Source organism: Ammodytes marinus (assembly GCF_949987685.1).
Source record: "Ammodytes marinus genome assembly, chromosome: 10".
Lineage (NCBI taxonomy): Eukaryota > Metazoa > Chordata > Actinopteri > Uranoscopiformes > Ammodytidae > Ammodytes > Ammodytes marinus.
The window spans coordinates 13260415-13332503 of NC_137214.1; the positions used below are offsets into that span (position 1 = coordinate 13260415).

Sequence of the window (72089 nt, forward strand, 5' to 3'; positions counted from 1 at the left end):
CGTGTGCCACACAGGTTCAACTGAAACCTCCAATGTAGAACCATCAAACATAGATCCATTCGATGAATAATTGGCATTCCAGTAAAAAGCATGTTACATTCGATTGTATGTTATGTCTGAGAAAGAATGCTCATACACCTTAAAGGAATATATCTACATTTTGAACACATTTGCGGATTAAACCAATGAGATAATACCTTTCATTGTGTTACCTTTAAGCAGAGCTAGACAAGCCATTTCGCCCTGCTTGAAGTCATTACACTTCATATTTAGCGTGGCTCAGAATACTTATTCTGAAACAATAACTTTCAAATTGCACACGAATCTTGCCAAAAACTTGGAATCATCACACCGACATGTGTGAAAGAAAGGTAGACTTTTTTTGGTTGGAATCTTTTGGAAGTGTGTCACTAGAAGAGAGATGGTATCTCAGCCGATTGCAGAGAGGCTCCGTCTTCAGCAGCAGATATATACAGGAAACAGCTGGGTGCTAAGCCAGTACAGCTCTATATACAGTACCTCCACATCATGAGGGAGTTAACCTACTATTCTCTGCAGTCAGTGGGCCGAGCGAGCAGGGCTTTGACTGCTGGGAGGAAAGGATTCTGGAGCAGGCTGCTGATCCTTCCTGTCCAACTTACACAGGCCCCACACACACACAAGTCCCTGTGGCTCGCAAAGGAGAGAGAGAGAGAAAGGAGGAGACCATGTTTGTTCTGTCAGCCAGCCAGGAGAGCTTTCCCCTCAGGAAACTCCTTGAAAACGCACAGTCAGACATGAATAGTTAGTACTCTGTGAATCCCCCCCCCCCCCAGCACTGCAGCTGAGGCAGCACCAGGAAAAGCCAGAAGAATTTCAAATGTCCTCCCCTCAGTTTACTTCATTCTGTGAGAACCTATTGTTTATCGACGGCTCGGATAGCAGGAAATAACAGAAATATCGAGCAACTGAAACTCAATCATCCAGCACTGAGAGGACTCACTGTGGTACTTGGCAATATTCTTCTATTTAAATTTCCCCTCGCACTGTAAAAAGCTTTCAGATTCGGGGCTACTAGCATTGGCTTTTTGCTGAGCAAATTAATTAATGTAAAGCTATAGCGCGCATTTTCTTCATGTAGATGAATGTCAGTTACATTCAAGCCATCGGCAAATGGGTTGACACAATATTGATTAAGCCTATCAGCTCCACAAAATTATCTCTGTATTTCTCAGTATGGCAGTGTTTACAAAATGTTTCAGTTGTTGATTCTACTGCTGAGGAAAAGCCTGGACATGTAGCAGAAGGAATAAAATCCATACGAGATCACAGAAGGCTTACCTCATATACGCCAACAGTGTTTTTATCATTACTCAGAAGTCCTCATGTTGGGGAGTGAAGTTACACACTATAGCTTTCATCAATATCATCAGCATAAAATTCTATGGTTGCACTTGTTTTTTTATCACCACTGTGAACTAACATATGAACAATCCATGCAAAAATACAGTATTTCCCCCAGACATGTGTGTGGCCCAACTAGACAATGAAGTGGAACGGTCAACATATCCTTGACCTTGTTTGACTGTGGCATGGGCAAAACCTTCTCCTCGGGGAAAAAGAGCAGCCATTGTATTTTTCGACTTCACGTTGTTTTTACTGCACAGACGGTCATTTCCTCTGTTGTTAATGCTCACTCAACAAACATTGCAAACTCGCGTTTCCTTCTTTCTATTTCTGGCTGAGACCCCCTGCTCAAAAAGAAGAAAAAAGAAAAAAATCTGCGCTGATGTCAAAGGATGCTTCATAATGTATTCTGGATTCCAGCTGGCGGCTGTCCAATGCTTTCACTTGGCTCCGACGGCTCCAGTAAATGATACGGAACTGAACGGCCCCACACACTCACTCCAATAAAAATGTCATCACTGGTGACAGAATGAACAAGAATGTACAACTGCATACCTTTTTGGAATAAGGTTCAAGCTTCGATCAACTAACATATTGCATAGGCTACAGCAGCAAGACATTGGTTCTGAAAGTAAGACAATAACTGTATACACACATTTAAAAAAATATCGGTTGCAGTGTATTTGTGTATTTAACGTTGTGTATTGCTTGATCAAATGTTTGAAATGGGTTTTTGATTGTCACGCTAGGAGGCCAAACACTTGAAAAGGAACAAAACAGAACAGAAATATGTGATTTATACAAATAATTTTGAAGGCCACATCCCGATGATTTGTAAAAGTGATATGTGTTTTTATTTTTGTGTCATAGTACATCTCCACAAACAGAATTTGCATTAGATTCTTTGCACACAACATTTTTCCCCCTCATTCTTTTCTATACTTTAAAAAACTGTTTTCTTTTGTTGATGAGCAAGTCAATTAAACTCTACTGTCAGAATGTATTATGAAAGTTTGTCTTCCCTTATCAGGTGTTCCCATGTTGACATTTGCATTGGCACCGAAACAATCGTTAACTGCAGCAGGACTTACAGTAATAGGAACAACATGTCATTGTGACGTACAGAATGGCAGCACATGCTATAGATTTATGGCTAACGGAACGTAACAGTGTCAATAACACTCACAGACACGCACACATATATTGTATGCACACAAACCCTCTTGGGAAGAATTGCGTGAGAAGGTGTCATGAGTCTGCAGGGCAAGACAGTCTCCGCTCTAGGCTCTTGTCTGCCTCCGAGGTTGTGCAACATAGACCCGGCCGCACAACACGCTACATTCTTAACTGATTTGAATACCCTTTCCCCTGTATAGTTCAACTGGCTGAGGCTAGGGCTGTTTTGAATGAATGGCTGTAGTTCAGAACATAGTGCCTCTTTTTCTTTTTCCAAAAAACTTTTTCTTCTTTTTTTGGCAGTCGCACACAGATCTTAAGCACACAGAAATACTTTTGAACTGTTCTGGGAGGAAGTGAACCGAGTGGCCTGGAGAAAAAAAGAAAAGAACAGGGAGGAGAAAACTGAAGCAACATCAACAACTCCTCCGGGTTCTGGTTTTTGAGTAGTGTTATCAAATGTGGGAGGGCACCGCACTCGCATGAAGCGTGACAAGTCAAAATCGAAAAGTCCATCTTACATAAGAATCTAAATTCCACTTAGGCTTGTTATGAGATGCATGGGAAAGATATTTTTTTTTTTTGTATTCCCCTGTTTGATCCCATAATCCCAAGACCAAATATAGAGCGACCAAAGCGAGGCCATGCAACAGCCTCGGCAAAATCTTCAACTATGTAACAGTTTATATAAAATAAAAAAAATCTTAATCTGGTAAACAACACGGACCACCAGAGAGGGAAATATCTGCACTGGTTATTACATGCTGCATTTTCCCTTCACCAGCCATCTCACAAGACTTACCGCCCTTGCAAATTGTTATTTTGCGATGCAGACATGATGTCTCTGGGAATCCGTGCAGGCGTGCAATGAGTCCTGGAAGACATTGTATCTATTTTCTTATGTAACATATCCATTTTACATGGTACGCTACGGTATAATTCAGGTGCACTTTCGAGGGAGGTAAACAAACACACCCTGGTCTAGAGACGGTAATTAGACGAGGAGTTGGGGGTGGGAGAGTCACACCCTTGTCTATGTGGAAAAATGCTTGGACTCACACACACACACACACACACACACACACACACACACACACACACACACAGTCCTGACACACATGTTACACTAACCCCATATTTAGTATGCATTGAGAAAAGTCGGAAGAAGGCTTTTATTGCCTGCTCATACTTTGGCACCTGCACATGCCTATACATGCAAAATGGTGTCATGGTTTTCTGTTCTCTCTCTCTCTCTCTGCTCGATTCCCCAAACCGCAGGTGTTGCATGAGCAAACATCAGATCCCAGGACAGTGCACTTTCACATATGTTTTCTCATTGTGCGATATTGCCACAAAAAGAAACATATACACACACACAAACACACACACATATATATTCATACACATACACACACAAAGACATATCCCTTCAGCAGACAGGTCTGAGAAACAAAAACAGTTATGACATAGTAGCATGTCTCCTACCATCCTATCTGTCCTTCTCATTGTCAATATTGTAAGGGTCAATCAATGGCATTACATCACTTGGCCTTGGCCTGCAGCAGAGAAAGTGGCTCTGGTTGAGAGGTGAGTAACCAACCCAAACTTCACTCCCCTCTTCAAACCATCTACTTGCCAAACATGTCTGTGTATGATAAACTCTGAGGACAGTGACCTGTCTGGCATCACTGCCTGTACAGGTTATCTGTACTATGTTCTTAGTAATTGCATAATTGATCGATGTATTGATGTTAAGAGTGAAGGGGGTCAGCCAGAAAAATTGTGTTATATTTGACGGCTTTGTTAGTCCGTCTGAATCTCTATTGAGATAACTACATGTGTAACAACCATGCTGTATGACTCATATAGTTGTTTTTCAGTGATTGTTTTGAAGGTATTTTTAGCTGCGGATGTATGGTATTAATGCTGATGTTATTTGATTTAGACAATTTTTCAGGACAAAGTAAGTTATACATTTGAAATTAAACAGTAAAATACCTAATAGAGGAATTAGTTTCAAAGAAATTCTGCAAAAAATATGATATGTTTTTGTACAATCTTTTTGATTATCTTGAGATCTTGAGTTTTTCCACTATGACATTTGCTTACATGCTTTACATTTGAAATCATTGTAATCTGTTTAGCCTGCTCAAGTGGCACTTTGTCATACCCAAAGAGATTAAATAAGGGTTCATTGTTCAAAGGCAAAATTATTGTACAGAAATGCAAACACACTGTAAGGCTGCTAGCAGACACTTAAAGGGATCTGTATCTGACTCATTCAGAACTGAGTGTGCTGGAGAGCTCACAAACACCCTGGCTGGCAGCATATATACCATCCATCATATTCTCATACTCAGCTGTCATTTTTATGCCCCTGGGCCAGAGTGGTTCAGTTCATTATCTGGGGCCCGGGGTTATTAATGTGGGTATATTTATAATAATAATAATAATCTTTATTTGTATAGCACCCTTCATACATAAAATGCAGCTCAGAGTGCTTTACAGTCACAAAATAAAGAAAAATATAAAACAAAACACATTTATCACAGGCAATAAACCAAAGAGCAAAAGATAAAATAAACATAAAAACATAAAAAAAATAAAATGCTGACTAAAATGCTAGTCAGACCTTACCTTATTGAAAATGTTAAATGCATAAAACAAATATAAAAGATAAAAACCATAAGAAACGACAAAATAAATAAACGGGAATTAATTAAAAGCAGCAGCATAAAGATGCGTTTTGAGCTGCTTCTTAAAACTATTAACAGATTATGATGTGACAAGACAAATGTATAGTACTTCAAACCATTTTATAAAACTTTTTATTTAATGTGTGCCGTAACGTTTTAGTGACCCAGAAACAGAGGCTGTTGGCTCACAAGCCTGCATGTGTAGTATGTTCATTATAGTATAGTATTGTTTGCTCTGAACAGCACCCAAGGTCTGACCTGTCGATGTCACCTACAGTAAGACTGACACCACAACAAAGAATTATGATCATTTATTGTCCCCTAGACTTCCCGTAAATCATTTAAGGGTTTTCTTTTTAATTATTTTTTTTACGTAATAAAAGTTCTAGGGTTCATTTAAACTCAGCCACATGTATCAAATTATTATTTGATTATGTGCATATGAATTTAAATTAAATTTTCAAATTTCAAAGTAAAGTAAGTTGCTTTTTAGAAATGATTATGCATCTGCATTATTGTATGATTTGTAATTAATTAATTGATTTTTATTTTATAATACATAACGCAGCATTTATCAGTAATAAATGAAACCTCTTCCAAAGCAAAATTCTAGTGTGATTGGAGGTTTGTACTGTTGCAGACTGTTGCTCTAAGGATCTAGGCTGTTGTATTTACGGACTGTAACACCTCTGAGCTTTTTATTTATTTATTTTTTGTTGGTGATAGATACCGTTTTGTACAACATTCACTTAACTTGGATCTTCTGTTTCCGGCATGGACTTCTAATCTTATCTGAGAAAGTGATCGATCCATTGTTGAAGCAAGATGAAGTGCAAGGTGCAAAACAAGCAAAAATGTTATGAATCTCACTGCAAGATGGAAACAGCGTCAAACTCAGTTGAGGAGTGTGAGAAATTAACCCAGTCACACTTTAAACTGTCCTTTTATGCAATAGTTGGGAGACAAGATCAACAGAAAAATGAAACCCCATTATCTCAGACTAAATCTCATAACACTGCTTGACAATAGGTTGAAGTTTTACAATAAGTGCCTGTCAGTGCAAACGATTGACACATATTCACGAATATACTTTGTGTTCACATAGACTGTTCGTCTTGGCATCATGAGACACAGTGCTGTAGGCAATAGTGAGGACTCATAAATCCTTGTCAAGATAAGTAACATCATCATATGTTCTAGAGGTGTGAAGAATGTCCTGAGAGGGTTGGGGGTGGGTACTGTAAAATACTTATGTAACCTATTTAAAGCCTATGGCACCTATATGAGTGTGTCATCTGTAGGATATTTTTCTGCGTCTTTCCTTGCATTTCATAACACCGCAGCCCATAAATTGTGACTGAATACTTCAAACTTTCTGCTTGGTTTCTGATAGCATCAATTGTACACTTCCTTTTTCTGAATTGACTGAGTCTATTACGTAAGCTCAGTACTCAGAAATACATTAATATTTTTGCGCCTTCTCTTTTAGGTCCAAAGGAATGTGTTCCTTTCTTACAATCATAACTAATGGTCATCGGTGAAGGTCAAGTCTTGATACCATAGAATCCGAGCTACACGTTGGTGACCTCTGCATACAGATACTGTATGTTGCATAAGCCTCAGCATGGGTTCTCCAGAGAATGTGCACCAGCAGTCTTGTGTGTTGTTGACTGTGCTTGGTTGTAAGTGTGTGTGTGTGTGTGTGTGTGTGTGTGTGTGTGTGTGTTTGGTTTGCATGTGATGGGACATTTGTTGGAGTTGGATTGCATGTAGAAGTTAATTGCAGTTTATTTTTAATGTCTGCATGTGTGTGCGAGCGTTCCACCTCTCCGTGCCATTACAAAGATGCCGGCTCTTCTTTAAAGTCTATCTCTAGGAACCACATAGCAGGGGGGCACCACTGAATCCAGACCGAGTTACATTCAACTCTTTGGCTTAACCTTATCGTCTGCAACTGTAGCCTCACTGATAGCAGAAATAAGATCACAATAATCAGTACCCATTTGAACATAGTCTGGGGGGATATAGGGATGACCACAACATCGCCTAAATGGGCAATGTCACTAAATGGGACAAATGCCTCATTTCCACTGAGCAGCGCAGTTCAGTTTGGCACTGCACGGTCAGCATAGTCAGGAAATATTATCAAATTTTTGGCCAGTCTGGGAATAAATTCCTTACCACTAGCCTTCTTTACCAATGTGTTTGTAAAGATGTCAAAAGTTGAAATTAAATTTTCCTAGGGGAGTTGAATTTCAACTTTTTAAGATGTGTTATTAAACACCTTTTCAAACACAATGGTGAAAAAAGTTATTGGTAAGGAAGGGTTGCAAAATTCCGGGAATTTTCAAAGTTGGAAATTTTCCATGGGAATTAACAGGAATTTATGGGAATTAACAGGAATTTTGGGAATTAACAGGAATAAACGGGAATCTACTAAATTTAAAGCAACCCAAATGCACTAAATTCTCCTAACTAAGTTATTTCAGTCCAGGCAAATGTTCTGGACTGTAAAAAGCAGTTTTTTCAACTAAGTTCTAATATATTTATGAGCATTTAAAGCCACTACGAGTAACTTTGTCCGTTGGCGGCCCCTTTGGACAAAAGCGGTAGTATTTTTACGACGCCAGCTGTCGTAAAGCTCTTTTCTAGCTCGTGCCGGTCGTACAAGTCTCTATTGATTAGAACGCAATATAGTGCATGTACGTGTGTTGAAAGCCATGAGGGCACGGACTCTTTTCGGCTCCGTGAGAGTGGTTAGTGACTCTGCATCAACTAATGCCGGCCAGTGCCACACACACCTGATTGCAATGAGTTGATGCAGTGTCACCTAACTACTACTCTCACGGAGCTGAAAGATTACGTGTCCTCACAGAAAGCGAGAGACGGCAGTTAGTATGGATCACGATGAGGTAATGTGTTTGTTGTTGTAAATAATGACTATTTCAGATGAATAATGGTCATCTGATGATGGTGAAGCAAAGTAAACTTTGTGTTAGTGCCGCTCATTCATTTAGGAGTAAACACTGCAGTCTAGTTCACTCCTGTGTAATTGTATACACGTTGCTAGGCAACGCCCTCGCCTCCTCCTGCCCGTCTATCACTCTCCCTTTTAGATTTTCCTCATTGCATTTTCTTTTTTTTCTTTGATGGTTCAGCCCCGTTATCAGTCATTATGACGACAAATAACAGTCTCAAACAAGGCTCCCGCTCCCCTTCCCTCACCTGGAGGGATAGGCTTCTCAAATCGCGTTGCAGCGCTACACTGAAATCTGCGACCAATACGGATATGTGTCCATAGAGCCTGCACGCGCAAACCGAAAATTGGACTGGGTGTGCGACCAGACCAAACGCAGTAATAAAAATTATACAAAAACGTCTTTCTTTGCACTGATGGTCTCGTTTGCTGTTAAAGGTCATTTATGATGGGGGGCACCCTTAGCTCAGTTGGTAGGGCGTCCCCCCCATGGGCCTCGGCCAGCAGTGGACCCGGGTTCGATTCCAGCCCGCGGTCGTTCTCTGCATGTCACTCCCCTCTCTGCCCTATTTCAACTCTGTCTCTACACTATCAATAAAGCATAAAAATGCAACAAAAAAATACCTTAAAAAACAAGTTAAAAACAAAGTAATTTATGACTATCAGAGGCTGTTTAAAATATATTTAAATGTTACTCGTAGCTGCTTTAATTTCAAATCAGATTTTTTTTAAGTTTATTGAGACCCAACTTGATATCATATATTGATTTTTACTAGACCAGGTTTACAGAGGCTTAAACTGTGATTTTAAATATAGTTGGGGACAATTTATTTTAGCATAATCGTGACTAAAACAACCAGATTTTATGCAAGTACACTTGGCAAATTGCACATAGCACACATCCTACTGCAGGGGTACTGAGGCCACGTCCCCTACATGCTCTGCGCATTCCTCCATCACATCTGGGGGGCATCTGACTTTATTTATTGAATGGGTTGGGTCAGACAGATGAGTAATATTTTACTCAACGTTCATCTTTTTGTTGTTTAGTGAAATTATTGATTGTTCATAAAATAATCAAAAATGTATAAAGTTCTTCTTACAAATAAATCTGTTCAAATGTAATGTTTTTTAATTGTATTATTTTGCATGGATGTCTGCCTATGACCAAACATAGTGTTTAAATGTTTAGATGTATGTTTGGATATGAAAAAAAAATCATTTAAATTAACGCCAGTTAGTTAATTCCTATAATTTCCAATTTAGAATATTCCCAAAATTCCCGAGCGAAAGTTCCCGTGGAAAGTTTACGGATACTTTCCGATAATTTACCGGAAACTTTCCACCCCTTTGCAACCCTAGTAAGGAATGTTTTCCCAGATTTTCACAATATGCCACCACTAGATGTGCACGGTATCCCTAGATCTGGCCTGCGTTTCCACTGTCGACAGTACCCTTACTTGGTAGGCGGGGTTTATGCTGGACAGTGATAGCACGGTCAGACTATAACGGCCTACAGCTACGAAACTATTTTGACATCATAGCAGCGGGACACAGTGTAGCCCGCTGCTTAATTCGATCAAGAAGAAGAAGAACGTCACACAATAAACAGAGATCTGAGTCATTGAGAGGTTTTTCTCTAAACAAGAGTCTTCAATCTTGCCAATCACTACACATGGCGGTTTATATCTCACATTCCACATTCCTTGTGTGGTATTCTTTCTGCAAAGAAACAGTTTGTCTTCCAGCATTTAAAGATAGCTAGACGGCTCTGATCCCCCTTGAGGTCTTTGGGTTCCATTCATCTTGGACCAAGTGATAGGTTTGCATTTTGCAATGCGGGGACGAATATTGTACATATCTGGCGTATGTACAATATGTGCTTCTTGGCGTGTGGATGAATGTCTGAACCCTAGAAAACCTGTTAAACCTATCACGCCGGCTATATGAGCGCCTGACACTCCTCAAACTTCTCACACTCCTCACACTGGGCTAACGGTGTTGTTATCTGTCTGGCCTTCTCTCCCCCGGGCTGTCAGTCATCTTGAAGCGGAGCAGCTGTGTATGCGGCTTCGCTGATGTGTCTCCTCTGCAAATCGACACCTCGTACTCCTCAAAGCCCACCGACACCACTTGATGACAAATGATTTGCAGATGATACAGGCTGTTAATCTGGCAGCATTATCATAATCCACAAATCTAATGAAGCTCTGAAGCCAGTTTATAAATGATTTCCAATTGGATCACTCCTCGATCTTTGCTCTGACTATTAAAGTTGTTGAGTCAGCGATTCTGGAGAATTCTTGTTGTCAAAATCACTTCTTGTCAAAATCAGTGAGATATTCACTGATTTTGACAACAAGCATTCTCCAGACACTGGCATATGCTTTGTCGTAGTCGCCATGCAATGCAATTGTTTGAAATAAGTTGAATCGCCAGTCTGTCTTTGTTGTGTTCATGTATTTGTATCAACAACATATTCTAATATAATAATTACCGAAACACAAAACAAATCACATATTCATGGTGTGATTGATTGATTGATTGATTGATTGATTGATTGATTGATTGATTGATTGATTGATTGATTGATTGATTGATTGATTGATTGATTGATAGATATACTTTTTGCAATCGAAATAATGTAAACATTTGTATCTTTGATATCGTTACATCTAATACAGAACAAAATACATAATGCAGAGCTTGTCATAGGACATTATGTAATTTCCAATGTGCCTGCACGCACTCAGCAGGTCCTGGGTTTGGCAGTAACACACCAGGTTTAATTGCTCTCAATTATTGTGTGAGTCAAAGAGTCAAATGTGTCTTTACATGTTCTTCACACCTTGGGTCAAAGTTCAGCGTATGTGTTAATTTGTGTGGCGGGCAATAAAATGTGTTCTGTCATAAACAAGTGCACATACCATTCTACCTGCATGTAGTTAAATAGGTGCATTGCATCACATGCTCATACATTTTCCAAACTTTCTCACATTTTATTCATCAACCGTTATGATCGATTGAGTGATTAAGTTGTAGACTCGTGTGCGCTATGTTATCTCAACTGAATGAAAAGCCATGAAGTGATCTCAAGGTTTACAGTTCCTCCGTGCCTTATTTCATGCTTTTATACTTTTTTTCCTAATGTCACATACAAAACACAGGCAGTGACACATTTCTCCCATATTGCAAGTTATCTATAAAAGAAAAATCCATTTTACAGGCAGACTCGACTACTCACCCATACACATTGCCAGCATTCATAAATGTGATATTAAATCACTGACAGATGTTCAGTTGAGCTTCGTTCTTTGTCACTTTTCATTTTTCTCCCTGCGGGAATGGGCCGCACTAGTGGGACAGAATGTTCCGAACGTTCAGCAGTGAAATGTAAAGTGTGCGCCAGTGTTCGCGGGTGACAAAAGGCAGATCAAAGGCACAATGATACAGTTATTACTTCTCATTCATCATAAGGGGAAACAAAGATAAAGCTGTCACAACGTTCTGTCTCCCATGGGAAGTATCAACCATAAAACTGAGATGTGAATACTTAGGCTAAATGAAGACATTATGCAAGTGCAACGTTTTTTTATGTTAATTATTTCTAATGAAGGCTTCACTGTGTGCAGTACATTATGATAACATTCATTCCTGACATGTTTTTACTGAACTCATTGACCTGCATGGAACAGATCTTTGTGTAGTTTTTAATTATACTGCTGCAATTGCTTTTTAATAGATTTAACTTTAACTTAGATCTAATTATATTTGAACAGCAATCATCTATGAAAGAGACCAATACACATGTTTATGGTCATTTGTTTTTCTCAGATGTGGGGTATGCAGTGCTAAATAAAGAAGACATGGATCAATGACCCTACTGGTCATGAAAATCAATCAATTAACCTACCTGGATTGTTTGTTACAATGTTACATAAAAGCATGGTGAGAATTTGTTAGTTTTCAGCTCTTCAAATAAGCAGCAAACTGTAGGGAATAACAGTGTGAATGCAACAGCAGTATAAAGTGGGCTAAAATAACACACAGGGCTCGCCTGACTTATCATTTTGAAGAAAAGAAAACATAATCATGTTGTTGCCAATAAAGGCACATAAAGATTTGGCCCCAGTATAGCCAACAATCCTTTCTGATCCACAATAGCGCCACACAGCTGGGGACAGGTTAACCGGCTGTAAAGCAACACTCATAAAGTTCACAACCCCAGCAAACCGCAGGAAGGCAATAAAGCATCAGAGAACACACTGTTCTGCCATCCCAAAGCAGCTCACAGGAGGGTGGCCGCCCAAAAGTAGAAGCAGGATTGGACAGGTGTGACCTTTCGAGGGATATCTCCATTTTGTCTGCTACTTGTACATTGCGTGTAATTGATTATGCAACGTGGTTTAATTTTAAGTCTTCGATTATGAAATATAATTATATGTTTCTCGTTCTTGTTTTATCATTGAATGCTAACTGTGTGGTAAAGGGTGTGAACAGTTTTTGGGAATGCAAATACAAAATGGAATGGAACTACATCGTGTGTGACTGTATTACATAAACGATGATGGTTACGTAAAGTGTTTGTTTTTTTCCAATATTGTTTGTGATGAGGTGTCGGACTCCACGTTATGCAATGTTTAGGCCTCACCCGTTTGACACGCAAATTCGCCTAGCGTTCATTTTAAGGGATTCCAACCTGTCAGACAAGCCCGAGGGTTAGAACCAAGAGTGAAATGTTTTGTTCAATACTGTCTGTCTGCTGCCTGTTTTGGTGCAATGACCTTTGAGGGTCATTACACAACATTTCGGAAGGGAAGAAATGTGTAAAGGCGTAATTTTTTCAATAAAGCCAAAGGTACTAAAGATTAGCCAGTTAGAAATCTAAGGGCTTGATCTACTAAGATCCCAAATAAAGAGTGCTAAATGGCATAAGCATTGTAGCAGATTGCAAACGTTTGGTTGGTGGGCGTTTTGCGGTTGATCAACTTAGGGTTGGACACAGATGCATTACAAGAGTTGTTGTCCCACCCTTTACGTAATCAAAAATATTGTTGTGGTTGCGTTCCGAATCGCATACTTTCTACTATATAGTATGTAGAAAAAAGATTTAGAATGTCCCGATTCTTGTGGCCAGATTTAGGATGGTTAGAAGTACCCGGACGTCCTACTTCATCCGGCCAAGATTGTTAGTGTTGAAAACTGCATCCTATTTGGGCGATTCTGACCCACAATCCAGTGCGCACGTGAAGTGACGTCACATCGACGAAGCCTCCATATGAAAACAAACGGGGATGCAACAGATATAAAAGCAAGAGGCAAGATCAAGGCGCAATGTTATGATGAAATAAGAGAGTAAAAGTATGTCCCAATAGTATGCCTACTGCATCCTAACTAGATTATTTTTATCGTTGGATGTAGTATGTAGAATAGAAAAAAGAAAGAGTATGCGATTCGGAACGCAACCTGTGTCTTGTGAAATATTGTCATGTGTTGACCCTCAGGGCCACCGTAGTGGTCAGTCACATGGAGTCAAGCGACAGTCAAGTCACATTTCATTAAGTGGTTTTTAAAAACTTTTTTGGGCAAGAAGAGTTGAGAAATTGGAAAGCACAGCCGGGAAGGGGGAACTTGTGCAAATTCAGCAGGTTCTTCTTTCCACAACACCGCCCTTGAGAATTTCCAAGAAATCAATGTGGATATACTGTAAGTGCTCGCAGGACTGCCATCTGAGCGTGCACTGTTCAACATAATTAAACCATGAGAAAGCAGACACTTACATATCATTAGACACACTGGGGGCATAAACTAAAGCTTTTTCCTACAATAATAAAGACACATTGGGAAAGTACACTACAAATACTAGTTTAAAACATATTGTTTTCCTCCCAGGAACAAGGTGAATGTCTTACTGTGACTAAGAGTAGTGACGATAATCCTCTCCTACTCCAACCTTTCCCCGATTACTCAGGGGCTTGTTTTTTTGTTTTTTTTTCTAAAAAAATCAGAGCCTGAGACAAGCAGTTTTTTCCCAGACAGCACGAAAACATTCATGAGACAGAATGGAAATCTTATCTCTCACTTTACAAATATAAGATAATGTAGAAGGTAACATGAATGACCTATAGCCTAATATAAGACAAACCACATCTTATTTTGGGACGACTTCTCCAACCTTATTTTTTATATGTTGACACTGCACTACAATGTAGCCTCCATCTACTTCACTACTAGTCCACACAGTAGCCTAATATTAGCCTAACATTAATTTACACCTAGCTTAAACCCAATTGCGGTCCAGCCATATACTATTCACCTAGTCTCCATTTACATAATGAATGCCTACTGTCCTCTGTTAGCCTGTACATCCTATTTTACGGCCAACACTTGACGAGTCATGGCAGGAAATGCACAGGTTGATTTAATAGCGTCATCAACAACTTAACTACATTTAGCTGAGCCAGTTCCAGGGCTCTAAAATGATTTATCACTGACACTTAATGGTACAGAGACACCATTACTGGCAGGGGTGGATTACTGCACGGGCACACCGGGCACAGGCCCAGGGGCCCAAGGGCTCAGGGGGGCCCTTAGCCAGAGATACTGATAGTAACTTTTTTATGTTGCATAGTCAAAGATCTCAGTCACTGATGTCAATAACTGGGTCCAAAAAGGAATAGCCTAAATATAAGGATACTCATTAAAATGTAACACGATAGAAATCATCATGGGCCCCTCAACTAGTAGGGGAGAAATACAAAAGCAGGTTAAAAACAACAGCATTAGTAGCTCTGTCTAAGGGGCTTCATGAGGGGCCTTGAAGCACATACAGAAATAAGCTTTCTATGTGTGAATTCTAAATGGTTCATAAAAAGTAGCTATCCACCCTGAATCTGTTGAAATGGGCCCCTCCATCATAGAACATGGGTCTGCAGACCAATCTACTATACTGTTTTTACAGTTGCAGAGTAAAGAAGAGTGCTGCTTGTTTAAGAAAAATCTGTAAAATAATGTAGCCTCTAAAATTTCCTCTCAAAGTGCACCAGATTGATGCATTTTACTTTAAAAAGGTAAAAAAAAAAAAAAATCCGGGGGGGCATGCCCCCGGACCACCCAACAAGGTACAGGATCCCTCCAACAGTATCCCAAAATCCTGTGGGAAACACTGACTTCCTTAATATGTTTTTGCCATTAATTGTTTGTATCTGTGTGGAAAAGTCAGTGTACCTGACTGGATAGGGACGAGTGGGGGGCCCTTTAAGAGTCTGTGCCCAGGGGCCCATTATCTCATAATCCGTCTATGGTTACTGGTATTGGTTACGCCTGTGCTTATCCTATATGACCTATGACAAGTTAAAATGTCAAAAGGTCAGTATTGACATCTCTATGCATTTGCCATTTGAAGGAAAACCACTCCCTTCACTGTTTTCTAAATACTCCAAAGTAGGGTAGCGCTTGCCTTAGCATAACCACCAACCAATATCACAAAGTAATAATTATTTACAAAGTAACAAAGTATTATGTTTTTTCCATTGGGGTTTAAAATACAATTGCCCTTTTTTCATGGACATTTTGACTTTGTCACAGTGGTAAAAGCACAGGTGTCTGTATACAAACGTGTACATTCCATTAAGATGCTTCAGTTTCAACATACTGGTGTGGTACATGCTGTCACACTGTTGTGGGACATTTGAACACTACAGAGGCATTGTTCATGTTATTGGTTGTGTTTAACCTGCTATGACAAGTCTAAGTGACTTCCATGAAAACACTTGAAATAGGCCTGAGGAATCGTTTGTGGTTACATCACACTTGACGGAGAAGCATGTAATTTACAAATGAACTTGAACGGTATGAAGTTTAAAGGTGGAGTCAGCGATTGTGGAGAAGGCTTGTTGTCGAAATTACTTTTTTGTCAAAATCAGTGAATATTTCCTTGTGGTCTGCTACCTGTCTGTTCTGTTTGTGTGCTTAAAAAACATGCAGTGTTAATACACAACCTAGGCTTTGTAAACCGGCATGGTGGGCCCCATTTGTTTACATACCCTTTGTTTACATGCCAGTTCACAGAGCGTAGGCTGTGGACTTTGAAACCCCCTAGATTTTTACAAAAAGTGATTTTGTAATAACGTGTTGTTATCAAGACAGTATAATGCATGATGGAAGCGACCCCACTTGAGCCTATGTATAAAGGTATTACATGTCTTTATAAATGCTTTTATATTTACAAAAAAAATGTCCACCCCAAGGCTCATATGGTTGCTTTTTACAATATTTTCACATGTAACAGATATTTGTATGAGCGAACTAAATAGTTTTTGTTTATCATTTGTGTATGGTTGGCCTAAAGGTAACCCCTCTACCGGCTATTCATAACACGCATTTATTCCCAAGGTTATGTTGAGTTTACTTCCTGTCCTGTTTACATTTCAAACTTCCTGCTGCCCACTGACAGCTCCCTTCACATGGGCCTGAACTAGAACAGAGGATGGCGGTTGTTTGTTACACACAGAGGAACACACAGTCAAACAAATAGGAGGAGGCACAATTGCATAATCCTTCCAAAACTCTACCGAAATAACAGTTATTTGTGGCGGAAAGTAATATGACCATAAACGTGCTGCAATTAACTGTTCCATAAACTGGACACTGTGAACTGCCTTGTAGTTTGTTTGTACATTTGTAGGTTTACTGTCAGAAACCACCCTCGTTTGGAAGAATCACCACAAAAAAAAGTCTAATGCATTCCACATTTCTCTGTGTTCACTCGCATTCTTATTGCTTGTGTCACATAAACAAGATGTTAAATATAGATCAAGAAACTGCCTTTCCAGAATTAAAAGCAGCACAGCACAGCACTGCGCTGTAGTGTTTATAACAACAACAATGAGGTCTTTATGTGCTTTTAAAATCAATTTGAGTTCTAGCTACTGCAATTGCAAACGGAGGCACATCCAATACCCATGTAAGAATATAATCAGACAAAGAAGTTATTGATTTTTTTAAACTACACCAAACTTAACCAATTTCGTATGAAGCAAACATACCTGTTTTTGATTTAAAATTAGGTTATTTCATTTAAAAGGTGGAGTCACTGATGCTTGTTGTCAAAAAAAATGTTTTGTCAAAATCAGTGAACACTCCTCACAATCCGCTACTTGTTCGTACTGTGCATAGGCTCTGTAAACTGACGTGTTGCTAGCTACGGTGGCCCCCTTCAGTTGCATACCCTCTGTTTACATACCAGTTTACAGAGCCTACGTGTATTAACAACAGATTTTTGTTTCAAAGTACAGACAGGTAGTAGATTGTGAAGAGATATTCACTGATTTTGTCAACGCGTTTTTCTCCAGAACTGTTATACTCCACCTTTAACTGATTCATTTATATATGTGAATTCTCTTTCCAGGAGGGCTACTCAATAATCTTGTTATTGCTGACCGCTGTTTTGAAAAGAACATGGGAAATGTACATTTGCAGCACTATACAGGTTACACAACCAGCTCCCCCTGACCCTGTTTGTGTCACATGCTATAGGCTAGGCAGGAGGCTGCGGGGCTTAAATATGTGTGCCGACTCCTGTGGTGCAGCGGTGCCATGAACCAGGGTATCACCGTAAATCCGAAACCAGTGGCTCTTGACCTTTTGTCTTCATTAATAAGATGTCCTGACCTGGCAGCATTCCTAAAGTAGTTTTGATCAGGTTGGGATATAAACACAGCTGAGACCATGACAAAGAAGAATAACAAGAGGGTTCCCAAGTGCTAACTAACAAGAGCCGAAGAACCCAAGTCACTAAAAAGCCAACTGTTTCATTTTAAACAAGGCATTGTTGTATTATTCTGAAAAACAACCTAATCAGATTTACTTTAAGAAAGGTAATGTGGTCGTGGAAAAAATGGCACCAACACAAAATACCAGTTTCAGTTCAAAATGTCAGTCTAAGATTGTCAAATAGAGCATTTTCACAGATTCAATTGTACATGCGCTCATGGGATAAGCATATTTTTAGGAATGGCTTTGTTCTTTTTTTAGTTTATGGGTGTATCACGGAACTGAACATTTTCTAATGTACAGTATATTCTCTTTACTGAATTAACAAACTTTCCTCACAGGAAAAGTGGATCCCTGAAACACTATTTGAAGTCGGAAAGCTTCCTGAATAGTTACTGTTTTACTGTTGTTGTTCACAGCCGCAGGGCCCACAGTTTTGTTTGCATAAATATTCTAGTCCTAGGATTGGTAACAGGTGTCTCAAAATAATTTTGATCGTTAAAGATGTGAATTTTTCAATATTTAGAATTACATGCGAGGTAAATACGTTTTATAAACTAACTGCAGACTCTGCAAAAGTAAAAAAAAAACCCTTGACTGAAACTGCATGGTGCACCTTTAATGGATACACAGAGATTAACTAGATTTAGCCAACATAGTAAATCATAAACACCAGTTTGGAATAAGGTCAGGCTCTCCAACATAGACGGTTGGACATTTTCAACTGAGTTGCACTTGATAGCAGAAACATGACTAACTGCAGACACTTGACCCCCAGACTCCTTATACCCTGGCTGAACTTCACCTGCCTGGGTTCATCAGGTTCTCCCCTCAAAATAGCACTGGCAATGCTACTGATAAAACATCACAAGGAGAAGCTCTCAAAAGTATTCATCCCGTTTGACCTTTTTAAATTCAAATGTTCTCAACAAACTATGGCAGGGAGATTGCGGTGTTCCAGATGAGCTTTGTAAGGGCAGCACATTCATTTCTATTTTAGAGCCAAAAAGCCCCCGCTCCCCCACTCAGAGCTCATTTGTAATGTTGACAACTTAATGGAATATTGTTTGGTCCACCGTTGTGTCGTATACGCGGAGACAAAAATAGAACACAATGTGTCAGAGGAAACACGGCTACATCAGACAAACAAACGGCCTAGCCAAGGATTCATTTGATTATGCGTGATTACATGCAACACCACTGTCTGCACCACTGTCTGCCTGTGTTACAATGACTTCTTTGTCTGTGCGGCTGGACGTCGGCTGGACGTCCACTTAACATCAGACGCGAAAGGCAACACCAATAGATCCGACTATGTACTTGTATGCTCATTTTGCAGACACAAAATGAGCAAAATGAATGAAATATTGCAAATTTGATTAGGGCAATAAGGTAGCAATAAACCACCCCGGCCTTGACAGATCGTAACCATGATTATCCCTTGGGTTTTTTTTTTTGTTCTTTGACCTTGCCTCTGTTGGGGGTCCACATTAACACCTACTGTGAAGGTCACATTGTCCAGTCAACAGTTGGAGTAAGGAATGTGAAGGAAGAAGTTAATGAAGTCATGTTTTTTAGTTGTGTAACAATAAATGTTGTATTCTGCAAGAGAGCAATCACAGCACATTTTTCCACATTGCATAACCATCGGTCAATAACTATCTCAAACTCTTTTGAACTGATTCGTTCTAGAAAAACAGACAAAGCAAAGCAACTCTGTTCTTCCTACACTGTGTGTGCGATGCATAAACAAGAGTATGACATACGGCTAAAAGTCTGATTTGTCTCGTTCAGCTTTGACTTTGATGTTGTCAAGATGAATATGTTGACATTCAGAGGACGGACAAGTTGTATATGTCTGCATAGAAAAGCAGTCGGAGAAAATGATTCCCCTGCATGCGAACCCAACCACATTGAGGCAAAGCCCGCTTATCCCGGCACAACCCTTGAATTTCCATCCGAAACAGATGTTTTTTTTTTTTTCTCTCCCTCGCTTTTTTTCATTGCATAACATTAGCAATCCAACACAAACTCTTGTCTTGGCTGCCTATTTTTTTCAAGCAAGCTCCAAATCTCAAAGTTGATTCCCCTACCTTAGGCTCTTCCCACGATATTAATATTTAACCGTATTCATGTTACGTAATGTGGAGTCACTCACTGGGACCTTGACTCAGATCTTCTGGGTCTTTTTCTAACTTTCCGGAACATCCAGCGGAAGCCAGAAATGGGTACAAGTCCTTCAGTCATTAACAAATGACTGAATGTTAACACATCTAGTTAGCCTCAAACCAGGGGTAACATTAATGTTTGATATATAAGTTTGGAAAATTGTGAACGTAACGTCATTCGGATAAAAAACTTGGTTGGAAGTTGTTGTAATGGATATCATATTTATTGCTTTCTTCATACATTATCACACAGAGGCGTTACCTAAATGTGACCTGAAATAAAACTGAAAAACTTAACTTTAAGAGGTAACCGGAGGGAACAAATAAACCAGAAGGAAAAAAACCTGAACAGCAAATATGGCGCTGTCTGGCAAAGACACAAATATGTCCTCAGAAGTATTTTCCTGTCTGGGCTTCAGTTGAGAACCATAAATGAAGATTTATTGATGATTCGGCTTCAAATAAAGTGCCCGCGAGTACCAAACTATTTCTAGAACACAAGGTTACTTAACCAGTCCCAAAATAGAAAAGACAGAAGGAGAGTTTAAAGCAACAACAACAACAACTGAAGTAAATCAAGCCAAATTCCTAATTATCCTCAGACTTGTTGTGGGCCTAGTAGAGCCTATTGCATAAACACGCTTGCTCTGTGTGCAACCAAATGGATTTTTCCACTGGTTTTGAGGCCACATTTAACCGTTAGCGCAAGTATTATTTAGCAGTTACCACTTCCCCGCATTGACATGCACAAGGTGTTCCGGCATCCGGGTATAGGAAATAGGCTGGACTGACTCCTAATTATCTTGTTCAAAAAGAGCCAATAAAGGCCCGTCCCTCTCCTCTTTGGTCCATTAAACCCAAAGGCTTCCTCGGTCAATATACGCCGCCGCACACCCCCCACCTGCCACTAATGAAATCCAGAATGTCTAAACAGAGCGGCCATATTGATCAGGAGGACCATGGGTTTTTCCACGTATACACACACTCGGTTGTTTTGACATAAAAACGCCAGAAGAGACCACAGTTACAAAAGTGTAAAAAAAAAAAGTGAACAGCGGGGGGAAGACTGCGTGTTTAATCTAGTGCTATTTGATCTGCTGGGCTGGAGATTCTGGGCCCCGGAGCTGAGTCCCCTCTCTCTCTGTATCTCTGCGAAAAGATGGATATAAGCCCGGTCTGCGCACCAGGGAAGCCACAACATATCTAGTTACACTGACTGGCTGCCAATCCGTCTGAAGGGGAAACACGCCACTAGGACAAACTGTATTTTCACCCCTTGGCAGATTCCATTCCTCAACCGGCAACCCAGCTATTATTACTTGGCTATCATTAGTGGTCACACTGTTTTTTGACTTTGACCCTATAAAATAACTTTTTTTTCTTTTAAAGTCTCTAGGAAGGAGAGGAGATCATTCTTTCCTTAGTCAAGAGGAGCCAATATGCTACATTTCCCTCGGTATGGAGTGAAGAGCCTGGTGACTCAATGCAACATTAGGGCTGAATGCTACAAATCACATGGTGCTAGTCAGAACGACCTTGTAAACACAAAAAAAGGGCCCACGTCAAATCAACACCGTGCATTCAGAGATGTTGTGATGGAGTGGCTCCAACTTCCAAGAATCCAAGGTTAGCTTTGAGAGGTGATTTGACAGCAGTTCTTTCATCAAAAGAACCGGAAAATGTGATCATACTGTGGGATGTTACAGGCTTCTTGTCCATCTTGCATGACTGGATTTACAGAGCTCCAACATACAAACAACAAATCTAGTCTGGTGTCAGTGTTATTCCCCCGCCATTACTGCATTGAAATAACGCATCCATCTCTGTATTTATGTTCATCCCATGTCTGTCAATGTATAGCACTATTTTAATGAATACATGTCATTCCTATAATAAAGTTTATAATTATAATAAAGGCAATAGGAAAATCCAGCAATGAAAATGTGTAATGGCGGCATGCAAAAGTTTTTTATTTTTTGTTGCTCACTGGCTTTCTACAGTTATTATTGTTATAACTTGACTGCATGACCTTTTTTTTAAGTATTTGCCGCTAATATTTACTGTATTTCCATAATATTGTGAAATGACATTGTTGGACCATGAATTTAACGGTCCTACCAGGAGTCAGCGATGGTGTCATATCAATTCTTAAAATGTTTATTTCTATTTCAAACACGACATATGTGGTCACATAGTTAAGGAACAAAAGACAGACAGCTTGTCAACATATTGTTTCATGTAAACATACGGTTTATTGCAAATGTGCAGTCGTATCCATACACCATAGTGAACATCTGTTTTTGGAGGATACATTACAGCAACAATACCGTTATCTTTACAAAACACGTAGGAACTTTGACACTAGCTACAAACAAGACTTCTCCCTGTGAACATTTCTTTTACACATGGTCCTGGTTTCGCTCAGCTTCTGCTGTTGAGAGACAAACAACAAAAACAAAAACAAAAACTAAAAAAAGGCAAAGTCTTTGGTAGCTAGAAAACAAACAGCAGAGCTCAGTGTGGAAATGTGTTCCTCTCTTACTATGGACAGGCACTGTTGTCATGCCATTGTTTATTTATTTTTTCAAGTTGGTATCTGAGCAAGAAACCGCTGCTAAAATATATCAGGAGTGCGTCTGCAGCGACAAAATGCCCGTTTCTGCTTGAGCTCCACTACGTTTACCCTCAGGACGTTTTCAAACTTTCAACTATGTACATTGTAGTTCTCCTTTACTGTCAACGAGTTGGCAAACAAGGTTGGGCAGACATGCCTGTCCCACCTAGATAACAAAATCAAACTTTTTTAAGACCAACGTACAATGCTCCTATTAAAACAAACAGTTTTTGTTCAGAATCACAAACTTTTTAACAGAACATATAGAGCAGAATTCAATTCCCCACGTAAGCAGCAAGCCCCCAACTGCAGACAATACAAGATTACATTTTGTGAATCATCGCATTATACTGATCAGTCTGCTGCAGCGTTCCACCAGCTCTAAAATAAGGCTACACTGCATTAACCTTCACCACTGGCGCCTTAGCTTAGCCTTAGCTCATCCTGCTTGATTATTCTTGTTATAGCTTAGATGTATATGAAGAACACATGAGCAATACAATGTGGCTTACAGAGAAAAGCCCTCGTTTACAAACGTGGCTGAAATGTGCGGCTGGGAGTCCCTTGGAACGCGAGATCGGCACAAATCCACGCGGAGGACTGCCGTCTCGGGTGGGTTGAGGCGGAGCGACCTCTCCCACACTTTTCCAAGTTAGCTTAGCACCTGTAGGGCGAGCCCTGACCGGCATCTTCTCACCCACTCACTCTTCTCTAGAGCGAAAATAACAAAGGTGTGCGTTGGAAAGAGGTGGGCCAGAACAGTCTCTTATTCTTGGCGCTTTTACACTAAAAGACAAACAGTTGGACGGTATCAAGGAGGACGGGGCCCGAAACAACCCCGCACCGGATCCCGAGCGCCTCAAGTTCTGTTTTGTGCTTTTTTCAATCAATGTCAACAGTTCATGTGTGTGTCCCATCGATCATTTTACATGTACAGCCCCGAGGCTTCACCTTTCGATTGGTTTATTCGAAGGGGGGTTCTTCTTCTTCTTCTCGACGGCGGCGATTTTTCTAACACTTCATTTCAAAATGGAGGTCCATTACTGTTGAAAGGACAGTGGCTCTGCCCGCCCCAAGGCAGAGCCACTTATACAGCAGAGCCAGTGCTTTGGATGCAGGTCTTCTTCTGCTGGTCCTGGGTCAGCTGGGCAGTGCGATTGTCCAGTGTGTCTGCGGGCACGCGAGACTGGAACTTCTCCAGCTGCTCGGGACTGGCCAGGTTCTTCAGCAGATGGTTCTCCCTCTCCAGCTGATTGTTCTTCTCTGCCAGCTCCTTGATCTGCTCCTTGAGGATCTCCACCTCCTCGCGCACCGCGTACATCAGGTGGTTCTTCACCAGATCCTGTCACAACAAAGAGAGGAGGGGAAGAGGAGTTAGGTTGGATGTGGAAAAATGTGAAAAACAAAGCTTTTTTTTTTTTTTTTTCAAGGCTCCCTTCACTACAGGCTGATGAATTATGGAGTATCTTCTTCTGCCCCATTTTTTTGTTTATTGTTTTTACTGGCATGGATGTCTTTGGTGACACCGTGCACAGTCAAGAATGTGTGTTACAACTTCAGCTGAAAGGAGGGGGGGGGGGGGTTCTTAATAATTCTGTTGCAAAATTTTCAGGCTCCGTTTTGCAGACTTCATTCCATCATCTACTGCACTTGTGTTCTACTATGTCACAAGGAATAAAAGCGTACAGTAGCGTGTGTCGCCTTTCGCACGACAGGGACTTCCCAGAGCGTTCGTAGAGAGCAGCAGGTTTTTGTGCAGAATGCATCTGGGGGAAACCGCTAGAGGGAGGATAGTGTGGGCTACAACTTTTTATTACATACTCATTACTTTTAGTCAAAAGAGAACTTCTACAAAAGTTGACAGCCACTGAATACCACCCTAAGCGTATTCTTAAAATGCTTCTTGGGATTTGAACACTTTGTTTTAGAAGTGTGCCTCCCACCATATGATTATAGTGCAACTTATTTGCATGTCTTTTCATGTAGGTTTGTTATGTCATCTTACCATGGCCTGTTCGATCTTGTTGTCGATGGCCACAACGCTAGCACCAGAGGCACTGCAGGAGAGAAGAACAAAAGGAGGCCAAACATTAATTAACAAGTAAACATCAACTCATTCACAAACAAAAAGCAACCCCCACATTGGTTATTCCTGAATGAATTGGTCTGTTTGCCAATGAAACAGAAAGCTCGCAAAACAGAAATGAAAACAGTTGACCCATGTGTTATCTGGTTGTTTTTGTGGCCCATATAGAGTTAGATTAGGCTTCACTTTTATGTGGGTTACGGTGTGAAGAGCACACAGTGTACGAGGAAGTGAGACGGTGGAGACCGCAAGCTCACGTAGCTGCTCAAAGTCCAAATAAACAGCAGCAGAGAGGCGCACAGCTTGAGTACACAGCGTTTAGGGGGAATTTGGTAAACATAAACATTAGCCTAAAAAGCATTGCACATGGCTGCATTTTTAGTTGCAATGTGAAAATACTGCATCACTGGAAGCTCGCGCGGGAGAATGAGAACAGGCTTCATGCTGCAATTTGTAACGAATTAAACGCAATATCAACAACAAAACAACGTATGGCAAGCTTGCAGGGACTTCGTCGGGTGTAGATATTTACCTGTTGTCAAGTTTGACCGAGATTACATCTCCTCCGCATAGCGAGGAGAAGAAAGAGATGGAGAAGTTATGCAGCTGGTAGACGGCCACCTCCATGGGTGTTTTGGCGAACATGTCTGCGGTCGTGTTGCTGAGTACCAGACTGGTTTGGATAACTAAACTTCCTGCCGCTATTGCGACTGCACGGTCACCTAATAGTATATCCAGGTTTGTTTCGTAAGTAGCGATGCACTGTCTCGTTGCTGCTCTTGCTGTTGCTGTTGCTTGGCTGGCTTGAGCGTAGTGCTGTGTCTGTTGTTTGAGCTTCGCCGGTTTATACGAGCGACTGTCTGATGCTATTTCTGCAACCGGCTGCTATTTGAATGGCTCGCCTCCTGACGTCATATGACGCGTGCATGCATTAGTCAAATGAGCTTGGCGGGTCAGATGTTATGGCGCGTTCCAGTGCCACGGGAAAAAAAACGTTGTAAAGCCTTCAAGGACCGTGAAGGGATCTGATAAACACATACACGCCACGTCAACGTTTTACATAATGAACCTAGTGTGGTAAATTACACAGAGACACTTTTTTTCCTTCGCTAGTTTGTTGTTTTGTGAGACTTTGACTCATAAACTTGGATGGGTTTTTTCCCCCCTCTGCATGGGGTCAAAATCAGTAGGCTATCAGGTGTATTGCCAAATAGGCTACCTGCTGAACTACAAGGTATTTTTCCTTGGTATATTGGTGCAGACAATAAACACAGAAAAGATAAGACGTGATTGCTGGTGTGCATATACAGATTAGACTGCAGCACACACATCCATCAAATATGATGCAATGGAGAATTACAACCTACAACTATAAAATGCCTCACACTAGGTTAATGCATTCATTTCACATAAACTATTGTATTTTTAAGAATAACATTTTAATTCAGATAATTTTCTCAATAATGATATGTTCTTCTAAAGAATATATTAAAGATGTAATACATTAGGCCTGCCATTGATGCAGGGCTCTCTTTGTGTACACCATGCTATTTAGATACAGTGTGATACATTGGTGAGGATTGTATTGTCTTTCATTTCTGTTATTGTATGATTATTATTACAGTCAGAAGGATGGAACTGAAACAATGCGATTGTCATCCTTATTTCTGCAATGCAGTGTTAAGTAGGCCTTCTGTAGTAGCTTATTGTTGGTAAACACAAGGGTTGCTCGAAATAACGGGGTTTGAGAGGAGCGTTTGAAAGCAGCATTACATCTGCCCTCCCTCTGAACTTCTCTCTGCCACACTGGCTTCTGCAGTTAACCCACATACTAAAATCTCTCCCCTACCCTACTTCACGAGACAAACAACATTATGACAAACAAGTCAACAATTCTAACTTCTGATTTATTATATAAGATTATTCCGGAGTATAGTAGGCCTATTTCTTCATTCAACAAATGCAACATGTCGCAGCTAGACTTTGATATGTCCACAAACTTCCCCCTACTATCTCTTTCGTGCCTTTTTCTATGGAATGACTGCAGTAGCCTTTTGCTTCCATTCATTTATTGTTATGTTTCGTTATTCTGTTATAACGTTAAGTCCTGTCCGGTCTGCACACATATGCATAAACACTCTGTAGGCTATGGTACTTTTCCATCTGCTCTCCTGGTAAATTTCCCCCTCAGCATATGCCCCAACTCTATCGCCCTCCAGTGGTCAACATGTAGATTACAACTGCATGTAAGGGGGTTCATATTATTGACAGGGGTTTTGTTCCTGGATAGTGTTTACAAGGGAATTTTCCGTAAACCTTTTCCCGGCTCCATAACTTAACGATTCCGGGATGTTTTCTCTGCTTAGAAAACATGGAAACTTCCAAAATGACTTTCTTTCTTTCTTTCTTTCTTTCTTTCTTTCTTTCTTTCTTTCTTTCTTTCTTTCTTTCTTTCTTTCTTTCTTTCTTTCTTTCTGTCTGTCTGTCTGTCTGTCTGTCTGTCTGTCTGTCTGTCTGTCTGTCTATCTATCTATGTTGCAGTTCATGTGTGGAATAAAAGGCACAAAAAAAGCAATCGATGGTGTTTTAGGCGTAACTGTGATGCATTTGAAGTCTACCACCTTTTCTACTCAGTATTGATATCATATTCACTCTTTTGTAAGGGCTAAGGGCATACATGACAACACCCCCCTCCCCCAAATGAAGCACTGTGGGACAGTGACTATGCTCTGGTGTATAACCTCTTGAACCTCTTCAACTCGCTTGTTCTTTCAACCTGTGACGCAACCTGTGCTGTGCCTCCAGCAAATTGTAATAAGCAATTTGTGGTAGAAGCCGACCTCGGGGGAGACAAAGAGAGAGAAAAAAACATATCTAGTGTCACATTGTGTTTTTCCACAGCACTGTCTTCACTTTTTTTTTACCGACAGTGGCTGTTGTTGAGCAATAGACCTTGTTTTCTACCAAGGCGTCCATGCAGGTTTTTTAAAATAGCTTTAATGTTATTGCCCAGCGCTTCTCAGCTATCACATTATGTTCCTCTTTGTTGCTGCAATTATCTGATTCCATTCTGATTATGAGCCTATTACATTTCTACCAGAGAGCCACTGTTACATTTATTTATTTTCTCAAACACCAACAGTGTGTAGAACATTGCCAGCTATTGGAATTTTTTTTAATGTAAAACCCCTACTGAGGGAGACTTATGCCTAACACTATTGCTATTACAATTTGGTGCACATCCCATTTAATCCGCATTGTAATATAATAAAATTATGAATTAGTAATAATAATGATACAATAACTGTAGTCCATATAGTCCATACATGTTTATGCATACACAACTTAGTGGCAAACAATTGTTTTTGATGCAAATGTACTTTTTCGACTTCACTGCACGGAAAAAGATGACGCACATTTTAAAAGAAGATAACAAATGTCCCAGGGATTTAGGGTTCAACTCTCTGCATAGTACGATAAGGTTTGTTTTGTTTTTTGTTTGTTTTTCGATAAGAATTTCTGTTATATAACAAAACAATTAGAGTGGGTAGGCTGACTTTGGTAGGACCTAACAGGGCTAAGCAGAAAGCACATTAACTGGGTATTAGGGCCCACAGTGCCTGTCGGCTCAGATTCCATGCTGTGACAGTACAGCTGCCAGGTTTGATATCAGGCTCTGTTCAGGTGATGAGGGGCTGCTGAATTACCTTGCCCTGCTGAGATAGTCCCATTTAGAACAGGGGGAGAGGCACATTGTGCACAGCTAGATAATACAGACAGTGGGGAGCCTTCCTCGACTGTTCAAGTCAAATGTGCCACATGCAGTAGGAAGATGACAAAATGGGATGCTCATAACCTTCCTGCTTTTTTCACAGTTTAATAACTGCTGCGACACAAATCACCTTGACAAAGAGAAAGACAGAAATTCTAGATATAATTTGAATCCCCGTGTTTCAGAACAGTGTGATTGACACATACATTGATCTATGCTGCCTTTTCAAGAAATAAAGTCACTCATATTTGCGTGAAACCGCCTGCCCATGTTTGGCATGTGCCGAACACACAGTGAGTCACTCCAAGGCTAGGCGATGGGCCACGGTTTCCATCAGATGTCCCCTTTGCAAAAGCCAACCGCGTTATATAATACTGCGATTCATCCACACACCAATGGCTGGATGAGAATGAGGTGGAGAAAGGCCAAAGCCAACCTCCCAGCTTTTATTACCAGGACATTGGGATTTTGATGCGCCAAATTCAGCCACATAAAAAAATTATGAAATCCACAGAGAAAAGAAGAAGTTTATTAGTCTGAGATCCTTTCTTGGTCAAAAGGATGCCTTTTCTCTTCCCTCTATTGTGTATTCCCCATCTGCTCTCTCACAATTAGGAATGCATGGCATGTATGAGAGTGTGGCCTGAGAACACACAGTCCTGCCATAGGCTGCAGCCAGAGGCTGTCTCCCTGGAAGCTATCAGCGCGGGCAAAGCGACTGGTAACAACCAGTGAATACTGAACACTGTGCATACGCCAGGACACCCAGGGGCAGTCCTTATTAACACATCACCTAGAAGTCTCCTGAGCCATGAATAGAAGAAAGGCACATGTGTCCTTGGTCTTGTTCATGAGGTTTTTTCAATACATTTAACAGGCTGTCAGCGTCTGTCCTTGGACTGCAGGGCATTACTCTAAGTGATAGGTTGTATCAAACATGCAATGCATGCAGAAGATGATGACAGAAGTGACATTGTTGTCCCAGCGCTAGTAGAGATATCGCTCTCTGCCTGCTTTCACTGATGCTAGCACAATGGTCAACAATGTACATATCAGTTTAGGGAATCAAATCACCATTGGTGGAAATTGGAAAGATGACTTTCAACAGCATGATCATCGAGGTGTATGTCAGAGAAATGAAAATGTGTTAGTACGGGATAGGGTCTGTTTAAACATATCTGATATGAATAAATAGCAGCTTTATTTCCTGTTTTGTTTTGTCCTGTATGGGGCAAACCTGAACATTATGAAATTGTTACTGTTTCCAGTGCTGCTTAAATCACTCTTAATGTGAGCATACATGGGAATCGTAAAAAACATTTCACGACGAATAATGCATCCTGAAATGAACCCTAAATCATTTAGACCGAGCCATCTGACACACTGGCGTTATCATCCATCCTCTCTTGGACTGTCAATGACGCACATAACCACCATGCCAGGCATCCTTTCAAACTATCATCCTTTCACTATCCCCTGCCATAGCTGACTTACCGCCGATCGGGCCTCTTGAACAGACTGGGGGAGTAAGGTGGAACGTAGGAGTAGGCTGGTGAGTAGCCCAGGTTTCTCTCAGGGTAGCTGAAGTGCTGGTGGTGGGTTGGGTAGTGACAGCAGAGTCTGTGGGACGGTTCGGCCAGGCGGCGGGCGCACACCGTCCTGGGAGAAGGTGGCTGAGCCCCAACAGAGGCAACTTCAGCGGAACGCGACTTAGACTGTCCCATCTTGGCTTTCCCCAATGAAGAGAGGCCTGTTCAAGAGGCAGCAGGATCCCCTTTGACTGCTAGGGGGTTTTTTTCTCACTGTTCTGCTGTTCTCTGATTGTCCTCGACACACTTGTGATCCCCAAGCACAAAGACACAATTGAGCGCTGACGGTTCCCCCTTGGATATACACACAGCCATAACTGCAAGTGCCACGCTCAGACTGGCACTTGTATGATGTGTCTCCAATCGGGTCTAGGAACACAATGGCCCCTGAGTCCCCAATGGTAAAATGGCTTCAGTTCCCTGTTATGGCACCAATTTGTTTCATCTCTACATTGCAATCGAGCGTGTACCTTCACAGCCAGACAAAGCAAACGATCTTTCTCGCATAGTAATAATAATAAAAATGTGCCTGAAGGGAACAATCATCGTGCCTATCTCCATACCTTAGTCGATCAGTTGTAATGTGTAAAATAATAAACACGTGGTCGGGCCATTGTTCACCGTATAGCACCAGACCTTCCAAGGCACTAAAGCCAGCCAAACAAAAGCTAACATTATAGTGTATGTGTGCTCAACCATACGGTTACATATATACATAATGGTTATGGAGCTATTCACCACAGCTAAAAATTGTTACATAACTGCAACTACAAATAATTGCATATCAAATCAAACTGAAACATGTGATTCAGATGGGTGGCTGCATTTTATGTAACATTTCAGGTTACGTGTGTGTGCAGTTCACGGCCCATTAAACCAAGCATTACGATTAGGTCGGGCTGTCAGTTTAAGTGCGCCTCCTTTGTCGCCAGAGGTGTAATTATTGCATTAATGTTTGGAGAGCTATTGCTGCGGGTAAAGGTGGAACGCCGGCAGTAAGCCGCTCTCACCATGATTACAAGGCACTCTGCTATTTTGACAGTCCTGCATAAATGTCTCACACCTCTGTCTCCATTCAAACAATGTGTTTGACATGTAGGTGGCATTCGATATTGTATAAGGATTGTGATGCAGAGATGAATGTGGCGTTACACTACAGACAGAAGGCCATATATAAAACCTGTTTTTCGCACACTGGCTTTTTCAGAGATCTACCCTCCGGTTTGTAACATGTGCATTTTGCATTATGAACGTTTAAATATTGCAATATTTTGTGCAAACGTAGGTGTTCATTTTCAAGACAAATGTGTAATGAACTGAATTGTCAAGCAATAACTGAAGGGAGCTTCAATTCACCTAAGTACCATCAATGCATCTTTAGATATTACAGATAATTCAGTTAGGTAATTACTTCTTAACAGCCGTGGGTCAACTACAAGTCATTTCTATGTCCTTGTAGCACTGGGAATTCAGGTTCACAGTTTCTATCATTCACCGATCACAATCAGTGACAGGGTTATTTTGCCAGCAGACGGAATGAATGGCTGGCGTGGCATTGGGCATGTTTACACCCATCACGACCAACCATTTAAAAAAATCGAGAACATTTAATCCTTGTGTATTTAGCTTAGTCATCCGGACTTAGGTGGATGGTTTTCCCTATTCTTTCATTTCTGTCCCGTCTCCAATTGCAAAATGTCTTCCATTGCTCAAAACATTGAAAGACATCAAGGCCTTTTTTAACTGCATGTTACACTTAAATGATTTATTTTTCCTTGTGTAATTTAGTACTGATCTCTAAGACACCCATACACGTACACATGTATTTTTTTCACATTTTCTTTCCTCCAGCGAGGGACAAGATGACAGTGAGCTGTAACCTTCCCTCTGAAGAAGTGGTTGACATCACAGATATATCGTATGTCACGCGGTTTTTTCAAAGCCTTTGGCGAACCACCGGCACCAGCTTTTTTGGTTTTATTTTTCTGCTGCCAGGTAATTACATATCCTCAGACAAGTAGCTTCTCACGAGCATGACCAGTACCGTCTGTACAAACATGGGAGGGCACACACACACACACACACACACACACACACACACACACACACACACACACACACACACACATCCAGAAGAATAGCTAAGGTGACTGACAGGGTTTTATAACATCAGTGTTTCACCCCTAAAATCTCTGATGAAAGGCAAACAACAAATGAATAACTGGTAAAGAGAAAAATAAATGTGACTTTTGCTGTCATGGCATTTCACTCAAGCAGTGAAGTCATACAGTCTTGTATGTATGGAAATACAATAAAACCAGGTCCCAAGCCTGATTCTACATTCATTTAAGGCTTTAAAAAAGTTACATCACATTGTCGTAAACTCAGCATTGCCACGAGTCTGAGCCGCTGTGTTGTTTGGAAAAAATAATTGTTTCAGGCTATACTTATAGCTTCAGAAAGATTTCAATTATGATTGCCATGGTAGGAAACATTTCCCTCATGTACATCCCTGACGGAAAATGTTACAAAATCTTAAGACACCACTAGCATGTGTGCGTTTTGTTCACATCTGATCATACAGTTCAGTTAATTAGCAATAGCATCCACTGAAACTAATAGCAATTTGAAGTTAGGACAAGCAGTACTGTAGCACACTGTGCTGGGTGTGCAGTGAAATGCATCATTAATTCATTCAACAAGCCTAGGGGACTTTGCAGCATCTGGCAGCACGCTGTGATTCAGCAAAAGTCGGACAGCTTGGGGCTGTATAATGTAAAGATTTACCTTGTTTTAAAGGGAGGTTGAATGTCCGGGGTTACATTTACTGTGAAAATACTACAACTAGAGCAGAGACCCAGTGGAGTATGCTAGTGTCACAGCGCAACATGGAGGTAGGTATGTTGACCCCTTTGTCATGCCAAATTTATTTCCGCAACACCCCCAACCCCCCAACCCCCCCAATCCCACCAGAAAAAGATATGTACAGTATGTTCTAGCTCGCTGCATGCACGCCATAGGATGGGGTGTTTAACTGCAAGCATGTGTGCACGTAAAACATCCACACACACACGGACAAAGATTGTCTGCCCCCAAGGACGAGGGATTAGACGCTGAGGGGTTTCGGATGCAGTGAAATGATCTGACTAATGGCGTCTGTGGATGCTCTCGGTAAAGGTCAAAGGTGGTTGGCTCAATTGGCCGTGTCGTGTTAAATAGCTGTGAACTTTGTTATTAGCCGTGTCCGAGCCCTCTGACTCGTTATGGGTGGCCTATTTTACCACCGACTCTTCTGATGGAGCTGCTAAGGTTGCTCATTATTTTTTTTTCTGTTTTGGTGTGAAGGCCACACTAAAAAAAATCTGTTTTAGTTTTCTAATCAAGAATATCTAAGCAAAAGAACACCTTGTGAAACCTGCTGTGTTTGCTCGATACAAAGCATGCATAGTGATACTCAAAAGTCTGGATGGCTGCCACTTTGCAGGGCACCTGCGATAAGTACACTGTCGGTTGGATGGTGTCCCAGAACAAAAGGTTGCAGAGTTCAGTGCCATCTGTCAATAGTCATCTCTCTGCCTGTGCTACTTCTGTGTACTTTATACCTCAGCTGCTTAAGTTGGTGTGGTTATGTGTGTCTGTGTTTACCCAGGTCTAATCTGAGTTGCATTCAATGCCAACATCGGATTAATGAGTACCTTACCTTCTGCACCCAAATCCATTGTAAGAGCACCGTGACACTGCTTGATCCACTGCCAATCATTCAAAGGTGGCAGGTTGTATTTGTGTTATTGCACACTGTGTCATCTGTTTGGCTACAATGGGCTATACACGTGGAACACTAACATCAATAAAATAACGTTTTAAGCACTGTGTGTTTATTATGGGCACGGAGTGTGCCACCAGGAAGGTTGGCCGCATCTGTACTATAATATAAGTTATCACACCTGCTAAATGAGGTCTGTTCATCCTTTACATGCATGCCAACTCATTGCTTTAACAACAGGCAATTTTTTCAATACGGCACACAACTGCCTTTGAGAATATCTTCAAGTGGAAAAACAACAGAGTGAGGGGATGCCATTAAAACAAAAATGTCTTCATGACAAATACTAAGAAACTGATTTGTTCGTCCTAGGAAGAACGATGCAATTGTTCCTTAAGTTTTTTTTTTTTTTTTACTTTTAACTGATAAACTTTTAAATGTGGTGTATGAGAATTCTATGTGACTGTGTTGGTTGTGCTTAATTTATCATAGTGCTGCTTCGGTGGCCAGGTCATTCTTGGAAAAGAGATTGCAATCTAAATGAATTTTACCTGGCCAATGACTGATTGATTTAACTTATCAAATCACCAAGTGAAGTAGTCTTTGATTTGGGTTGAACAGATGAGAGCAATTCCTCTCTCTCACCCTTTGCCCAACTTACTTTCTTTTCTTTTTTTCTCTAAAGCATCCCACCTTTCAATCCAGTCCCCCTCTCAAATCCGTCCCTCTCTCTCCATCTCCCCTCATCTCTTTCCCAGTGTCTGGCTGAGCTTGCAGGCAGCTGTGTGACCCAAGTCAACTGGGACAACAATGTAGGGAGCCGGGCCCATCGAAGAGCCATTCCCCCGGTGCGTGTGTTTGTGTGTTCACTTTTGTTTTTGTGTTTTTGCCCCGTGTGTCTCGTCCATGCGTGCGGTTGGCCACTCTCTCGCAAGCTCATGCACGTCTGGCCCCCTTTTCAGCGCGATCTGGATTTAGCCGGATGACGGGCGCCCTGCTACGCTCTTCGCTGTCGGTGCCATCCAAACACAGAGTCGTTCCCACAGACTCCAGCAGGCTTTTCCGCTGGGAATCAAAGACAATCTTTTGTCACCTGCGATATGACGATGGAGCAATGGCTCATTTTCCCATGGATCCTTCGAGACGAGTTATTGGCGGTCATTGCTGAATGGAGAAGTGCCTTAACAGCCTTTAAAGGGCCACACCAATGAGCATTAAATATTCCTACATATGATAACACATGTTGGTAACACTTTACAATAAGGGTACATGTATTAACTGTTAGTTGATGCTTAGTTAATGCTCAATAAACATGAACTAATGAACTACATTAACTACCAGTTAACAACTGCTCAGTTAAAGCTTAATAAGCATTAGCCAAGCATTAACCAACCATTATCTGTAGCTAATGCTAAACCAAGCATTAGTTAACCAAGCACTAACTAACTAACTAAATGCTAAATAAGCATTGCCTACTTATTATCTAACCATTAATAGCATAAACTAAGCTTTAACTAACAGTTCATTAATGTACCCTTATTGTAAAGTGTTATTAACATGCTAAAAAAAACAGGCACACAGATAGTTCAACGCAATTCTACTTGTAAAGGAATTACATAATGATCATGTCATATCTTGAATGATAAAACCATCCTGTGTCGTACACGATGGATCAAGATGGTGAAATATGTTGCCAACTACAAAAATGGATCCATTTGAAGTATAGTTCTTAGAGAAAATCTTCAAACGTCTCACTGAAATGCCAGCCGTATTTTTTAAAGCTATATGCGTCTATGGCCTCCGAGTCATGGTTGAAAGTGGCCATGGCTGCGTTTCTACCGGGTTACTCATATTAGCCCGAGGAAGATTCATCAGACTGTCATCCACTGATCTCTACAATCCAGACGAATGGTAAACTTCTCCCCGAACAAGACCACAGGAATGACTCGGATCATAATTCAATCAGCTTTCCTTTTCGCAACGCAATCCAAAATAGTCGTAAATCTCCGCCCGCGATGACAGAATTATATTAAAATGAATAGGTGGTATTATGTCTAGCGACTTCATTTATGAAAACAGTTTAATTGTAAACGGATACTGGGAAGGTGAGACGATATATATCACCCTCCAAAAGCAGCAGTTATTTCAAGGGGACACATTTCACATGACAGCTTAATTAAATTTGGGATGATGGTAAATAATAAACAGTATATACAGTACATCCATAGGCACACACATACAGGCTACATAACACTAGTCTACGTTTACAAAGCAAGGAAAAGGAATTTGAATAGAAACAGGCCTTGGACCGTTTCTCCTCGGTACTGAATATACTTTTTCACATCTTTTATGTTCACTCCGGGGATCCTACTACCCCCCTGTTTGTGTTTTTATCTTGAGGCAACACTATTGAAAACCTTGGAATGATTGCTCCGTGCAGTCAGACATCAAGCTAGGCTGTTTTCAGATGTTAATATGCACATAAATTTAGCCAAGCCATGCAGTTGTATCAAAAGCATTTACAGGCCACATTTACTTTTACTCTCAAAAGGGGCGAACCTGACGTAACTTAAAGTGTCACTTGTGAAGTGGTGCAACCAACGGGGGACTCGCATAACTCTCTCATCCGAATAGCATTGCAAATTAAAACCATTCAACTTTGGAGTCTTGAAAAACCGGGTTGGCCTATAGGCTTGTGCAGTCCCACGGAGGTACAGTATATATAGTAGGCTATAGTGTGGATCACATGCAGACATAAGGGAAAGGGGCCTAGAGACTTAAGAGAGAACGCTGTGTACACTATGTTTCCTCAGCCTGCTGCCCGCGTGGTCAGGATCCCTACTGACACGAGGACAGGCGGGAGACAGACTAGGACCGGACCAGATGTGAGAGTCTGTGCGAGTCTTAAAAAAGCAACAAAAAAAAACATGTTGCAGTTTTAATAGAAAAAGAGCAAAAACAACATTAATGAGAAAAGTTCAATTAAGGCAGCCACGGCTCCTGAATTAGGGAACACTCAAATGTATATATCCAGATGTCTGTGGGCCCACCCGCGTGAAGAAGACTGTAAAGCAAGTATGTTGGAGGCTATAAACACTCCGTATGACATCATTGTTTTCAGTGCCGAATTCTGGAAAGTTAACGAGGACTTTGTATCGATTACGATGTACACTAAAAATAAAAATTAACAGGAGTTGCACCCACGAGGATGCTTTATGTGCCATGTTCAATCCCTGCTAAGTTTTTTTTCTTCTTTTTTTAAGAATGCTATGTAAACATGTCTTTTTTAAATGCTCCATATATCAATGTGATTATCTTTACTGTATGTTTTTTATCATCTTTAAGGGAGTGTATAACACTGCAGGGCTGGTTTATTTCCCCCATCTGCCCTAGATCTTTGGACTTCATACATGCCTGAAAAACCATCTGCAATTGATAACTCGCAGTTACTCGCAAACCATAGGGCACCCTGCCAGTGCAATGTTACAGTGTACAGTATGTTACCGCTCAGACAGTTTATATAAGTCTGATTCCACTGTGGAGATGCCCTCATGGATATTGAACCAAGGCTCATTTACTTGCCTCCACCCTGTTGTGTTGCACTGCTTAAAATAGATGACACATATTGCGTGTTACATCTATAGGCCTACTATGACTGACAGTTTGGTGATGTTAGTTTTAATAAACATATATTTTACATGATGACACAATCCAAAATAGTTGTAAGTCTCTGCCACGATGACAGAATTATATTAAAATGAATAGGTGGTATTATGCGTAGCGACTTTATGTATAAAAACTGTTTAATTGTAAACGGATACTAAGGTGAGACGATATATCACCCTCCAAAAGCAGCAATTATTTCAAGGGAATACATTAATTAAATTGGGGACGATGGTAAAGAATGATCAGTATATACAGTACATCCATAAGCACACACATACAGGCTACATAACAATAGTCTACGTTTACAAAGCAAGGAAAAGACATAGATAAAAGCAAGTCATTAACATGGGCTCAGCTTCTTTAACTTCTTCTGTTTCAAGAATCATGTTCTCCCTACAATGTTTTTAAGGCAATTCAAATGATCCAACTCTAACTCTGGTCTGTGCTTGTGACTGATATCAGTTGGGCAGGATATATAGCACAAGAGCGCTATTACAGGATGTGAGTCAGCCAAGGGAAGGATCAGCATCAAAAGCGTCCGTGTGATCCAAATAAACCGGGAACATTTTGATATCCAGCGCTGTGCAGTGCTGCTGAGCTGAGCTGAGAGGTTTGTTGTTTGGGAGTGTACAGGAACCCCAGCCTATATCCTGCCTTCAAAAGGGCCAAAGAGCCGGCCCACTCGGACAAAGACGCAAGACTTATAAGCTTTCCTGATTGGCCTTTTAAGGATTTTTTTTTTCTAGGTTTTTAGTCACGGCCCATTTGGAGACACGCAGCAGGGCAGAAGAGAGGGGGAACAGATAAAGGACTTGACTTCAGGATATTTGGCGATATTGTTGAAGTCATAAAATCTGTCAAATACATTGTGATATGCAAGGGTGCAAAAACTTAAGTAGAAAAAGCCGTAAAAAACGTATTAGCATCCAAAGTTTGGAGATGTCGTTTCCATCAGTGTGTTTTTTTAGGCCACATGCAGTAATCATTACATAGACAAATCAAATGAGGAGAGCTTGTCTTTTCCTGCTGGGATTCTCCTTGAAAGTGGCTTGTCGGCTCATTGAGCATACCATTTTGAAGTGGATGCAAATGTTTGAATTAAGCGAGTAAATTATGCTGAAAAAATCGCACTAATGGTGTCACTACTTTGCAGTTTGCAAAAAACAAACCTGTTTCGGGAATAATTGCCAAAATGGTTGTAAGGGGTTGAGACAAGTTTCATAAGGAATCATTTGTTGGCTGCTTTAGAAACACAAACACATATAACTGTGATGGGACTGACTGCCAATGAGGGCGAGCCAGCATGTCCACATTCATTTCCACAAATAAAACATTCCCCTTTAAATTTAAGAGTTTTACGGAAAATTATTGGCTGGCTGCAAAGTAAAAAAAAAAAAGGGTTCAAGCTCTCCTCTGGGGAAACAAACAGGAAATACTACTTGAAATGACTCTTGAACTTGGAGTCGGTTCAGGGTACACAAGACAAATTGTCTTCTGTAGATGTAATTCTCCTGGTCTCCGAGCTGCACAGAAGGAGCGAGTAAACACAACCTGCCATCCCCAACTCATTGTGTTAAGGCTCGGGGTAAACAACGTAGGCTAGATTGGGCCGGTCTCCAGTGTATAACCAAAGGGTCCAAAGTTCACATATGAAAGTACACAACGTCCTCGTTTCTGTCTCGCACGCACGCATCAATCCAGGAATACACAGCCACACTCCCATGCAAGTTAAGGTGATTCTGCATTCAAGCAGGGAAACAACATAGAGATATCCATATCCATGTATGCATGCAAAGGAGGACAAAACGGGCATCAAAACACGTAGACACACACAGGAATGGACACGCACTGTGAAAACAAATTGGAGCGCATTGACGTCTGCAGAGAAATTGCACGCTCAAATGCAAACACAAGAACAGCACACTCTTTTGTGTCTCTGTCTGGACGTGCATATTTACAGTGTTTGCCAGGTGACACTGCAAAATAAAGATTGCTAACCAACTCGACACCTTTTTGCAGGACTGAGCCCTTTGTCACGCTAAATTAAAGGCACCCTTGCAAGAAATGCTCTCAATCATTTGTGGATTAACGCTAGCCAAGAGCTGGAGATCGAGGAAAAAACGTCAAACTCGATTCTGTTGTGTAATTCTGTGGCATCAATCGAAGAATTTTCTAAAGTGCATGGTGAGAGAGCAAGAAGAAGATGATGGTTACGCTTGAGATCTTACGGATTGATAGCTGAGGGTTATGCAGGATCTCAGATCAGATTTGGCAGAAAAAAGCCAGTAGAAATACGTAACAGCCCTTTGTTGTTATGGAGATGGACAGATTTGCCCACATAAGCAGTGTTTAGGAACCACGCAAACTGTCACCTTATCTAGCCTCACTCCAAGTTCAAGGAGTTAAGGCATTCGAGGACAAGGTTCCCACCGTCACGGTAACGCCTCGGCAAGGTGAGGGCGAGAGGGGGAAGGTTTAAAAATGCAAACAAATGAAATGGCGTGTTATTTACTTTGTCTTCTTGTTCTGTACAGCATACACAATTCAAATGTGTTCCCCGAACCAATCTATCTATGAGAAGATATTAGAGGCATGGAGAGGTCAAATATTCAGGCATTGCATGCAAACACTGATCCAGGGTTGTCTTTGGCGTTGACGCCGCAATAACAAAAGGTTCTTAAAATACGGGAAGTACGCCAGGCCTTAGCTTTGTTGTTGTAGAGTTACAGTATTGCGCATGAGAGCAGGTATAAGTGCAAGCATGTCTGTAAGAGACAGCTCGAGCTATAGCTTAATATATGTATTGTTCTGCTACAAATCATTTAGTCTGTCCAACTGTGTGGTAACAATATAATTATTATATGCAACCTTTCTGTGTACCGGGTTAGATATAGTGTCATCGCGAAAGATTCTCATAAAGATATAAGTGTTTTTTTAATCATGATTATTATTTTAAGCATCTGTCACTCTTTATTTAAACAATACATTTACCTGTCAATCGTAACAAAACTAATGTACGTTAGGTTTTATTATAGTTTTTTGAGGAACTACTTCTGAATTTGCAGAACTGAAACAAAATTGGGTATTTCACAGGTTCCCACACCCATTGGATAACTCCTGACCTCATACACAAACACACATACACCAAGCATACACACACAAACAAAAAAAGCAAGTCACTATCTTTGTTTTTCAGACTATGCGACTGATTGTCTTCTTCACACCAGTAGTTTAATGACTGTGGTGTTCTCGCCTGGTATAAGACTGTAATTGTGGTGGAGCCGCATAATAATGAGCAGAGTGTGGCATCTGCAGGGTATAGCTGCAAACTTTTACAACGTGGACCCCCTCTCAAGAAATCACAATAAATAACAGTTACTGTGTGTGTGGCCTTTGGTTTCTTAAATATTCTTCATTATACTGGTAGATAGTTGAATGTATCTTTCTTGTGACTGCTTGATTTGACTTTTGTATCTTGTCTGCCACCTTGTGCACAGTCCATTGTCCTGCTGTCTGTGTCATCTGGCTGCACCAAGTCTCCTCCTCTAACAGCGATTGAATATATTCATTTCACAATGTCTATCCTATCTGATTGGCACACTTTTCAGGACAGCCCAAAGCTGATTCCAGACAGATTATCCTCTCCTATTGTGCCAATGGAGTTCATCGGGGGCAAGTGAGTGCAGAACACCTGCATGGGCACTGTGTATGTTGGATCAGTGAACTGGATGCAAGGTTATGGTGAAAAACAACATCAGTCTTCTTCACAATGATTTTTTTTAAATGTGTGTTTATTCTGGAAGTGTACCATGTCTACGCTGAATTACCCTTAGAAAAATCACTGACATGCTGCCCAGGCATGCCCCTTCCACCCTGCTGTTCAAAACATAATAACAAAAAGCTTAGGAACAGGACATTTACTATCTGGTTCAGCGTTGAATGATGAACACAAACTAGGCAGTAACAACACAAGGAAAAACACACTGACACAAACACACGCGCACACACACACACACACACACACACACACACACACACACACACACACACACACACACACACACAAACACACAAACACACACACCATGCATAGACTTGTAGGTGTTATCCTATTTAGACAACTTAGGAGGAACTGCGACTGCATACTTTTGGGTGACCAAAAAAGATGCATGCACACATATGCATATACAAATGTATTTATTTGTGTGAATGAGCACGAATCAAGCTATATACATCACCTCAGTGACCTATGGTTCAAGCAGATTAATCTCTTGTTGACACGCCCATGAAAGTCAAGGAAGTGTTGCAAGATAGGCCTATTTCCTTTATGCAAGACGATACAGCTAACCACATTTTGAGCTACACTTTTTCGACCCATGGTAAAAGGGACACAATGTGATTGTGTGCCTGTAGAATATTGCCAGTAACGTTCTTGTTGTGTTTTCATTTGTATTGTCTCTTAGCTCTGCCATCAAAGCTGTACGTCTGTATGAAAATGAAGAAGAAATACCAGTCAGGACAACGATGCAGACACCATGGACAGACTGTACATGCAAAGTATAGGCGCAATAACAACGATCTATGGTATCGCCTTTCAGCTCACCAGATACTGCGTGTCTGAGTTACGTAGCCTGAGGACAGCCCCTCTGGTTGTATCAAAGACTGAGCGCCGGGGAGCGACCAAACACCAAAACAGGAAAATGCAAAAATGAGGAAGAGAAAAAAGAGAGAGGAGGAGAAAGGAGGGAGGGAGGGAGGAGGAGAGGGCTTTCACAGCTGTTGTTAGGCAGTGTTTCCTCTGATAGGAGGCTTTGGCTGTACTCCCAGTTCCTCAGATAAACTGTCAAAAAAAAACATGGTTACCCTGAGATACATATAGGGGGCATGCTGGTGGCGTGTGTATACAAAAGAGTAGAAAAGACGTGACAGAGACAGAAATTGGGAATGCTAGAATGACACACAATTTAAAAAAAAAACACTTTAAACCAAAACTTTTGTTAGACCTTTTGTGGGTTAGAAAAACACAGTCGCACACGTGCCTGGTGTATAGCCTAGTTGGAAACGTCTAAGGTGCAGTGTTGTGTTTCAACAGCAGTCTTATTTGATTGCCAAAATATACAGATACAGTGTTGAAGGAAAGTTATTGGCAAACTGAGTAAGACTATCAGTAAGCATCGCGTTATAAATGATAACATAAGTATTACTTAGGTATGCCAGATCAAACCCCCACCTGTGTTTATAAGATGACATGCAAGCACTTGTTTAGTGCGGTGTTGTGCACAAATAGTAGTGCTGCAGACATCTGCAAAACTTGTTAGCCTCTTATTGTAGGATTACCATGATAAGCACAATCTGAGGCTTAGATCTGTCCTACTGCACGTCTCATTGTGTTGGTGACAGCAGGCGCTGTTTAGATTATCACTGCGGGGCAACAGTCTTTAGAATTAATGCTCAATTGTTGGTACCACAATGGTCCTGGACAATCTGTTTTTTAACAAAGAAAGTTAAACGAATAAACACATTGAACATATGGAGTATAACCAAGATGCCTAAGTAGGCTACTGAATTAGTTATTCCCACACTCACAGGAACAATTTTATGCCAGTGAAAACTATGCCAATCGTGGCAGTTACAAAAGTATCAGTTCAGGATATCAGCAAAAACATAATGGAGTAGTTGCTTTTATTAGAATGGGGATTCCCAAAAGATCCACTTGGAGCTATTCAGAAATGCTTGCTGCCTACATGATGATGATGATCCAAATTGAACCATGTTGCCATCTGTTTAAGAAAAAAATGCTTATCCTAGTTAAGACGCCAGACATGAGTTTGGGGGAAATGAGAATCTCTCCCAAAAAGACAGGCCCCAGGAGAGGTGCTTAGCGATGCAGTTTTACAATGAAATGGCCTAGATATCATTGCAGAACGGAAGAAAAAAAACATGCAGAGGGACCAGTTCTGTCTTGTCTGAATCTGATATCTCCTTCTAGAAAAGCTCATTTGAATAAAACATGAATAGGAGGAAATATCCTGCTTGTCTCAGATATTTTTTTCAAGTTATACACTCCCCCCGCCCTTTATCCCCCTTACTGGCTGTAATAGAATAACAGCAAAGGGACTTTTTTTTTATCAGGGTGTTTCTTTGAATTTCCCACTGATAGGAGCTACAATAGCATCCTCTCCCTCCAGAGGGCTGGGAAGTGGGCTCATGAACAAAAGGTGTACTAGAAATACACCAAAACCCTCATTCATACCCATAAATGGATCAGATAACGACTTATTATTTATTTCCTATTCAATGATTCTAGTGGGGGGAAGAAATTCTGAAAGGGTCTGAAAGGTTTGCTGTTGTTTTGCCAACATTGTCCACACTGATGTGTCTGTCTGTTTGTTATGTAACCTCCGGCGAGAACAGGGGGTCGCTCTTGGAATCGGAAGGAGCACTCATTCATTACAAAAGACCCAACAGATTATTCATGGTTGGAGAGTCAGGACATTCAACCCTATTGGCTGCTCCTATACACAAGACGGCCCTCACCACCCACATGTTAACTGCAGACCCTTCATGCACATACATGTGAGATGGCGATGTGGTTTGTGTTATTTTTGGCATTTCATGTCGATCCCAAAAAAAGAATCGGTGGTGGTTATGACATGACTTCTTACTACATAACAACATTTTTAATAAAAATGTTGGCACATACTTTGACAACGATTTATGTATTTGTGTAATGGTAGGAGGAGGAGTAGAAATGTGTTGTTGAAATTGGAAACCAAGCCCTAAATACCATGCCCTAAATGTGCTACCGATTGGCCCCTGACAGATACAATATGCCTTTCTCGTCTTTCTCGCCTGCAGTTCAGCAATTAATTTGGCACAATGGACCTGAAAGCTGTTACATGCTAAACACGCTACAGCCTTTGTATTTGGCTTGGCTCAAGAATCAACACTCACAAGATAAAAAGCAAAGTTTTGTAACTCTGTAGTTTTCCTCTGTATGTGCACCCTCCCACCCTCCCACACACCATGACCTGGTATATGGGCCTAAGGCGAAGCAAGGCTTAAATTATGCAAGACAAGACCAAGGGTCAGTAAAAAAAAAAAAAAAAAAAAAAAAGAAAACATTAGGGTCATGCAGTGTGTTGAACTGACGGGTTCAGATTTGTGTAGGAAAAGGAGACGGGGGGGTGTGTCATGCAGCGTCCATATGATTAACGGTGGAATTCCTCCATAATGTGAGCCAATGCTTTGGCAACGGGGAAAAGGACTGAATCACACAAGATTAAACGGGTAATGACCCTAACGTACAATCCATTTGTTGCTAGCAGAACATTCTTGCTGTTTCCTTTGGAATGCATTTAATCTGCACTGTTAGAATCTCTCTTCTCTTGACTTGTTTGGGTCCATCTTTTGCTGAGCACCAGGCTGTGGCTCTATAGGTGAAGAGGGGGTCAGCTGTCCTGCCCAGCTCGGGAAAAAAAGCAAAAGCAAAAATATAAAAAAAAAATAAATAAGGCCCCTAGTGACGCAAGAAAAGCTTCCTGACCCGAGCTGACTTCCACACCGTCGGCTCACAAGCAGCGAAAGGTCTTGACCTCGGGAGTGACATAAACTGCTCCTTTTTGTTTTAACTCTCAGACCAGCACAGGCTCCACTTCCCCTTATATGACACCTCAGATTCTTGGCTAGTAATAAATGGGCCTTTGTGTGCATTGCAGGGCCTGAAAGACTGTCAGGGACGTGGATGACAGCGTGGATGGAATCTGTGTGGTGCGAGGGTGGTGTCAACGAGTATCTACAAGAGACAGTTTGGTAGGAATAGAAAGGGAGTGAAAGCAAGAGTTTCGGCATTGGTCAACATTCCCCCCAGAGTTCCACACTTTCTTGGCATTGGCCATCTCGTTGCATGGTTCCTCCAAGCCCAGCATCGGCTATTTCTTTGCTCTGACAAAAAATATACACATTTTCAGAGGCCCGTTGATGTTTAGCCTCATTCCGGACGGTGTAAACACAACACCGCATGCAAACGTAATGATGATTTGTGTGTGAGTCATTCCTCCCCATGATGCCATACTGGAAGGAATGCAGACAGAAAGAGGTTGTTTAATGTCACTTGGTGCTAATTGCTGGTCATGATGGCACAGTGAGATAGCGAGGCATAATGCCCCATCAGATAGGACCAGTGGCCTCGGGTGGCTCCATGGTACGACTGCCTCTCTTAAACCCACTGACACAAAGACAGAAGTTAAGGTCTTGGACAGGATGCATCTTGTTATTTTTTCCCCCGTTTGCCTCAGCCAGCACTTCACTCGCTCTCTCTCTCTCTTTTTCCATCACTCTCTCTCTATCCATCTCTCTCTATATATCTCCCTCTCTCTCCAGGGGGACCAGCCAGCAAAAAAAACAGACTCCTTGAAACTTGGAACTTGGAACATACTGTACGTTCAATTTTCTCCATTCTCTCTGGCAGGCTCTTGCAAAGAAAGGCAACCGAAAAAAAGAAAAGAAAAAGGTTGGCTGAACAGGTCCACCTTTTCATTCAGTCTCAGACTCCATGTCTGCCGTGAACAGGACCAAACTGGTCTAAGTCCGGCAAGCCTCACCTTTCTTTTGTTAAGCTGTATGATTTTAAGGATCCGCATTTTTTTGTCATGGTCCGTGACTCACTTTGCAAAACTGCATTGTCATCATTATCTAGCGGTATGCTTGGATTTCTTTTCCGCCCATTTTTTTCGGTTGTTGTTTTGGATCTTTCAGTTTAACTTTCTTTTTCTTCAGTTTCTGTCTCTCTTTCTTTCTCCCCCCCCCCCCCCCTCCCCTGTCTTTCTCTCAGAGCCCGTCTCCAGGCAGAAGAAACACTTGAAGCCAAAGGAGAGTTTAGGAAAATTTGGACTCTACCAGTAACAAACAGGAAACCATATTCATTACGCTGAAGTCAGAGTTTGACTATGGTTGGTGGGGGATTTTGCCAGTCATTTGGCCTTTCTCGGAGCATGCATACTGTAAACTCTAACTCGGAGTGACAGTAACATTGCATTCATTCTCCGCCAAGCTCTGCTCCTGCCTTCACAAATGAACAAACAAAATGTTTTGTTCTTGATGAAGCAAAGATGTTCCTTTGCATACATGGATACATGTGATGAAACAAACTCATTGCACTCAAAGGGCGTGAGCAGGTTGCTCAACATTTTCTCAACTCAGTTTCCTAGCTTGCATATATTTTTTTTTATTTGCTTATCATCTCAATGTTGTGCAAAGGCCCCAATGAAGCAATTATGGTTAACAGTAGAATTCAGGAGACACGGGGAGGGCCTTGTTAAGGTGATATGTCTTTCTAAATGAGGTTAACACATCAGAAAGCTCTAATTGAACTGAATGTTAAAATGCCATGACGGTACCGCGGATGGGATCAAGGGTATGATTGTGTGATGGGGGAAGCAGGTGTTGATGAGACCCCAGTATAAATCCCATTACATGTTTAGCTTTTTAAACACCCACGTTGCATAATTATTTAATGGACCACAACAGCGTGGCGGTGCTTAACCCAGTGTCGACATATTCTCCCTGAATGTTCCTTTATGCTTCTCTCGATACCAAACTCATTACCAGTTTGGCCAAATTTGCATGACGCAAGGAGTCATGTTTTGGTTCTCCAATTAGACACCCACCCCTAAAAGACGTCCAACTTGTTTACCCGGAAGAATACAGAAAGTACATAGTCAGGAATGAACAACGCAGTGTGTTGCCAAAACTGCAGATGTCCAGTAACTTCAAAAATAGAACATTTGATCGGTCCTGGTGCTGTAACCTTTCCTGTAAACATGGCGTCATGACCCGCACAAGTTCGAGAAGTAATTGTTTTCTTTTTTAGTTTTCTTCCTTTCCCAGAGACTCAAGGAGTTCTTCTCAGTAGTGGGCTGTGGCAGCGTTGCTTAAGTATTTCTAATACTCACTCCATGCCCTGCAGCGGAAAAGGCATTGTAAGACTATTCTTGTAAGTGTAATAGTTTTTGTGGCTGTGGACGTGTATGTATGTTTGTTTGTGTGTGTGTGTGTGTGTGCTCATAGACTTTTGATAAGGCTGTGCACATTTGCATATGCTTTGAGCTGACAAAAGGTGAGATCTGTTGTGCATCTTAATTTCACAGCATTTTAGTCCCCTTTTCTTCTCTTCCCTGTGCATGTGTATCTCTATTTGTGTGTGTGTGTGTGTGTGTGTGTGTGTGTGTGTGTGTGTGTGTGTGTGTGTGTGTGTGTGTGTGTGTGTGTGTGTGTGCGTGTGTGCGTGCGTGGCTGTGTGCGTGTGTGCGCATCTGTGTATGTGTCTGTCTGTGTGTGTGTGCGTGTGTGCGTGCGTGGCTGTGTGCGTGTGTGCGCATCTGTGTGTGTGTCTGTCTGTGTGTGTGTGTGTGTGTGTGTGTGTGTGTGTGTGTGTGTGTGTCTCTGTCTCTGTCTCTGTCTCTGTCTCTGTCTGTGTTTGTTCACCCAGGGTACCTAATGTCCCCAACCTGCATGTGAATAGCGCCCAGGGAGAAATAGATAGGCTAATGATAGGACTGGTTCAGGACCACTCCACAAAAGCCCTGTCTGGTTGCATTGTGTAGCAGACTATTGTGAATAAGAAAAATAAGAAAATAAATATGACTCAGTGTGGGAGTACCACACTGGGGATAGATCCCTACCTTTTGAGGGAAGCTGCCAAATAAGGAAAGATTGTATCAGAATTTCCCCAAAAAGTTTTTAACAGTAACCTTTCCACTTTGGATAACTTTTTAAAAAATATATGGAAAAAAAAGTCTCTCCCTAATATACACATCCAGGTGGCTGAATTACTTCTTTCCCCATGGATCTGGAAAAAGACACAGTGAGCTCATGAAAAAAACAAAACATTTCTTTCCACTCCTACTGGATCTACTGTTGCCAAACTCTAACTTGGCCCCTTTATAGTATAGCAGAGTGGGTTACCACATTCTCACATCTCATGCAGAGTTGAAAAGAGCTAGAGTGGGTATCCCATCCTAATGAAAATAGCACCGAATTAACAGTTTACTGCCCTCCGAGCATTCATTTGTAGCGCTCAGCCTGGGTGGTATAGTATGCAAGTCTAATAACTCCCTTTCATTTCACCTTCCCTGCATCTACACCAGGCTACGAGAGACAGAAAAACAAATACATTATGTTGCCTGACTGTGTTGTGCAGCAAGTTGTCGTGCAATCTGTTGCCTGATATAAAAGAGCCAATCACACTGACCTTTAATGTCAAGCATTTTGCAAGCTGTATTAGTGTTGAATGCCTATTTAAAGAGTGCAATTAGAAGATATTGACTTTCTGTGATGCATTACTCACTCTCAAGTACAGGGCTTTGCGTGTGGGAGTGTTGACAGTGCTGCCTTATTATCTAAATAGGCGCCATAGTCGTGTTCCAAACAGATAAGCCTGGTCACTCCAACCCACCCTTCCCTCAGAATATTATATAAGTGCCAGGCTTGTGCCAGCTAGAATGACTGAGATGTTGGAGATGGAGAAAGCGAGAAGGAATGAAGGAGTAACGAAAAACACGTTTTGGGAGTGAGGGAAAAGATGTTGCAAATAAAAAGAGGGAGGGACAAAGAGTTGCAGAAATATGAAGCATGAAAGGAGAAGGGAGGTTAATGGATGGGTGGTTCTGCTTCCCTCTTTGGAAGTATTTGTGGAATCACTTATTTTTTTTAAGAATGTCTCCGCCTTTCCATTGTTCCGAAATATTGCCCAATTTGCATTCATCAAAGTCGTCGAACAGGTGTTTTCACTCAGCTGTGCTGTGGTAGGGTGCTATTTATTTATTTGGTCATTTTTTTATATATTTATTTCTCTAAGTTTTTTTAGAATTCTTCACCATTGTTTTAAGTCAATTTAACGTTGCACGGACGAGTTCCATTAGCTTCGCTACAACATTTTTTCCACAGAAAAGAAAATATTATTCTTGACAAATTGTGCTACATCAACACAACACAAAAGACCCAATAATTCCCCACACGCATGTTGCAATCTTTATGATTTACAACAAGTAAGTCAACAGTTAGGAAGGGGGTAAATCCCTTCTCAAAGACATTTCTAGCAAACTCTGATGTTGAGGATTGGAATCATATGGTAAACCTCATGTGATACTTATAGATTTTAAGTCCACCTCTGGTACATAATGCATTCCACTCTGCCACTAAGGACAAAAGAGCTTAGCTGGATTCTTCTGTGGCCTAATGCTGTGGGTCACCTTTCTGTACCATATACAGTACTGTAAGTGCATTAATATTTGTGTGTGTGTGTGTGCGTGTTCGTGTGCACGTGCACATGCATGTGTGCGCACGTGTGTTTGTGTGTGTGTGTGTGTGTGTGTGTGTGTGTGTGTGTGTGTGTGTGTTAGCAAGGATTGTGTCTCTTGCTTTCGAGACACAGAGATGAATCACTCATGCCTGGCCCTTGCAGCTGTCATTGAAGTGTATAGGATTGGTTCATTTAAAGATTATAGGGCTTATTTATAAGAAAAGGGTGTCTGCTCTCAAGTTCAACATGGAGTCTTTCTGACCAACCCTTAGAGAATAAGACTGGCTTTATGCCTTATTATCTAATAATTCCCATGATGAAACCAAAACCAACATTACCTTAATCCATCTTTCAATGCATTCAGACTTCTCCACCCTGTCTGTGCTGGTGGCCTGATGCTCATTTGTTCGTACTGGAGAACAAAAATGTTTGTATGTAGTATGTAATGAAGAAACATGTTGTGTAGTTTTTGGACAACAACGGAGCCTTATTGCACGGCAGATGAGCCATATCAGGCTTAAGTGAAAAAAGGCGATACTTGTAAGTAGGATTTGGTCATTAATAGTGTTTGTAATACAAATATTGAGTATCTCCAGACAGTTTTAAGCAATGCTGTAAAACGTTTGCGGCTCACACAGACAGTAAAGCACAGAAAGAGATACTGAAGTGGCAATCTGATGAGCATGTTGTGTTTATCGTGTCACTAAAGGGCACCAGAACATGGAACCGCGGTAAAGGAGAAGGGCAGTGTGCAGTAGGGTTGCATCAAACTGTGGTACAGGGTGTTTCTGTGGATGTCTGAGTTGACACACGCAGATCTCAGTCCGCTGAAGTTGGTGGCGCGTGTTTGGGAGATAAATGCGTGGAACCACTAACCACTTGATGAACTCTTTATAGACAACAGTCAGTATGTTTGTCCGGTCTGTCCTAGTCCAGTAGAATGGAAAGTACTAGCATATACAAAAACGGAGATGTATACATACAAACACACACACACATCCAAACGCACAAAAACCATTCATCAGTGGTTCCAGACATCATCTGGCACGACACCAAGGGGCCAGCCTATTTACACAGTCCACAACACAACAAGGCACACACTCAAGAGGTCCATTAAAAAGCCATTATTGTACATCCCTCTATAAATTGCTCCCTCTGAGATAAAAAAAAAAAATCTAGCACGGGGCAGATGTGTGGTGTAAACACAGCAAATATATCACAAAATGTGCTTGAAAAATCCAGTAGTTTAGAATACTGTGCATCCTCCTTCTTAACACCACAGTATTTGCTGTTGAGGAAACTCATAAAAACAAAACCCGTAAAACAAACACTTTTCAAGGCTTTTTTAACTTTCTCCCGCCAGTAAAGAATGACTTCTCAGCTGTCGGCATGATAGCGGGGTAGTCAACAGCATGCTATTTTTAGCAGGTCGTGTCTATGTTTTGTCTTTTGAGGCCAACCGCCTCCTGTCTGGCTATTTGTCTACCTCTGACTCTTTCTCAAGCTATCTCTCTCTCTTTCTCTCTCTCTCTATCTCTCTCTCAACCTGACATGCTTAGACCTTGCATTTGTAGCCTTTGTTTGTCAGGGATTGGCCTTAAGGCTTTGCCTGGCCATGAATCAGTTCTTCCGAGGCAACATCCTTCCCCTGGCCTTCTCTTCCGCTAATCCCCTGTTCTTTTGTTTACATCCGTCTGCCCCCTGCCACCTGCAACCCATGAAGTTATGTAACTCCCTCTCTGAACTGTTGTTTTTCCTATAAACAGGAGATGCCACATGATTTTGTTGCCCAAATAAAAAAAAACTGGACAATGAAAATGGGACACAGGGTTATGTTCCAGCAAGGATGTGTTTGACATGTGTAAGCCTGTTATGTGCAGCGAAAACCGGGAGCTACAACAGCAATGAGAAGCTTGAGACTCAGCACATTTAGCCTCCCTCATGATTCAGTGTGTGTGTGTGTGTGTGTGTGTGTGTGTGTGTGTGTGTGTGTGTGTGTGTGTGTGTGTGTGTGTGTGTGTGTGTGTGTGTGTGTGTGTGTGTGTGTGTGTGTGTGTGTGTGTGTGTGTGTGTGTGTGTGTGTGTGTGTGTATACTAGGACTCAGGATTACAGTACACACTCCCGGGAATTGCCTTGTAGCAGAGGAAGGGATGTGAATTTAGAATTCTGAAAACTGGGGCATCAGTCAGGTTCACCCTGATTCCTACACCTGTTTCAGCTTACATACAAGTGTGCCCTGTATGCTTTGGAGATGTTTTTGTTTCATTATGGAGCATTTATCTGGGAGCTGGGTCCAATTTGACCTTCTCCAATACCTATTTACACTCCTGATTTGTGATCTACAAAGGATACTGCAACAAGCCTGAATACACTGGGAGGAAAGTAAGCACCTAATTTATTAAATTTTTTGAAGTTTAACATTTGTTTCAGCACTTTAGTTGATCCTCTCTCCCTACTAAACAGTGTTTAAACCCTTGTTTAAGAATGATAGTAAAGCATAAAGCCTGTCAAGCATTTCTACACAACCACAACATCAATACACAGAGATGAAAGAGGTTGCCCTACTGTGTGGATTTTCCAAATGTGTGTATCACTTTTGTAGCAAGGCGCCTATTCAAATGATATGCCATCAAAGACTGGGCAGGCAGAAGTGCCCTGTGTTCAGCTCTACTTTGACTGATAGGAGATAACTTTAGCATGAACACGTCACTCTATGGTACTATCCAAGATAAAGAATGTATGGTCTCCTTATGTTGTTGATCCACTGGCTGGTACTTTACAACTAAAATATCAAACTGGCTTACTACACTACTGTGCACACTGGGGAAACCCTTTCCTGTGATATACAAGATTCCCCATTAGTTTCACAGAACCTACAGTTTGCGTAATGGGTATTTTTAAGATAAAATCAAATATATGGCTTATGGCATTTTCCAAGACATCCACATCAGACCACTAAATATAAATGTCTTGGACTTTTAGTAGCAACACCATTTTGTGGGTGTTTTATTTTGCTCACAGAGTGGAGCTCTGAAGCGCAGCGGGATCCTGTCTCCACTCCACCCTTGGAGGGCTAGGCTATGTTCAGCAGTCAACTGGATTTAAGCCTCAGGCCAGTTATCAACTCAGGCCCAAGTGAGGGAAGTTGAATGAGGTCAACTGTAGATTGTCGGGGCAACAAGGTGTTAGAAGGATAAATATGTTGTGTCAAAGCAAAAAAACAAAGCTATAGTCAGAAGTTATTCTCTAGCTCTTCTGTCAGAATCCTTTTGCTGACATCTTTTTGCAATCGATCAAACAAAACTCGAGCTGGGATCCTCTAGGCGGACGAGACATTTTTGTCTGACAAAACAATCCATCTTACCCAACCACGATGGAAACATTCTTTCTCCTTTTCAGTCAACAGACCTGAACCAAGGAATGGAAGCTATTTCATTCTTAACACATCGGACAATATCTCACTCCACACTTTTACCAAAAAACACTTTTAACTGGTTTGAAAGCATTCTCTCTTTTGTATCTATGGAAATAAACGTCTACACCTTTCCATCACTTAAAACAACAATTTAGTCTCCTTCAAAGATCTAATAGATTGTTATCTTGTCATCAAACCTCTTGTGGAGCTCTGTAGGCTGAAGGGTGCACAGTCCCCAACCGCTACTACAGAGAAAAACTATTTTATGATGGTCTTGGAAACTTTGCGAACACCTTTGAAACATCTCTTTTGCTACCGTTACATTATGTTCCCTTTGTAATTTGGCCTTACAGTGCTGACAGACTGGTCCTAGACCTGCAGTCCTGTTATAGACGCTTGTGTCATCGCTGGCTGCACTTCACCCCTCTTCACCCTGGCGTGCCATGCTGTTTAGTGGCTGCTAAGTACTGACTGACTGACGGCCTGTGATGAAGGTGTGCAAGAGAGCCTCTGCAGCCAACTGTAGCTATCTAAGCCTGAAAGTAAATCAACACATTTCCTCGAAGTTTTTATCGCATGGGGAAATCACATATCCTTCCACCTCCCCCTAAGGCTTCTACCTTCTCCGCCAAACAAGACTTATGACTTTGGACTACTCCTATCAGCACATTCTCTCCTTTTTGACCCTTGGATCATTTGCCTAACAAGTCTACTGGCCTGCACTGCCACACTGCCTCACACTGATATTCCAACAACAAGTCTAACAGATGTCCTGGCGTGCTTCCTCTCGGAGCTGTGCCCTAATATTTTATTCTGTTAACGAGTGGCAAATGAGAGTGATGGGCACTCTGTGGATTGACCACCCAGGGTGAGGTCAAAGTCTTAAGACCTCAGCCAGGCTTTCATCAGAAGCCTGGGCTGGGCCGCCCTCCCGAAGCGAGCATTTGAAATATGGTTAGACTTGTAGCGCAAGCCTCAGCCCAGCGAGTCAGCTTAGACTGCGAGTACATGTGTGGAATGAATGAGTGCGTTTGTGTTTCTGCATGAACAAGAAGAAAAAAATAAACACAGCTGGGTGCGTATTTTGAAATCAATGTTTTAATCCTGCTAGAGAAAAGCCATGCTAAGAAAATCACATGATCCGTGTCTGTGATTGCCTCTCGAAGGAGGGAAGGTATGGAACAAAGTGTTCTGGCTAGAGCCTCTGTTTGTCAGGCAAACAGTTGAGCTGGCACACACACCGATGCAGGGCCACACCGGGTCAATGGCATGGGTGAACACACTGCCTTTTGAGCCAGTAACTTTTTCTCTCTTTCTGGGATACGCCCTATAGGTGTTTTTCAATCATTTGTGCTAGATACACCTTTCAGATAAATGGATAAGCAATTCAAATGATCAACTGTAAAATATTTTTTAACACAATTGTAAAGTATAACTATTTGGTTGGTAAAGAGATGCATGACATTGAAAAAGTACAGCTGTGGCATTATGACTAAGCTTGAATAGCAGAGGAAAAAAAATCTTATGTAACTCCTTCGACAAAGCCCTAGCAGGTGTTATTTCGTGTTTGCTCTGCCATACTGTATGGTAGAGCAAACACTGAGTGCAAAGAACATTAACTCACCTGAGCATATCCAAGTGTAACTTCAAGTCTACGGACATGTTGAAGTAATGTCACTTTTTTAATAGAGCTCTGGTTTGTTCACTGATTTTGTTAGCCCTCTTTTGCCAATAAGGGAGTAGTGGCTGGAGCCATCACTCCAAAGTTTCTTCACCCCTTGTTCTTCATCATACAGTATCATTAACACACTCTCTCTAGTATAAACAAATCAAGAACAGACTGTTCCACCATTGCAGCTCCACAGCAATAACATAGTGCTGAAAAGGTTTCAAAATGAATAAGCATTTAAAACAGGTAGCTAACAGATCGAAAACTGAGAGTTTGGCACCGATGAGTGTTTTCGGCCAAAAGCTACAGTTTTTGGCAGATTTTTTGAAGCCATTTTTGGCTTTAAAGTCTAATCATCGCTGCCATCAGCTCCATCAGTTACAGTGCACAGTGAATGGCTTTTCTTCCATTGTTCTGTCTGTACTCATGCAGTTTCAATAAGGTGATGACGACAGTCTTTAATAGCAGTAGCATGTAGCAAAGCTAAGACAGGTTAAAGTGTAACCTATGCCATGGCTTCTCATGATAAATAAATCTGATAAAAAGCTTCTTTGCCATGACAATATTACAGATAACAGCTGCAAATAACTACATCGATGATAAGTAAAGTACGCTGCCATGTCTTTTTCCAGGAAATCAGTGCAATTTCAGATATTTTATCTTACTGAATTGAGAAAATGGGTGAGACGAGCTGTATAAAGTCACACATTCCAGAAGGTTACTTTGTATTTTTAGCGCTTCAGGTTGTGTATTCAATGTTTGGTTAGAACCCACAAAGACCAAAGAATTAGTCTGTTGATTTATTTCATAATGCCAATAATTGAATAATGATAAAAAAATGTTTTTATATATATTTAAACAAAGCATCATCAAGAGCCAATAGGGTATAAAGGGTCAGTATGTAGGTTTTAATGTGCAGGTATACTTCAAGAACAAATACTTTAGACAAGTGCTGGTAACAGTGATGGTAAAGGACAATTCTGATATTATCGAGATACCTTTCGCACACCACCATAACTAAGAAATATAACTTGTTAACCTTGTTTTCAGTTCAATGTTATCATATAGCATACCTACTATTTCTGACATATATGTCACCACTCTTAATCTCTGCTTCACTGGCATAAATGGCGTCATCTTGAGAGTATCTGACATTCAAAGATGGCCTTTACGATGTTAAAGGTTTACGGAAAGTTGTGTTTACTGCTTTTCTCCCTCCATACATTTACACATTTTACTGCTCAGATAACCAGACGGAACATACAGTATGTTATTGTTACAGCGCTGTTAAGTAACTGCTGGCTTCGGGTTTAGGAGTTCAGCAACGGTATAAAAACTGTAGACAACTGAAATGATGCTAAGTGTTCATTTTGACACTGAAGTCATATGACGTCAGCCACCGCCAAAAGAACTATGCAACAATAGCAACTTTGTGGATGTTCTCTTCCTCACCAACAGTTGAAGTGTGCTGCTATCAAACACTGTTTTATAAACACTCATTCCTCCACATTAACAGAGAAGTTGTCAGGCACGTTTTAATTGACCTCGCAAGCAGTAAAAGATGCTTTTAATTAAATCAATATGACAACAAGCTGTTGTTGTATAGAAAAACCTTGTGTTTATCTTTTTAGGTTTAGGTTTTGTTTATATGCGTTCGTTCACTGGCTTTTTTGTGCTTGTTATTTTGAAGTAAAGCTCTCTCTGGTATGCTGAATCTAGGAGCGACATTTCAAACCTTAGATGTGTTGTGTCTGTTGTCTAACCGTATCAAATACGCCTCATGACAGTCGAGGAGGGAGTAGATGTTAAATTGACACTGTGAAGCTGCATGAACAGTAGGGACGTCTGTGGATGTTGTAAATCCATATTCCAATTACTTTACATGTGAAGTTATAACCCAAAGAAAGGCAGTGACTAAGACGCCCAAATTACACCTGAAAGCTGAAGTGAGTAGTAATGACATCAAGTTAAGAAACTCATTTCCTCAACACCATCCAAATAAATCCCCTTGTTCAAGCCTATATTTAATCCACTGACCGTAGACACTTGTGTCAGCCTTTTTTTGTTTGTTAGGAAGAAGTGCTGATCCAAAACAAAAACCTGATTAGTGCACACTAGCCATCTGGTTCATTTACACCTTATGTGATTCTTAAGCAGCACTTTCATATTCTGATTTGATACACCCAAATGCAGTGAAGTGAAAAGGTGGACTTTGTACCCAGTGCCCCTATACTATACGAGATCGGTAAACAGTAACTTTCGCTTCACGTTCAGATTTCACAATGAAAGACCCCCTTTACAACAGTCCTTATCACTTAACACACACACACACACACACACACACACATCACAACAACAAGACATACATACTTGTGAAAGTAGAGCAAGATGGACAACATGGTCTGGTCAATGTTGCTGTTGCAGATGCCCTCGTTGAGCAGGAAACAGGGGTCCCTCACCACAGACTCCATGGAGTCCTGCCTCATCATGTTGCTGAGCTTGTCGGTGTTGAGGTTCTCGTGGTACCTCAACTGGTTTCGTAGCTGGCGGAAGTGTGTGACGCTGGGGCTGGTGGGGCTCTCTGGTACCGGACCCCCCCCTGCTGCTGTGGGCCTGCCCTTGGTTGGGCTGCTGCCGCTGGACATGGAGTAATCGAAGCCATTGGCCAGGTCCAGGCAGCAACTGCAGCAATCCAGGCCGATGGGCGATAGGCAGTCATCGTCTGACATCTTTCTTTTCACGGACAGGTGTGGAGACGAAGGTGCTTTCCCGGCTGTTGACTGGTGCAGGTGCAGCGATGACAAGAGACTGAGAGGTGTGTGTGTGGATGACTAGGTAGAAAAAGACAAAAACAGGGTGTGTTGCCTTCAAAGAGAGACAGCCAGACAGGCAGTTATATTGTCTTGTCCGGTGGCCAGCAGCAAAAGGGCTAAATGGCAGGTTGAGTTCCTTCCCTGAGCAAAAGTGCAGTCACGCTGGGCCACTCTGCACCGCTTTCTATATCCCTGAGTTTCTCCCTCCCCGTGGCTCTGCTGCGTTTAGCCTTTTGTTCGGGGCCGCCGGCTTCTGCTGCTGCTGCAATGTGTTGCTACTGTGGCAGGAGAGAGAGAGAGAGAGAGAGAGAGAGAGAGAGAGAGAGAGAGAGAGAGAGAGAGAGAGAGAGAGAGAGAGAGAGAGAGAGAGAGAGTGAACGCCCCCCCCCCACACACACACACACACACACACACATGCACAGTCACTCACTCAGATTCAGCAGGAGTTCGCTTGACGGCAAAACCCAGAAGCTGCTCTCGCTGCTTATCACTTTTTTTTTCTTTTTTTCGTGTGTCTGTGTGTGTGTCTAGAGAGACAGTGGGAGGTGCAACGAAAAAAAGGGAGGAAGAAAGGGAGACGGAGAGGGTGTTACACAAACAGGGCCCTCCTCTTTTCGGTCTGAGCAATAGCCATGCACACAGTGAGTGGAAAGGAAATAGATGGAGAGGGAGGAGAGCTTCAGAGAATGCTTGAAACATGTGCAGTAGTTCTTCTGCCCCAGCTCCACCCTGCAATGCTGCTGACAGAAAGGCAAAGGTGTGGCCAAGCCAGGGAGGCTACAGGGAACACACACACAGAAGCGATAACGTGTCCGTCTCGCTCATTTGTGAAAAGTATTTGACCCGCTTTCCTAATCGAAGGAAACTTGGCTTTATTGAGCTTGTATGCTTTTTATCCGTTTTGGCTGCCTATTTCATTTGTTTTTATATGTATTCAATTGAAGCACAGGGATTTTCATTGTGCAAATACATGTGGTTTAAAAGTTATTTGCTTATAAGAATGGACCGGGAAAAAGAGTTGCAGTGAAATGTAATAAAGCTATAGTGTGTAACTTTTTCATGTAACTGAATGTCGGTTACATTCAAGCCATTCCCAAATGAGTTGACACAAAGTTGACTTACTAGCCTACCAGCTCCACAAAACTCTCTCTGTATTTCTCAGTATGGCAGTGTTTACAAACTGGTGTCGCCCCCCCAACACTGGCGCAGGAGCTCAAGAAGCGCCCAAGAAATGTTTCAGTTGTTGATTCTACTGCTAAGAAAAACCTGGACGTCCAACAGAAGAAATACAATCCACGATCATGTAGATGCGCAATCAGTGTTGTTGTAATTACTCAGAATTACTCATAGGGGCGACAGAATTTACGCACTACAGATTTAAGGATTTCCTAACTCAACTTTTCGTCTTCATTGGTTTGCACTGCCACCTTAAAAGCAAGAAGGCTGTGGGTTTTAATCCAGCAACCAGCAGGTGGCTTTCTGTGTATTGGGGGCATGCTCTCACATGTCTGCTTTAGTTTCCTTTGGCTGCTTTGGTTTGTTATGAACTTAATATTGTAAGAGATTATTTGAATGCAAATGGGTGTAGGCTATGTGTTAAACCTGTGTGGGACTGGTGATCTTCCCCGGGTGTATCCAGCGCCATCCCAATGTGAGATAGGATAAGATCCAGCCACCTGCAACACTGGATAGGTAAGTTAGTCAATAGCAGGGAAACAACTGCACATCATGTTGTTTAGGATGGGTGGTAGGATGGCCTACAGTAACCCTGAGGTTGCTGGTTCAATCCCCGGCACAGAACAGGAGGGTGTTACTTGTTATACAAGTGGGGGCTGGTATTACATCAAAGTTGCCCACCATCTCTACCATTGTGTTCTTGAGCAAGGCTCTTATCCCTAAAACTGCTCTAGGGGCGCTGTACTTTAGCTGACCCTGCACTCTGACCCTCTGTGTGTGGTAACTTGAGAGGGGATATGCGAAAAGACGAATTTCAATGTGTAAATTTACTAATAAAGATAACTTTACTTAACTTAAGTTTTTTTTTTGCAATACTTTTGTGTGTGTTTTTTTATTTAAGTAAAATTAATATCGTAATACATATCATGTCATATAAAATGTACACTGGTGTCATTTTTGTCATTTTGTGCAAAATCGTGTGCATGTGTGAGCGAGGGTGAGATAGAGTGTGCTCTCAACTTGCATAGTAAACATCAACATTATCTTATCAGGCCCTCCCCTGTGTTTGTTGACCATTTTGTCAATTCCCCTATCTGTTCACAAACACACTTTTGGATTGGGTAAGACTGAACATGCTGTGCTGTGCTCTGGTCCTCCCAGACAGAGTGTTTCACAAGCCCAGGCTGCTAAATACCAGGACAATGTCATTACAGCCATGCAGAAGGGACCGGGAAGGAATGCACCGCTGAGCCTCCTTGACCTCGGCCACTGATCAACAAGTGTACTGCATGCTGTCTGCAGATGGCCGGTCACGCAAAGATACACAACAACAAGATAATTACAAATAGCATGTCGTACTCCGAGGCATGCTGATGTTTTCATGCCGCAGTAAATAAATTGGCACACCACGCATTGTTAGGTATAGCAGTGGGATCAATTAAGCAGAGAAAATGACTGACTATTGTTTTATTGAGTGTGTAATGATGTCCTCGGGCAGGCGGCTTGCTGCAGTTTGGTTTGGTGTAAGGATGAGGTTTGAGCTGGGGACTTCTTCGGGTAGAGACTGCCCTCTAGTGGGAACGGTTTGTACACTTACTGATGTAGAAGTAAAGTTGAAGCACTTTCTGTGTGCATTATAAGGCACTGACACACTTTTACTGTTTCCTATTGTAACTGACATTGGTCTCATGCATAACTTGAATGTATACTGAATATAAATTATGTAAATAAAGTCATAATCATAAAGTATAAGGATCAACCATTTAAAACCATTGTACATCTGCCCTCCCTATTCATGCAGGTGCACAGCTGCAGCAAAGCAAAACACATTCGTAGTTAAGGTTGAAGACTGGAGGTGGCCTTTCCTGAAAGCACTTGTGCAACTGTGAAAATGTAATTGGACAACATAGTCAGTCAAATAAATAAGGTTTATAAAATCGGAAAAAAAATTAGATACCACAAACCAGAGTTAGCCACAAGGTTTTGACTTTACAATAAGGGTACATTCATTAACTGTAAGTTAATTCTTATGTAATTATATTAATGGTTAGGTTATGCTTATTAAGCATTACACAGCAACAAAGACGCTAATTTCACACTAGCCTATTTGGTCATATTGTCTTTCATGCCAAGAAGAAGTAACAAAGTATCACCAGTAAAAGATCAACATTGAAGCAATCGTTTAACATTGGGGAAAAACACTTGTTCACTTTCTTGCCCAGAGTTAGATTAGATGGATCAATAGCGGTCCCATTTCTGTGTGTTAAATACAAGGATGGAGCCAACAGTCGGTTAGCAGAGACTCCAGGCACTTAATGCTGCAGCCAAGAAACAGTCCGGCACAAATATCCCATAAAACGGCAAATTGTGTTAATTAGTGAACCGACAGAGCCGGGCTGGTCGTTTGGCCCCTGTTTCCAGTCTCTGTGTGCTGAGCTAAGGAAAATGGCTCCTGGCTGTAACTCCATATTCTAACAGAAGGACGTAAGAGTAGTATCATTTTATTCATTCTGCTCTCCATCAGAAAGCAAATTAACACATTTTTCAAAATGGTAAACCATTCCTTTGAGTCCTCATAGGAAGTCAAATAATTTCACAAACATACATGTAGAGTCCAAGAGTAAAGCTTAGAATAAGATGCAGCTGGCCCAACAATTAATTAACAGGTACTTAAAATGTTGTATTAGCAACACTTTAGCCTCAGACAGCTATAATGGCTATAGCATGGTTGGATGCAAATTTATGGCATGGGAAAGTGCATTACGAACACAACACAGCTATAATAAAAGGACATGATGAACCAACAAGGGCATTAGGGGAGTAGATAAAAGATTATTGACCAACGGCAACGTCAGTTAAACTGTAACGGCAATGGAACCGTGCCAGTACACAGAGCTACAGAACACAAAACTGAAACCAACGGCTGGTGGGGGACAATTGCAGTTGTTGCTGATATGTGAGACACGTCAACATAACCTGAACGAAGTCCAGTTGAGCAGGCAACACAAGGGAGTCAGTTAAACACACAGGGTTGTTAACAAAGACCCAATTGAAACTAAATATAATTTTATTTCCATGGAAAAAACGGTGTTAGTGCAAAAACTGTGGAATTGGCCTATGCCTACTAAAATGTATTCTGCGAGAAAAAATATGTATATTGGTGTTCAAATAGTAGTTTATGTAGTAGGTAGCACAAAAAAACTATGTATAGGTAACACATCAAAAAACCTATGTAGTAGGTAACACATATCTATGTAGTACTACAATTTTGTGTACCTTATTGTAAAGTGTTACCCCTATACTTGACATATAGAGTGACTGTGTTCTTTTTTCATTTTAAAAAGGTATAGATTTGAGCAGAATGCAAAGACAAATCGGTTGACAAAGAGGTCTTGGTTTGTTGGTAGCTTGTGTGGGTGAAGACTTTTGTCTGCAGAAATAACAACTGCACAGAGCAAAATGATGCGCACAGTCTATTAAATATTAATTTGAGGAGAATTGCCTTCAACAGACAAACTCTCACAGCTGTGTAAACTAGGTCAGTGAAACTAGGATAGTGGAAGTGTGTTGCCATAAATGGGACATTCCTAAAAGCTGTCCTCATATCACTGGTTCTAGTCAGTAAATCAGTACACGAGACAGTTTGCTCTAATGTGCAGTCAGCGGGCAGACAAGTGATAACGGGCATGTGGAACTGATGTGTAGTAAGAATTAATGTGTCCTTACAACTGAAGGATGATTCTGAACGGGGAAAAAAGTTAATGAATGGCTGCAGCATAGTGTCATATAAATTGCTTATCACGATATTTCCAATTTTTCCAACAACATACAGTAAGCTGTTTCTATAGATTTTGAATTACAAGAATTCAATCAATCAATCAATCAATAAATCAAGTCTAAATACTTTGCTGTATCTTTCCTTAACATAAACAGTATCTATTTATTTAAGAGGCTTTTGAAATAAGTCTAGAATTACAATTTATTTTTAGGTTATGATTCAATATCGATGGTACCTCCTAGAAAATCAGCTCTGTTTGTACAAACAGCTATTTGGTTAATGAAACACTCATTTATTGTAAGTCTTTTTTTGACTGACTGATATTTATTTTGCTGAGTATTTGGTACTTTAATGAGCCTTCACCCTTACAGGCCAAACTTCTGGATATTATTTCCTCTGCTTAAAGAGGTTGCAGGAATAGACCAATGGAGCTTTTCCCAGAGTAGTCAGTTTGAAAAGGACAACATTACTGTGTATGTGTTGGCACTAATGTGAAAAGGTGAACTAACACCTTCAGTCAAAGTTATGTTTGGTTAAGTTCCCAGTAACGTTTGAAAAGTGGAATTATTGATGGCTTCTTGGAATGAGTTTTTACAGGCTGCCAGTTCCCAAGTCTGACATCAAAGTGAGTGGAAAACAAATCTGATTAATGTCCATCTCTATAACTTGAGCTGAATATGATGGGTTACTCTGTATTCTTTGCATTGATGACATTTACTTGCTTGTGTCCCTACGTGATGGGCTGACAAAAAACACTTTATATAATGGTAATATGGGCCTTAATCCAGACCTCACTCTTTCATGTGAGACGTTCCTGGCATTAAAAGTGTTTCAGCAGTCAAGGCAAAGATTACATTCTCATTTCTAAACCCGTCTGGGGGAAAGGGAGTTCTAAACTGTCTGCAATAGCATATTCCCACAGAGATGGCACACGCTGTGTCCTGGTTTTTTGTGATACAAAGTCCCTGAGATGTCAAAAAAGGCCAGACTGAACTAGCTCACCTTTGCAGCTATACTTGTGCATTCAGATGCTGCTTCTCCATCAAGCATCAAACATGGCCTAGTTCATCACCAGAAATATTCAAAGTTATCACCAACAGGTTGACCTCAAACAGTAAGGTAGTATAAATGAGGATGTTTAGCTTTAGTAAATTATAGACTAGATTATTTCCATTCTGCTGTTGTGGTTTGATACGTTTAATTAAAGCTGGGGTCAGTGATTCTGGATTCAAAATCACTTTTTTGTTTATATATATATATTATTTTTTTGGCATTTTCAAGCTGTGGATAGTACAGAGTTGAAATGGGGAGACAGAGAGGGGGAGGGGGGGAATGACATGCAGTAAAGGTCCACGGGTCGGATTTTAACCCGCAACCACTGCAACGACGGCCGGAGCCAATATGGTACGTGCTCAACCCACTATGCCAACAGAGCATCCGACAAAATCACTTGTTATCAAATCAATGAATATCTCTAAATTGGCTACCGGTCCATACTGTGTGTGCGCTGCAAAACCATATTGTGTTAATACACAGCCTAGGCTCTGTAAACTGGCAAATAAGCAACTTGCATGCTATGGTGGGCCATTGTTTACATTCTCTTGTTCTACCTACTAGTTTACAGAACCCAGGCTGTGTATTAACACTTGATATTTTTGTCAGGGCACACACAGTACAGGTAGCAGATTGTGCAGAGATTTTCACTGATTTGACAAAATGTGATTTTGTCAACAAACATTCTCGTGTATCATACTAAGATTTGCAAAGGAACAACATTCTTGCAGGAAAATAAAGAAGCTTCCATTTTGATCCGTTATGTCATACACAGTGTAGGGTCACAGGGAAGCCAGTCCATTTACCTGAAATGACTGGCCAAAGGTGGTATCGTCAGCAGGTTATCAAGTTCAGCAGTGGTGGACAAAGTTTTCAGATACTTTACTATAAGTCTGTTACAGGTAGTCCTGCATTTGTATTTAAGTGGCCCTAAGTGGCTGTTTTACTTGTGTATAGCTGTATATTATTCAATATTATAAGGGCAGGATCTTACTGCTGTTGTTGTTTGGTTTGTACACATTCAGGAAATAGTGAGAAGTGCATTCAAATTGACCCAGAGTCCAAAGTGGAACATTACAATGCTTGTTTGGTCCAACCAATAGTACAAAATTAAAAATTGTTCAAATAAAATGAAAATTTTACAATATATAAACTGTTTATATTCTCACAGATTGTCGGGAGGCATATCCTCAATATGTCTGTGTGAACGAATCAATCTGCTAATCACTGGTGGATCGTTAGGTTGTGCTTGTAGAGACAGGTTGGAATGTCTTGTCTGGGTTATCTACCTTAAACAAACTCTTCATCAAGACCATGTCCTGAACAGGGTCATTCACTTTACTCAGCCAAAGCAAGGCAGTGGTGCAAAATGGAATATGAAAGTATTTTTAACGAGTTGTTTCTCGTTGCTTTTTCTTAACAGTTATTCAAAAAGATAAATCTCTTATTGAGCTTGATATTAGATCTTTCTGTTGTCTGTGCTCAATACAGATATCACAAAAACATTTAAATCCCTCTTTGAAGAAATTTTGCAAATAAGCGAACAATCAACATACTGCCAAATATTTCCCTTGCTTAAAGTTTACTCTGCTGGAAATCAGAAAGTAAATAGGTTACGACCCGAGTTTCCGGATAGAGCAGATTATCTTCAATCTATCTATAAAAGGAACTTTGATACTGTGTTAGTTTTATCTTATCACAGGCATTCTAAAGAGATGGAATTTCCCTTATCAATTCAGCTGGGGACCACTAGTGATTATAACCCAATCTTCTAGCCAGAGTTGCTGGACATCTCTCTTACACTGCCCCCCTCTGGCAAACCATTCCTACAACATGAATGGGCTCTATGTGGGGAAGAAGTGACAGCAATGCCCATACAGTTTATAGATCAGACTGTGTTTGATTGAGACATCTTGGAATGCAGAGATGTGCAAAGTCTGTTTTTGCTGAGATACTGGCTCTGTCACATGAAGTATAGGGCAGGGCAACAGGGACATCATTTCAAATTCAGTTCAAATGGACAGAACACAGGTTAGAAAGAAGATCATGCAATTTCAGTAGGCCTACATGCATGCACAATGTAGGAAAATATTTTATCCAGGGTCGGGACAATATGAAGATTACACAAAACCTACAATGATGTGACAATGATCCCTTTCCCGTGGAGTTTTGCTGTGTTTAAGTAATACCTCCACTAGAGGGCAGTGAAAGCAAATAGAATATTCTTACACCTCACTATAACTTGTGCTTAGAGTAACAAACCAGTATTTTTTGAATAAGTGTTGTAAAGGGTACTTAGGCATAGTTAGTGTGATACCTTATGAAGATGACTGTCAGTGCAGTCACCATAGGGAGTTTTTTTTTTATCTCTTGTTTAATCCTCAGTAGCTCTGAGTCGAGCCGCTGACTGATACAAAAATAAAAGTAAAGCTGTGGAAACAATCTCAGTTTAGCGTACAATTGAATTCACGTTTTAGGTTAGCATTTATATATGTGGAGAAAAAAAACTTTTCTTCTGGCCCTGTCTGCAAAAGTACAAGGCTGACTTTTGCACTGATCGCTATCTCAATAAAGTAACACACTAACCATGCCTAAGTACCCCGTACAGCCCCACTTAAAAAATACTGAACTATCGCTTTGAGAGCTAGGCCTACAGTTTAATTCAACTGCCTTGTAATTTATATCTGCATAAACCAGCATTAAAGTGAGAGACCCTCTTCTATTTGTAACACGTGTTTTTGTGTGTGTAGGAGTGGGTAGGGGTGCTGCATCTTGATTATATAGCTTTCTATCAATTTTGAAAGTACACTTGTTTTTCTGCTGCGCTACATTGCAGTGGCGGGAAAACAATTTCTCGGCCACCATCATGCTTAACCACCCTTAGCATTTCAGTTTACTTTTTCGTTGTTGTTTTGGGAGCGCTGCAGTGCAAATTAGAGCAATGAACTCCAGGTACTGGGGTGGTTGTGGATAATGAAGCTGCAGTGCATAATGTGAAAAAGAAAGTGAAAAGAAAACGCAAGAAAGAAAAGCAAAATAAATGTTTGGTCTCATAGTCATTTGTGTATTTAATTTACATTTGTCACGTAACTGTTAGAACAGATTAAAGCCGTTATGCATTCAAGCCCATGCAGACACTGTGAGGCTGCGGCAAGTAGACCCAAAAACAAGCAGAAAATGTTCTCGATGTGATATCAATATGTAATCATAATTCACATGCACAGCTTTGAAAACACAAGACATGTTCACACTGGAACAGGCTGTAGTCTAAACATGCACATCAAAATCCTTAATGGATGTTTCAATAAAGAAAAAGCCTTACCTATCAGTTTACAATGAAAAACATGTATATATATATTTTAAATGCAATTATTTGAGTGTTCTACAGATCAGTAAAGAGCCACTCCTCTACAGTGTGGCCATCATAGTGTATCATTTCTTCAATGCCGCTCTCTCCCAAGTGCATTTGAGCCTCTGCCTCAGGCTGCGATTGGCCAAGACATCGAGGCCAGGACTTGCTCTAATAATCCTTCCATTGGTTGGTGAGATATGGCGTATAATCCTAAACCTCTCTCACCCTCTGAGGATTAAATATGCTGGCCAGGCATCTTAAAGAAGTTGGGGCCAATACTGGTTAGGCTTTAATTGTGGCAAAAGTCGAGAAAAAAGGACAAACTCTTTACAGGAAAACTCTTCTCGTCACAGGAACATACAGCGCTGAGCCCAAAGTGGTGAGCGCTAGTTAGCTGGGAAAGAGATTCGGGCCATGAGTTATAAGCCAGGGAAGTAATTACCGCCCTCAGGAAACATAGGTCTGAGCTCTCTTCCCATTCCGACTGTCAAGGCTCTTCATCACACTCGCTCCAGTACCACCTCTCTTGCTATACTTTCTATAATTCTATGCTTTCACTAATTTTCCCTTTTTTTTGTTACTTTAAAGCTATAGTGTGTGACTTTTACATACAAATTAATGTCGGTTACATTCAAGCCACCGGCAAACGAGATGACACAAAGTTGATTTAGCCTTTCAGCTCCATAAAAACCTCTCTCTCTGTATTTCTCAGTATGGCAGCGTTTACAAACTGGTGTCACCCGCTGACACTGGCGCAGAAGCTCAGAAAAAAAACAAGAAGTGCCCGAATAATATTTCAGTTGTTGATTCTACTGCCAAGAAAAAACCTGGACGCACAGCAGAAAGTATTAAATCAATGTGCAATCACCAAAGGAATACCTAACGTATAGGCACCAACAGTGTTGTTGTAATTAATCAGATTTCCTCATGGGGGTAACGGAAGTTACCCACTATAGCTTTAACAAATCTTCTCTATACTTTCTCAGCCTGTCTTCCTGTCTTATTAAACCAGTGTTGCCTCAACAATTTGCCCTCAGCTTTGTTTTAGCTTGCCTTCTATCAGAGCCAACCATATAGTCTCATCACATATCTCTCATTTGCTCTCAGTGTTTAGTTTTAGACTCCCTAACATTTTGGACAGCTGTTCTGTCACTTGAGTTTCCCTGCAAGTTCAGAAGAACTGCCTGAGCAGACATTATTAAGCTTCATCCACTGCTGCCTCCTTTATAACCTGAAGTGATTAAAGCCGTACCTATAACTGAACATCCTTTGATGGGGCCTTTTTTTTTAACAAGCTCTAGATTTTGAAAAAAAAATTCTGCTCCCCCTCAGCAACAGATACTGGCAGAAACCTTTGAGCTGAGTTAAAAATAGCATTTGGACCAAATTGATTGATTACTGTGAATAACCCATGATCTTTATACATCCATAATGAGGGTATGGCTTGTATTTTATATTTAGACACTAGCATGAATAAAGTATGATAGACTATGACTTTTCAGAAGCCTAAAGACTGGAGAATGAGATTGTAATTATGGCATTGACAAAAAAAAACATGGGAGTATTTGAGTGTCCCCATTTATGTTTCACTTGTCCCTTCAGTCAGTGTTTGAAGTGTTGCTACTTTGATTCATATGTTTGATCTCTACACTACATGTGTGACTCATTTGAAGTCTGGATCACTGCTTAGCAGCCAATGTATTTTCAACCGCAGCAATTAGATGTTGCTCTTAAAATTCTCTCTATGAAGCACTTTTTTTTCACTATGGTGTTGCAATCCTTAGGGGAAATGTTACAATTAGATAACAATGTGTGTTGCTGCTAACATAATGGTCATTTGTAATGCAATTGACTCTAAAAGGGGACTTTGTACTTTGCTTTAAAACTAGAAAAGATATGATTGCAATATATGCGCGGGAAGAAGGAAATTTACAAAGACTAATCTTGGTGCTGATGCTGAATTTGTAATTCTGTGCTAGTGGAGCTCCTGAGCCTCTGCTCTCACTTTATTCCTACAAATAACACCCATTTTTACCTCAAACCTGTCTGTCATACCAATGTTTAAGTTCCATTAATATGCATGAAAAAATTGAGAGGCCAAAAATGATCCCGGGCTTTAGGTGTTAGGTGTTGATTAATATGGAAACGGTTTAACCACACGCATATTGGCTCTTGCACGTAATCTCCCAGCTGTGTCCCGGCTGCCAGGACAATCGTGTGCATGGACAAATCACGAAATGGAGCCTAATGGTAATAGCGATCAATAAAGTATTGATTATCTTTAATGGAGGTCAAATAAATGAAACCGTTGCAGCTGAAAGCATGCTATGAAAGTGCTGCATTTTGAAATGTGTCTAATCTCTGACAGTTAAGAGAGTTCACTTCCAAGCCACGGGAAAGCAACCAATGTATTATATTGCCTTGTGTTGGTGCATGCATCCACATACACAAGCAACAAGCATTCAAATCAAAGTGTCTTTCGAAACAGTTCAGGAAATAAATAGCATTCAACGGTTTGGAAAAATATGTAATTAGGTAGGATTAGTTTTAGGCAGATTCATCTTTGTTTAAGGCAAGGCTACACAAGGAATTTATTAAGGCCTGCAAATGAAAATGTACAGTTATATTCACTAGAAAAAAACCCATTATATTACAGAAGACAATATCTATGAGGAGTTGGGGAATTCAAACTTGGTCCCAAGAGTTAAGGACCAAGCCACTCCCATCCGTTTATGTATGACCACATTTAGAGTGGAAATGGTCAGAGCACTTTACCTGATTAAGCAGCCTTTAGTGGCCTGTGTTTAAGAGGAGACTCCAGCCCTGCTGCCCACTGTCACTCCGTGTGGATCAACATTGCTTGGCCTTGTCTGTGATTGAGTCCACATCCTCTTGGTCAATCACAGCACTATACCCTCGCCAAAGCATTAGAACAATGGATACGTTGATTTACGACAGTTTCATTTGTTTTGTGATGAGGAAGATAAAGGTAAAAATGGATTTTTAAAACAATCTGGACAGGGTGAAAGGGCCTCTCATGCCTCTGAGCGCTGCCATGTTGTGACAGTTTAGTGACTGATTGGCCCTGCTGATGAATGCATGCATGTTTGTTTGTTTGCTCCCGAGGCTAGCTGTGGTACTCAGCATTTGTTTGGCCAGTCAGAGAGAATTTGTCCTCTGTGGCAGGTTCAGGTTGAACACGCAAGCAGTCCATGTGCATAGCACGGGCAAAAACTAAGTTCACTCTTACTTTTTGGGTCTTCATTAAAGCGACTCTTACCTTTGATGCATTTTTCCCCTTTTTTGGATTAGGTTAAAATGGTATTAATAAGGTAATTACACTCTAAAATATAAGACAGACCCACTAGGAGTAAAAACAAACAATGATTTCAATCTCATAATATTATGAAAAATATATATAAAATTCAACCAATCACCGAACGATTTGATTGGCCGACAGACCTGTCTGTTTGCGGTCTGCTTCTGTATTGCGCATTCTCAACTAGAGGGTTTGTTTTGATTCCACGGCAGACAGTAGCGAGTAGCGACCATTGTAGAAAAGGCCCCAACGTTCATAAGTTACAGTGTTGTTAGTTCTTACAGTGTGTTAAAATGTGTTTTGTTCAGTGTGGATAGCAGTCAGTTAGGGCCGTGACGTCAGTCGGACAGAGAGCCTGTTTAGTTTCCGTTCTCTTCTCCCTCGGTCAGATGTGTGAGCGTTGCCGCAGTAAGCGATCATTCCACATGGAAACGTGTTTATCTGAGTTTAAATGTGAATCACCCGTGTGTGAGTATGTACATGCAGTCCCGATCGCTGTTATAATATAGTTTGCATGCGATTCGCGGGTCGCAACAGCTGTTGTAACGTCTCCTCACGAGCGGAGTTTAAACCTTTGTCCTTTTCCCGCGATCTATATGCGACTGTGCCTGTGAACGAAGGAAAATAAAGAGCGGATAAAACCCTACTCCTCCTCTCCTAGTCTCATGCTTATAGTCTGACGCCTTTGGCCATAAGTGGTGTTCTGGCCGACACCTCTGAAGTGAAACCAGTGATACAAGCATGGAATGAGGCTGTGGGGGCATTGGAGGGAGGCGGGATGGTATGATAGTGCTGTAATTCTCAATTGCACGATGGGTGTGAGTCCCTTTAAGATGGTGACAGGAATACATATTTCAAGGTAATTCTAGCTGGAGTCACTGACTAAGCCCCTCACAGTAAAGTACTATTCCAGGGTTAATAGCTATGTCTACATGGCCACATTCTCTGACATAATTCTTTAGAGAAGGCTGTTTCTTGCGATTCCATTTTTACAAAAATGCCTAGAGTAGAATTTCCTCAAGGAAAAAACTAAGATGAAACCTTCTGCACTGTGCCATATAGACTTGTGTGCTGGAGATCACAGCGCCGATGCTACCGGGCCCCGTCACTCCCGGTTAATTAAATCCCATCGCTGGTTCTACTGAGAGGTCCTTATCTTTTTTGGAGCAACACAATTAGACCATGCACACTGCAGACAAAAACAGCAGGCGGGCTGAAGTCCATCCACTTACCCACAGCCACACTGCAGTTTCAAAGGAAATCTTTGCTCTAATGAATTTGCAAGTCAGAGAGGAGAAGCAGCCTGCTGGTGGCTGTTTTTAATAAAAACAATGGGCCTAATGTTTGAATATGTATGAGGAAATGTTTTTACTTTGCACACAAAATAAGTAAAATACAAGCAGAGTCCCGAATGTAATAGAGATACTATGTTAATGAATCATTAAAGTGACTATGAAGAACTTTCAGTTTTCTGTTGATTAGAGCGGCATCTTTGGTCAAAAGCGGTAATGTTTTTACTACACCAGCACCGGCTGTCATATCCTT

The 72089-nt window shown here is 41.1% G+C and overlaps 1 protein-coding gene across 1 annotated transcript; it reads right to left on the reverse strand.

Moving 5' to 3' along the window:
- Positions 1-22320: 22320 nt before the first annotated feature.
- Positions 22321-58125, reverse strand: tsc22d3 (TSC22 domain family, member 3). Its single transcript, XM_080035961.1, has 3 exons — positions 57424-58125; positions 24797-24848; positions 22321-24133 (listed from the first exon to the last, which is right to left on the reverse strand). Exons 1-3 carry the CDS (start codon positions 57780-57782, stop codon positions 23879-23881), a joined length of 666 nt encoding a protein of 221 aa, XP_079892087.1. The 5' UTR covers positions 57783-58125; the 3' UTR covers positions 22321-23878.
- Between the last annotated feature and the right edge of the window lie 13964 nt (positions 58126-72089).

Coding starts and splice junctions, on each gene's coding strand:
- tsc22d3 (XM_080035961.1), bottom strand. CDS start 57,782: ATGTCAGACGATGACTGCCTATCGCCCATCGGCCTGGATTGCTGCAGT. Junction 24,849..57,423: donor ATCTTGCTCTACTTTCACAA/GTATGTATGTCT, acceptor TCTCTCCTGCAG/TGCCTCTGGTGCTAGCGTTG. Junction 24,134..24,796: donor ACAAGATCGAACAGGCCATG/GTAAGATGACAT, acceptor TTGTTGTGACAG/GATCTGGTGAAGAACCACCT.